Source organism: Rutidosis leptorrhynchoides, unplaced genomic scaffold (assembly GCF_046630445.1).
Source record: "Rutidosis leptorrhynchoides isolate AG116_Rl617_1_P2 unplaced genomic scaffold, CSIRO_AGI_Rlap_v1 contig258, whole genome shotgun sequence".
In the NCBI taxonomy this organism is placed as follows: domain Eukaryota; kingdom Viridiplantae; phylum Streptophyta; class Magnoliopsida; order Asterales; family Asteraceae; genus Rutidosis; species Rutidosis leptorrhynchoides.
In genome coordinates, this window is record NW_027266505.1 from 3291 (window position 1) to 75379 (window position 72089).

General features: G+C 34.8%; 5 protein-coding genes and 2 pseudogenes across 5 annotated transcripts; 6 read left to right on the forward strand and 1 right to left on the reverse strand.

Moving 5' to 3' along the window:
* The first annotated feature begins 7945 nt into the window (after nt 1–7945).
* LOC139882319 (endoglucanase 11-like) lies at nt 7946–12337 on the forward strand. The gene is made up of 5 exons (XM_071866663.1): nt 7946–8212; nt 8317–8529; nt 8635–8835; nt 8940–9194; nt 11627–12337. The coding sequence occupies exons 1-5, from the start codon at nt 7946–7948 to the stop codon at nt 12335–12337; spliced, it is 1647 nt and encodes a 548-aa protein (XP_071722764.1).
* A 5189-nt stretch (nt 12338–17526) lies between these two features.
* On the forward strand, nt 17527–18057 carry LOC139882320 (uncharacterized). Its single transcript, XM_071866664.1, has one exon. It carries the CDS (start codon nt 17527–17529, stop codon nt 18055–18057), a length of 531 nt encoding a protein of 176 aa, XP_071722765.1.
* Nucleotides 18058–22767: 4710 nt separating this feature from the next.
* LOC139882321 (protein NRT1/ PTR FAMILY 6.4-like) lies at nt 22768–26995 on the forward strand. Its single transcript, XM_071866665.1, is given in 11 exon segments — nt 22768–22857; nt 24342–24405; nt 24779–25089; nt 25170–25416; nt 25419–25722; nt 26084–26232; nt 26235–26410; nt 26412–26667; nt 26670–26767; nt 26770–26829; nt 26831–26995. Coding segments are annotated over 11 exon segments (1920 nt in total).
* Nucleotides 26996–27324: 329 nt separating this feature from the next.
* On the reverse strand, nt 27325–27900 carry LOC139882323 (uncharacterized; annotated as a pseudogene).
* Nucleotides 27901–28993: 1093 nt separating this feature from the next.
* Nucleotides 28994–32453, forward strand: LOC139882324 (pyrophosphate--fructose 6-phosphate 1-phosphotransferase subunit beta-like). The gene is made up of 16 exons (XM_071866666.1): nt 28994–29171; nt 29307–29465; nt 29565–29686; nt 29769–29822; nt 29903–30009; nt 30130–30235; nt 30317–30380; nt 30552–30640; nt 30872–31003; nt 31087–31257; nt 31343–31458; nt 31582–31693; nt 31805–31889; nt 31974–32018; nt 32139–32207; nt 32326–32453. Exons 1-16 carry the CDS (start codon nt 28994–28996, stop codon nt 32451–32453), a joined length of 1737 nt encoding a protein of 578 aa, XP_071722767.1.
* A 4780-nt stretch (nt 32454–37233) lies between these two features.
* LOC139882325 (uncharacterized) lies at nt 37234–38139 on the forward strand (annotated as a pseudogene).
* A 13869-nt stretch (nt 38140–52008) lies between these two features.
* LOC139882326 (putative BPI/LBP family protein At1g04970) lies at nt 52009–54548 on the forward strand. Its single transcript, XM_071866667.1, has 6 exons — nt 52009–52434; nt 52716–52855; nt 53356–53707; nt 53800–54048; nt 54134–54259; nt 54345–54548. Exons 1-6 carry the CDS (start codon nt 52009–52011, stop codon nt 54546–54548), a joined length of 1497 nt encoding a protein of 498 aa, XP_071722768.1.
* Nucleotides 54549–72089: the final 17541 nt, after the last annotated feature.

The following is a 72089-nucleotide window of genomic DNA, read 5'->3' on the forward strand; positions in this document are numbered from 1 at the left end:
CATATCATATCAAAATCATACTGCTCAGAGTTTCGCTTATGATTGCAATCGAGGGTTAGGGTTTCCCTGCTCTCAAATGAACATGAAGACGAAGAAGAGTAGCATACCGGACGAGTTGTCAGCAGGAAGGGACTTAGAGGACTCGTCGTCGCCGAAGCTATTCCAGCATTGCTCTGTATTGTTCTTCACTTGAGAAGCGCGTTACATGCTGACCAAGAAGCCGTATTCCACTTGTTTTGTCTTAATGACAAAAATACCTTTAAAATCTGGATGCGCGAGGGGTAATATCGGAAAACGCTGAGTTGTTATCGACACGTGTCGTGTTGTTGAAAAATACTTTGGGATGGTAATATAAAGGGATTGAAACAACACTGAACAAAAAATGCTTTCTGCAAACCTATTAGATTATGCAATTTGATTTACAATCTGGCTACAGAAAGTGGTGTCCAATCGTCTGAAACAAATTTTGTCCAAAATTATCCCGAGAAATTAGTCTGCTTTCTTTCTAGAAGGCTTATAATTGACAATGTTATCCTGACATATGAACTTGTTCATAGTTTAAAATCTACAATATCTGGTAATTTATGATGGTGCGCCATAAAAACAGACATGTCAAAAACTTTCGATAGGGTTGAGTGGAGTTTTCTTAGTGATATCATGGGAAAATTAGGTTTCAATAACAAATGTGTGTCTTAGATCATGAGATGTATTTCTCTAGCCTCTCTATCAGTATTGATCAATGGCGAACCAGGTCCTATTTTCTCTCCATCTAAGGGATAAAGGTAAGGGGACCCACAATCCATTTTCCTATTCCTGTTATGTTCGGAAGGTTTATCTTCATGGCTGAGGAAAGTCGAGCTCTCTAGCAGCATTATAGGATGTGGCATCTCTCTTCACAGTCCAAAATTTCTCACTTGCTTTTTGTCGACGAGAGTGTTTCTTCACTAAAGTCGAGCTTTCAGCATTCCACCCTGCACCAGATTTTTTAGGAATACGACATGGCATCAGGACAACTCGTAAATGGAGCTAAATCCAGCATTTTCTTCAGTCCGTGCACATCAAGACAAGATAGAACATCGATAAAAAATATTCTTGGCATTAACGAAGTACTTATACTGGATTGCTACTTAGGCATGCCATTGATTATCAGAAGCTCGAAGAGAGTCTGTTTTCGTGATCTTTTGAACAAAATATGGAGAAAAATGAATATGTGGTCTTCCAAGATCTTATCAAAAGTTGGAAAACAGATTCTCATTAAATCAGTAACTCAAGCTATTCCAAATTATACCATGGGCTGCTTTAGTGTTCCGACAAAGATTCTATTATTGATTGAGAAGAATATAAGATGTTTTTTAGGGGAGGTATGAAAAAAACCATGTGGTTCAGTTGGAAGGTCATGGTAAGTTCTAAAATGAATGGCAAGTTAGACTTGCGTGATCTAAAAGCATTCAACCTAGCGCTCCTCGCTAAGCAAAGAAGGAAGATAATGCAAAATCCACAACCACTCCATACAAGATCCTTGAAAGAGAAATACTTTCCCTATAACTCATTCTTAAAGGCTAACTTGGGCAAAAACCCATCATATATCTGGAGGAGTTTGTTGGATGGTAGATTTATTCTATTTGCAGGATTAGAACGGCGCATTAATGATGGAAAGAGCATCAAGATTGACTCCAAATCTTCGTCTCATAATGTTCATCTCAATCATCAAGATGTAGCTTCTCTGAAAAACTAGAGTTGCGTATGGGTTTCTCAACTCCTTCATGACAATGGCATTTGGAACTCAGGCCAGCTCCGTTCAGCTTTCAATCCCTAATTGGCTGGCCAACTATCCAGATTCCGATTCACATTGATCACGATGACCATCTAGCTTAGAAGGGCGCAAAAAAAAAATTATACAATTAGAACGAGTATTTTGAAACACTTAAGCAAAAATCAGATCCACCTATCTCCCTTCAATTCCAAAATTCTGGTAGTTCATCAGAGATTTGTATGTTCTTCCAAAAATCAAAATTTTTCTATGGAAGTTGGGACACCAAAGCCTTGCAACCAGGGATGTTTCCAAGAGAAGAGGTATGGATTCTTGCCCTAGCCTTTATGCCCTGTATGCGGTACGGAGAATGAAAACATGGCATACCTGTTTCTTTCCTATCGTTGGTCATATGAATTGTGGAACCTTGCATTCTATGATGTTGAAAACCTCTTTGAGTGGTACTTTAGAATGCATACTGTATTGGCCAATGACCTGGATATATGGTTGCTATTGAATAACTTATTATGGATCACTTGAAAAAATAGAAATGACTTTTAGAGTAAATTATGCTGGACCACTATTTTCCCTGTTAGCTGCAAAATTCTTCTTACAGGAAGCAAACCATCGCTGATTTGGTTTAATGCAATTTTCCCTTATTAACATAAAAAAAATACAAAAAAAAATGCTCAAACAATAAATTTGCAAAATATATTAGGCAAGATACGAAAGGAAGATTTATATGGAGAAAACCCAATTTTTGATCCTTTACGTTTCACCCATAATACTTTTTCAGTCCTTCACGTTTTTTTCGTTAGTCTAATAAACCTTTACGTTTTCATATATCCGTCAAAATGGTCCTCTACCATCAACTTCTCCCATGTGACACCTACGTAGCACCACGTGGCTCACACTCATGCCTAGTCAGCTAACGGAGTCTCGACACGTGGCCGGTGACGCATAAAAAAGTTTGACACGTCAACCGCACTTAATTCATGTCAAAAATTGAAACCGGTTGGGTCCCATTAAAGGTCGAACGGGTTCGTTTCGGTTCAAAGTCGAACCGGTTCATTTCGGTTCAAAGTCGAACCAGTCTGATTCGACTTTTTTTATTTTTTTATAATTTATAAATATTTATTAAATAATTTAATTTTTTAAATAATTTATGTTTATTTTAAACATATTAAATAAAATTAATTTTACTGTTTTAAATTTTAATTAAAATTCATTTTAAATTAATTATTTACAATCTTTATATTAATAATTTAATTTTAAAGTAAATAAAAATAAAAATGATTATTTTAAAATTACTCTTTTAAATGAGAGAAATGTTATTTCATCCGTCCTGTTTTTGTTCGAAACGAAATATACATTTATTATTTTACCCTTCAACGCTCCATCCGACCTTGAGCTTCATTTTTACACTTCACGAGCAAAGTTGTCAAAGACCTGAATTAATACATAAAAACATCTATTTTTATGTTTTTGTATGGCCAATTAGTTTAAATTTGCAATAAAAATATAAATGGACCAAAACTTTTTAAATTTTAATTAAAAAAAAATTTAAAATAGTTAAAATTAAAATAATAAAAATAATTATTTTGAAAATTACTCTCTTTATATTAATGATTTTAAAAATATTCATTACTTTTTAATAGTTTTTTAAAAAATTAATTAATTTATAAAAAAATATTTATAAAATATGATTAATTAATTAATAATGAAAATTTAAAAGATAAATTTAATAAATATTTATAATTTATAAAAGAAATAAAAAAACTGAACCGTCTAAATTATTTATAAAATATGATTAAATAATTTAATAATGAAAATTTAAAAGATAAATTTAATAAATATTTATAATTTATAAAAAATTTGAAAAAAATTCAAATGTTTTTTAAACTCCGATTGGGCTGAACTGAATCGGACCGGATTGGCTTGAACCGGATCGAAACGGTTCAACCTTGAATTTCACTGAATCGATTTGATTTTGTGATATGGATATAGTGTGGTTGACGTGTCAAATTTGTTATGCGACATCTACCACGTGTCGAGACTCTGTTAGTTGACTAGACATGAGTTGGCGCCATATCGTGCCACGCAGGGGAAATTGACGGCAGAAAGATCATTTTGGCACATATATGAAAACATAAAAATTTATTAAACTAACGAAAAAATATGAAAGACTAAAAAAATGTTATGGATGAAACATAAGGACCAAAATTGATTTCTCTCGATTTATATTTACATCCATGAAAGAAAAAAAGATAAAAAGTTACCTCAACGCTTCACATCTAATATGAAATTTTGTGTACATTATACGGTACTTATAACGCGATCACGTGATGGATTGCCATGTTTTGCAATGGAATGGAACTCACAGGAGCACGTGCCCACAAGCCTATTCTTCTTTCTCTTCTTCTTTCTATTGAAATCTATAAGAAAGAAACAAAATATAGAAATGTAAAATATTTATTTCATCATAAAAATGTAAAATATTTAAACCCTGCACGCAATCATTAATTTTTTGTTTTAAAGATAAATTTACCTGATGATAGAAAAAACAAAATAAATTCGAAAGAATTGAATTGAACTTCATATATTTTATTAATAAATATAATATTTTTTTGAAGATAATTGAGACAAAGCATTGAGAAACTTCTTAATGCTTGAAATAAAATATATGGTCAAATTACCTTACATCACATCACCAGCCATGAATGTTACTCGTCACCGACAAAGTTTCTATTCCTTTCTTCTCTCGTCAAACAAAACAAATTAATACAAATAAAAAATCAATTATGTGCATGGCAAAAACTGGGTCTGGGTCCAGTTCGAAGTCCAACTCCCCGAAAAACATACTATTTACTTTTTTATTTATCTTGATTTTCGTTTTTTATTCTTTTTCAACATTACTTTCAGATCTTGCTTATTGTCTCATCAATCAAAACTTTTATCTTAGAATGAATCGAGATAGTGGACACTAGTGACTAGTCAAGGAAAAAAATAAAGGTAAAATAACCATTTAATTTTTATTTAAAATGTTGTTGAATTATTTGGTCTCTCCAAATATAAATCGAATCAAATAATTTTTCAAACGTTAATTTTTAATTAGTTAGTCTCTCGACCCTAACGGACGTTAATTTTGGCCGATCTGTCACTTTTAGCTAATCATAGCGTGATACGTGTACATGACGTGTAAAAAAATTCCATATAGACTTTCTTATCTCGGTTTAAGTTATCCTGGTTATAATCGAACCGGACCGAAATCGAACCGAAATTTAAACCGAACCATTCCACTTCCGAACCAGACCTGAACGTCATCTTCTTCCTCCAGCCAGGTATACCCAACCCGAATTGTTCCGACCCGACCCTGTTCTTCATCTAAACGGGTTTGACTGATTTTCCTCAACGATTTCTACACCGATTTCAACAAATAGCATATGGGTATTGATTATTTTCAATCGAAAATCACAATTATAGCCTTTAATTGGGATTTAAATCAACAAATACGAAATGCCCAAAATCAAAACTCAAGAACCCTAATTCCGGACATCAAGAGAAAACGCAACAAAGATTCATCAACAAACATGACCAATGATATAAATATCGACTTCAATCCACAAAAAACGATTTTCGAAAAAAAAAAAAACCGAGACATCATCGTCCGATTTTCAGATTTAACAGTGAACGAAAATTAATCAATTGAGCTTATCTTCTTACCATGTCTTTCCAGATTGTTTGATTCGCACACATCGACTTCTTTGGTCAAAGTAATACTAATTAATCACGACAGATGTAGCTTAATAGAGGCTTAATCTATAACAAGATAATGCAAGATGGATGAGAAACGAGCCAGCGAAGAGTAAAGCAGAGGAAAAAACTCACCAACAATTACTCATTGACTTGGTGTTGAAGAATTGAGCCTCTCTTCCCCTCCGTTACTCTCTACTTTCCCATCTCTCGGACTCCATGAGACGAAGAAGATGAAGAATCGCTCATCTCTTTCTCGATACGATTCAATTGGTGGAACAAAAAACATTGATTTCAATTGATTTCAGAGGGAGAAGATCCAAGACGTCGATCTTCGGAAACTTTTGGAGGAATAAAAGCTCATCGATTTCGATTTGGCGAGAGACAGGTGGTCGGGGTGTACGGAAGTGCCGAGGCGGTGGTGGCGGTGGCTATGGAGGTTTTTATATCAGACCAGCCGTCGATTGCAAAGAGAATTTTAAGTTGATTGCAAAGTGCCTAAGGCGCTTCGTGAAAAGCTTTGATTGGGTACACTTTGTTCTGGTTCGGATTTGGTTTAACATGGGTTCAATTTCGGTTCTGTTAAGGATAACTTAAACCGAGATAAGAAAGTCTATGTGGAATTTTTTTACACATCATGTACTCGTGTCGCGCTATGATTGGCTAAAAGTGATAGATCGGCCAAAATTAACGTCCGTTAGGGTCGAAGGACTAACTAGTTCAAAAATTAACGTTTGAAGGACTATTTAGTTCGATTTATGTTTGGAGAGACGAAACAGTTCAACAACATTTAAAATAAGGACCAAATGATTACTTTTGCCCAAAAATAAACAACCTAAAAGAAAAAGGTACGTAAATAAATTAATAAATAGACTTACATCTATAGAAATAAAAATATTCGTTGATATTGGATGTACCGCCCGATATGTACTGCGGATAACTCGCTTATCATAAGTTATAGCTATGTCAAAGAGGGACCCTCCAGACCTTGCAAGTCGTTAACATGAAATCAAGCCCGAGGAAGAGAAAAAGAAGACGCTAGTAAAAAAATTGTTGCATAAATCACGCCTTGGTTTTGTTAATATCGTTACCGAAGAATGAACAAACAAAAGATGATATCCAAACTTTATAATAAGTGTATATTTAAAAAAATTATTTCATTTTCTATAAAGTGAATATGTATGCCTGTGACCTAGTGTTATCCGGTTGGATTTTAATTTTAAAGGTCATATGGTCGATTTTTTAAAAACGTAATTCTTAAAATTGTTTGGATGAGAAAAGACTAACTCTTTTTATATAGTTCAAAATCTGTTGAATAAAAAAATAAGATTAGTCATATTTGGATAAACGAAAACTTGAAATGCCTAAAATTAATGTCATGCATCGATAATTAAAATGATCGTTATTATAATGAGTGTTAAATCGTGACGTTTATCCATGGCCGGCTCAATATATTTTGAGACGCTAAGCAAGAAAAAAAATGAATTATTTTAAAAAAAAAATAAGTGTGTAAAAGATTTAAAACAATTTCTATTTAGAACCTCAAAATTGTTAAGAAATTTTCTTAAGCAATTATTATCTTCTAAAATTATCTCAAAAAACCAGACATGTTGATCTAGTGATTATTGAGATAAATTTTATCTTGAAAATCGTGAGATCGATCCTACATAAATACGGAGAGAACTATCATTTTATGTAGTCCAAAACAAATAAAAAAAATTATCTCAAAATTTTTCAAATATCTTTTTAACACTTTCATTCAATTTAATACTTTCATTCAATTTATTCTTCCTACATACGGTATATTCTCGATCATTTTTCAACAATTTTATCAATGACCTTAGTTGTCTTTTTTCGTAAACATAATATATATGCCTCACGTTTGTATATAAAAAATTATCGTTATTTACCATAAACATAGACATAAACATCGTTCATTAGTTATAAGGCATAATTTTAAATATTGTTCATAAAATACAATTTATAGGACTTATTTCATAAAAATATATTTATAACCTTTATGAAAGGGCGTGATTTTTTTGGGACCTTATTTTATACAACGTTACAATGCGCTTTTTTTGGAGGTCCTAAACAATCTCATTTCTAGTTTAAGGGTCGAGTCGGCTCTGCGTTTATCTAAAAAAATTTAAAATCGCGATTTTTGTCTTTTTTAGAAGAAAGAAATACCAATATAAAAAGGAAAAGAAATTTCTTTATTTCCTCACTCATGTGATGCTCACATGCAAATAAATCAATACGATATATTTGTAAACGAAAAGTCTATATATGAAATGAGACGCATCATATTTAAAAGTTTATATAAACTCAATAACAGAGATATATATAGAGAGAGAGGGGAAAAAAATCTTCTCTCCATTTTCTCTCTAATCGATCCTAGAAAACAAAAGAAAAAGTTGTTTTTAGGAGGGAAAAAAGGGAGAAATGGAGACGAAGAAGAAAACGAACCAAACCCACTTTCCGGCTCAAATTATAAACCGAACAAGATTAATTTCGTTACATTCTTCCTTAATCTTCATCTTAACCATTCTGTCTAATTACACTAGCATTACTCTTGCTAATTTTGATTATGGAGATGCTTTGTCAAAGAGTCTTCTCTACTTCGAATCGCAACGTTCCGGTCGATTGCCGTACAACCAACGTGTCAAATGGAGGGATCATAGTGGACTCACCGACGGTCTCGAGCAAGGCGTAAATTACCATTCTACCACTACATATATATTATAGTTTCTGATAAATTGAATTCATATTAATAATGTAATAATGTCCTAATATGTATAATAAATTTTTTTCAGGTTGACTTGGTTGGAGGCTACTACGACGCTGGTGACCATGTGAAATTCGGTTTACCAATGGCATTCACGGTGACTATGCTTTCGTGGAGCGTGATCGAATACGGCGACCAAATCGCCGGCGGCGGAGAGTACGATCACGCTCTCGAAGCCATTAAGTGGGGAACTGATTATTTCATCAAAGCACACACTAGCCCAAATGTGCTATGGGCAGAGGTAATATAGATTTTAATTACATTAATCATGACAAGTAATTAATTATATCCCCACATTAACTGCTATTAATGTAAGTACGTTACATTTTTGTCTGACACGTGGCAGGTGGGTGATGGTGACACTGACCATTACTGCTGGCAGAGGCCGGAAGACATGACAACTTCACGGCAAGCTTATCGGGTAGATGAAAACCATCCCGGATCGGATCTCGCCGGAGAAACGGCAGCGGCAATGGCAGCGGCGTCGATCGTGTTTAGGAGAACAAACCCACATTACTCACACCTGCTGTTACACCATGCCCAACAAGTAATTATATTAATTCTTTTATGGAGTAGTTTTTCTAAAAAAAATTTTAATTTAAAAAATTATAGTACTAGTAATAACTAATTTGATTTGTTTTTTTGGTGTAGTTGTTTGAATTTGGGGATAAATATAGAGGGAAATATGATGAAGGATTGGAAGTAGTGAAAAGTTATTATGCATCAGTGAGTGGATATAAGGACGAGTTGTTATGGGCAGGTGTTTGGATGTATAAAGCCACCGACAAAGAAGAATACTTAAACTATGTTTTGGAGAATGCTAATGACTTTGGTGGGATTGGTTGGGCCATTAACGAGTTCAGTTGGGATGTTAAGCACGCCGGTCTTCAAGTTTTAGTTTCTAAGGTAATTTTTAATTTTAATTTTATATTTAATTTTTAATTATTTCAATTCATTTTATTTTCTTTGGTTCATTTAATTAGCCATGTGTGTTTGTCATATGGTGTTCCACTTACACGTACAGTTGAACCTCACCGACCCTTATTTTAAACCACATGGTTTTGATAGGTTAAAACAAGCCTACTAAGTAAAAGTAGCCGAGTCTAAAGCATCAATCAATGATATTAGTATTATTATTTAGGATAAAATATTCTTTACTTTATATTTAATATATAATATTTTTTTCTCTTAATTTCATAATTAATTTAACCTTCTTATTTTCATAAAATAATATATATTTTTTCGTTAAATTTTTTAATTGACCAAATTTTGACCGTTAACTTTTGAAAATATTATTTTAACTTTTTAATATAATTTTAATTATGATTTTAATCTTAATATATATTAAAAAAATTAATTAATACATATTTAAATTTAAAATTATCAATTAATTTATCATAAATTAATAATAAATTAATAAAAAAATAATTTGTTAAACTTCATTCACTACTTAAATTTTACTTTTAATATAAATCTACAATCATATATATAATAATAATGTAATTATAATTTAGAAAAATTAACCATTAAAATAGTATTCTAATAATTATTTAATTATTATTATTCATATAAAAGATGATAAATAAAAATATATTTAAAAGAATAAAATATTATTTTCACAAAATTAACGATAAAAATTTGATTAATTAAATAAATTTTTTAACAAAAAGATAATAATATATTATTTTGTAAAGTTAAAGGGTTAAATTAATTATGAAATTAAGAGGAAAAAAATCATATATTAAAACTAATCTGAGAGATTAAAATATTTTATCCTATTATTTATATATTCACAAAACAAAAATATATTTTATTAATTTTTCTAATTAAACGTAGAGAAAGGTTTACATGCGGATGTTTAGGTTTGCTTAGCTAAATGCTAGCCGTTAAAACAAAAGCAATATTCACACACAGTTAAAAGTACGATTTTATTCAGTATTTTTCTAGTCTAGTTTGACTATATTAACATTTTATCTAAGTCGAAAATTCCCAAGTCAAATTAGAAATTTTATATGATAGTTACAGACCCAAGAAAACAAACAGAGCTTGAAATCAAAGACTGAAGCTATATATCTTTTGTATAATCAAACAAACCTGAAATTATGCTAAAATCCTTTATGAGATCTTACTTTTTAACAATTCAAATTTTCAAACACGAAATTATAGATAGGGTGCACTAGCTAGCTTTAAAAGTAGTAAATAAAAACCCACTTTTCTTTTCTTTTTCTCTTCTGGCATAGATATAGTAGATCAAAGGTGGAGTAAGCCAAAATCAAGGAACCAGACAGCATTCGAAAAAATAAATCAAAAGAATTTTTAAAAATATGAATAATTAAAGTATGATGAGGCAAGCACGAAAACATGTGTAGTACTATTGATATTGAAAACTTTATAGTGGTCTTTGACATTTTTAACTGAAGTAACACGTGACATAATAATTTTATTATAAAATTTATATTTATTTTACCACGGAGGTAGTATATATATGAAAATTAGAATTGATAGGTAAAAAGATTTGGAAGTTTTTATCCGTTTTGTCAGGGAGCCTGTTCTGATTCCAGTGACTCATTCAGAGTTTACTCTTGTACTGTAGTACTACTACTTGTTACAAACAAACTGTATTTTCTTAATTTCAAACTTTACGAGCTGTTGTTTAACTTATCTAGAAATATTATATACTCCATATACTTTTTTTTTTTTTTTTAAGAGATATACTCCATATACTTATTCATCAGTAATACGGTGCTTCCTTTGAAATGAGCAATCAGAGTCTGGTAGCATATTTTGTTTAAATATGTATTACTATAGTAGTATTTAAAGGAATTAAATTTACCTTCGTTTTCTTATGTACATTACATTTGATTTTCTACTTGCAAGTAACTTAATTAATTTTACTTCTAATTTATAGTGTATATATATGGCCTTTATTCTAGTGGATAACTATAGTAAGGTTAATGGGAACTCTGTTAAAATTACCTAAAGTTGGGAACATCATTCAGAAATAATATTGGTAGGGTCTACTCACTCAATGCCTTACGAAAGGCATTATCAATGTCCCCATAATTGACGTTGTCTAAAATATTGGAACTATACTACATTTATGATCTATAAATCGATCTACATCATTTAATAATTACTTTAGGCAACATATTCATGTTAATGAGGGTTATCGATCGAAACTCTTGCCTACAAATGTGGGGCTTTGCAAACCGAACCGGTAACAATTTTTGTTTCCAATCGAACCAAACCGATGGGTCCGATGCCTTACATAATGTGAATCAATAGCCTACAATTAAACTGTTATATGTCTAATCTATGGTTGCTTTTCATTTTTTCAGTTGATTAACAAAGAGACAAAGAAAGAGCACATTGACATACTAAAGCAATACCAAATGAAAGCAGAGTACTACATATGTGGATGCCTAAACAAAAACAATGGAAGCAACAATAACGTAGTACACACACCAGGAGGTCTCATATTCATAAGGCAATGGAACAACATGCAATATGTCTCGACAGCTTCCTTCCTTCTCACTGTCTATTCCGATTTCCTCAAACACTCTAACCAAAACCTAATCTGTCCCAACGGAAATGGTAACGGTTCTTCGTCACAAGTATTGATAAACCATCAAGATATCCTTAAATTCGCCAAATCCCAAGTCGACTACATTTTAGGTTCAAACCCTCAAAACATGAGCTACTTGGTGGGTTATGGACCAAAATACCCTTCTAGGGTACACCATAGAGGAGCTTCAATTGTGTCCTACAGGGAGAATAAGGGTTTTATTGGGTGTACTCAAGGATATGATAATTGGTATGGTAGTGCCGATCGTAACCCTAATGTTTTAGTTGGAGCGGTAGTCGGAGGACCGGATTCGCAAGATAAGTTTTACGATCATAGAGGTAATTACATGCAAACTGAGGCTTGCACTTATAATACAGCACCATTGGTTGGAGTTTTTGCAAAGTTTTTACAATTAGAGGAAGAGGAGGAATTACAAGTACAAGTTCAAGATTTACTACCTCTTGTTGCTTCTTATAAAAAATAGTAATATTATTGTCTGAATACCGATCTTGGTCCGAAATCGAGTTACGGCAATTATCAATTGGGAAGACAAGAGATTGAGCGAGTATTTAATTTGAGTGTTTTTCTTTTTTCTTCTTTTGTGTGGCTTGATGAAAAGGATTTGAGCCATATTTATACTACTGCCTTTGTTATTGTTTGTTTATATCCATATATATGGTATATATAGCTAGGTAGCTTGGTATGTTCAAGTGTGATTTTGAACATTGTTGTCTACGTTTTGTTTCAAGAAAGAAAAGAAAAGGAGAATTCTCACATTCCATCATTTGCGCAATATTTTTTAGTTAGTTTTTGATTGGAGTACATATAATATATATGCAGGGACGGCTCAACCAATTTTGGGGCCGTAGACGACAATAAAAAATGGGCCTTATTGATAATTTTAGCTAATTTTATATCATTTATAAATCTATTAAAATATTCCTCTCTTTTTTTTGGGGTTGGGATCAGCATTGACGAAGTTAAAAATTGCTTTTTTTTTTTTTTAATTAGATGAAATTTTTTAAAAGATTTTAAACTTTCTTTAACATTAAAGCCGATACTACAAATACGTTGAAAAAATCGTATTCAAAATTTTAAAATTATTAAAATTCATAATCCACAACTAAGAGAGACTTTTTTTAAATTAATTGAAATTACTAAAGATATAAAAATTAAAAATGAAGCTAATTGTTTGGTAATGTATAAATTTTTTGAAAAAAAGTCAAAGTTTTTTTTTTTAGTTTTTTGTGTAAAATTATGAATTAGAATATCACAATTAATTTAGTCTAACATCACATTTTTAATTGATAATATAGTTAATCCATTTAATTTTTTTGTGATTTAAAATTTTTTTTATTAATTTTAATCATGTAAAACTTCTTCAGCATATAGTTACATGAATTGTCAATATTATTCTATAAGCCGTGTAAAGATTTGGAAAAGCATTAAATTATTTTATTTTATTAAGTATATCAATTGGGTACTATTTACATTTTGTACGAATTCTCTTAAAATTATTAATTATGAAAATAATTCTTTAGCAACGATATGTAATTGATTATTATATTTTAAAATACATTCTAAGTTATAGCGGGAGTAATATTAAGATTTTTTTAATAAATTGGGCTCCTCTTTTAGTGAAAAATAAAAATGGGTTGTTATATTATTTGGTTTTTAAAAAATGATTTTTTGTTGTTTTAGGATATATTAAAAGCCAAAAATTTGACTTTTGTTATAGCAGGAGACTCTGCAATCAACAATCACTAAGAACAAAATATGTGTCAATTTTTTATATCTGTGATTTTTATGGTTAAGGGCGTGTTTGGGTCTCATTTTTTTTTAACTTTTTTATTAAGGTTCACCATTTCATCTTAAAATATAAAATATAAAATATATATTATATTATATTATAATATTATATTAAAATTATTATTTAATATATAAAAAAAATTGTAAAACCAAACAGATCCTTAACAATAAAAACAAACATTGTTATATGTCATTATACTATTGATTGTTGGTTATAAAACATCTTGCTATAGCAGGAGGCAAGTATTTTTCATATTAAAATAAGGCCTTAAACCAATAAAAAAAATAAAATAATAAGGCCTTAAAATTTTGATGAAATTGAAAATGAAGCCTTTATTTATTATAAATTAAAAATAGGTCCTTAAATTTCTGTAATATAAATTTGTATATATTTCATTTTTCAATATATGATTTCTAAAATTTAGATATATAATTTTAAAAATTTGAGCCCTAAATGCCGTCTTGATTGTCCAAGGATCGAGCCATCTTGTATATATGGCTTAAGATGTTCGTTCTTAAGATATGTTTTGACAATAAGTTGAGATATACTTGATTTTTTTTTATTAATCTCGAATCTAATATTTGGGCCGGCTTAACGTGGAATATATTGCTCGCTACCTTTTTTATTTTTAAATGATGTGGGTTTGGCTTAGCTAGGTTTATATATTTTCTGGCATAACATTTGGCTGGTGACGATAGTAAAAGAAAAATGCTATACGACCCAACTCTTGGATGGGGCAATCTCCAGAAATTGGGCCGGATTCATTCAGCCCAATTCATGAGAGAATAAGTTGTTTTTATTATATTACTTCCGCATCAAAATATTTGACATATCCATAGATCTTTCTGAGTTTGACTTACATTATGTTGATTTTATTCATGATTGAAGACAAAACTATTACTATAATAAAGGTTACAGTAAAATAATACGAAGAATTAATGACGATTATCATGTTTGTGAGAGTAATCATATACAATTTCAATAACTGTATATACTTTCACCTTGACAATTTAGATATAAAGTGAAAGTGACAACGGAAATGACTCGTTAATTGGAAAATGTTAATGTGGTTTGAGCTATTCTGAGTTGATAAAATAGTTGCTGTTCTACGTGGCGTCTCATTTTATCGAAATCAATTCATTTGGTCGGGTTGAGTTGATGCACTATATAATATATTAATAAATAAAAAGAAAAGATTTGATGCACTTTTTTTTGATAAAAAAGTTTAATTGTGACTAGATTAATGCCTATTACGGATTAAATGATTCAAAATCGAAAAATTTATGGTGGTTAAATCGGACATGGTCGGTACAAATGAACTCTCTCAAGAGATCATCATTGAACAATAATTGTTCACTTTCACTTCCTATCATTACAAAAAATTCACTCTCACATGAATTTATTCCTTATGACGATACGTTCTTGATCTTCGAATTTTGGACGAGCCTTGTAGATCAAACCTCGTACCAAAAACGCTTAAATATCAACGTCGTCGGCACATTCTGTCTCTAGATACTACAGAACTCGACATCTCATCCCACCGTCTCAGCACTTCTCATTCTGAGACATTCCGAGGTTTAAAATAGGCCATCGTATTTTCCACTAATCATGAGTTAATTTCACCCCGTTACGAAAACAACAACAAATTTCAAGCCCAATATTTTACTATTCTTTGCATATATTAATACATGTGATTAATGGTTGAAACGGAATAACTAGTTCACTAGAGATATCAATAATTAATTTTTATTCGAAATGGGTAGAGGGATTTGTTAAAACAAGAACTAATGATTCCTATCAGAGGCGGAATTAGGAATTATTTTTCACATAGGTCGAAAAAATTTATCGTATTAAAATCAAATATTTACAATCAAATATGATTAGTGAGTAATCGAGGATTCGAACGACTACATGCAATGAAATTATGTCTTTTGAGTTTTTTGAAGTCGTGAAGATGAAGAGACAAAAGAGAACAAAGGAATGGAGATGAGATCAGCTCTTTTTTTTCCTTAAAGGCGGAAAAGCTTGTAATCGACTATGCATAGCCGATTGTGTCTCAATCCCTCTCGTAAGGAGCTTGACTCCATAACATTGGATGACTCTCGTTTCTCAGCGGAAAATGAAGTTAATCCAGCGATTGCAGGAAAGATCTACTCAACTAAAAGAATCCCATTCCACATCATGAAAGAATTCCTAAGGCATATTTGGCAATTGAAGACCCTCTTCATAAAAGACGCCGGTTTCAACGTCTTCACATTCTTAACAGATTCCATAGAAGACCAGGAATATATCCTGAACAATGGCCCTTGGTCTTTCCAGGGCAAGCTCCTAGTGCTGAAACCCTTCAGCACCACCACGTTGCCGGCAGATTTGGACTTCTCCCAGCAGGATTTCTGGGTACAGCTACATAGTTTTCCTTACTGCTGCTTGACGTCCGACCTGGGAGAGACATTAGCAGCAAAGATAGGGGTGTTCAAAGATGTGGATGACAGAAGTGGACGGTATCTAAGGCTTAGGGTTGGGATTAACGTCGAAGAACCGCTGCAAAGAGGATTTACACTAGTGTACCTGGGCCAGTCTTACTGGATCTCTCTGAAATTTGAAAGGCTCCCTGATTTCAGTTTCGTTTGTGGCAAAATGGAGCATAAGACTTCAAAGTGTCGTCGTAGACCCATTGACAGGAAAGCCCCATTGCCCTTCGGGTACAGTCTCAGGGCGGGTGACTCAGGCCACCCAACTTCCAGTAAGCGACCGCCTAAAGGCCCACCATCCAATCAACAGGCAAGAGTTAATCCGGATCCGAAAGGAAACTTGGGTAGTACATCTTGTAATCCAACGGTTAATTCGTCAAATCGAAATCCAGAGACGGCTATTGTCAGAAGATTGCCTGGAGATATGGTCCCAACGGCAGAATCCCCCCCTTTGCCGCTCTCCTCGTCACACGGATTTGACTGCTGTACTGTTCACTTAGTACAACTAGAGATGGAACCGGCTCAGCCTGACAGGAAGAGGAAGGGCCCTCTTGAGCCCGAAAGCTCTATACCTCAGGGACTAGGAGCCCTTAATCATGGATGGGCCTTTCGTAAGGAACTGGACCAAAGAAAGAAGGCCAGGGCAGAGGCGGAAAGACGACTTTTTGCAGTCCACCCAATTCTAAACCAAGTCCACCTCTGCTCGGACCCTGCAGCCGTCCCGATAGCCCACAACATTATCAGAGCAGCCCAGCGTAAAGGAGAGATCGCTTATCTGGAGGCCCGTGAGGGTAACACAAGCCAAGCAGCACATGACATGGTTGAAGAGGCGGATCAAACAGGTGTTGGAGTAGGGGATGGCCTTAATAACTTGGAGGCTGTCCCACTATAGGCCTGTATGGCGCCCCCAGATCATGTGGAAGGGGCTTCCCATGGAAGAGTGAGGCCACATATAATCATGGGCTCGCAAAACGACAGTGGACTCAGGTTGCTCCCATCCTCATAGCCCCATTTATTCACAAGAAGAAGCTCTAAATGTGAAGCTCGTATCCGACAGGCAAGAAGAGCGGAGGCCCGAGACTCTGAATTCATTATGCCCTCAAAACAGGATGAACAGGTACATGCATCCGTCACTAGCCCCAGAGTGACGGAGTTTATCAGGTCAGTTCTTAATCCGACATCTTCTAATGTCCCTTTGAATGGTGATATTCTGGGTTCAAGCGTTGATGAAGGTCGTCCGGCGAGGAGTGAGAAGGCTCACTCCCGCCAAGACCTATGAATACGATAGCATGGAATTGCAGGGGTTTGGGCAGCCCCCGCAAGATCACAGCTCTGGTCAAATTCCAGAGTTTTTGTAAGCCCTCCTTGATCTTCTTGTCTGAAACCAAAAAGATGGTCAAGGATCTACAAGGAATTAAGAATAGGTTAAACATGTCAGGTTGTTTTGGAGTGGATAGGGACGGCCTTAGTGGGGGATTGGCATTGTTTTGGACAGATGAGGTCTCGATCTCCTTACTCTCCTTTTCCAAACACCACATAGATGTTATTGTGGACAACGACTGGCGTTACACAGGGATTTATGGCTGGCCTGAAGCTTCTAGCAAGAAGAATACCTGTAAATTACTGTTGGACTTGGCATCGAAAAGCAATCTGCCCTGGATGATTTTAGGAGACTTCAACATCACCCTTCATACTTCGGCAAAATGGGGAGGACTACTTAGGGACAGCGAAGATATGAAGCTCTTCCGTGATTCAATCAGTGACTGTGGGCTGGCTGATATTTCGTTCACTGGCTATCCCTTCACATGGAAGAATAAAAGTGTAGCCGGAGGACCAGGAGATTTCATTCAAGCAAGATTGGATAGAGGCCTGGCTTGTAAACACTGGGCGAGGAAATTTCCTAAAGCAGTGATCTTGAACTAAACTGACTATACATCGGATCACCTCCCGATCATTGCTCACTTGAATGGACTACTATTTTCGAGGAAACCCTATTTCTTCCGTTACAACAACGAGTGGAGCAGGGATCGGGAATTCACATCGCTAATCAAGGATGCTTGGGAAGAGTCACCAGTGGCCTATGGCGCCTCGGACTGCTGGGCGAAGCTAATGAATTGCAGGAGGAACATGATTGATTGGAGCAGGGGACGGCCCTCTAACTGGAATGCACGCATCAGAGACAAAACGAAGGTACTTGAATCGTTTAAATCCCTTCCTTTCTCTGTTGAAAATGGAAAGAAAATCCTCTCCATCCAGGCAGACATACAGGAACTGAACAACCTGGAATCAGACTACTGGCAACAAAGGGCCAAGTGCCACTGGTATACTGAAGGGGACAAAAACACTCGGTTCTTTAACGCTTTCGCTTCTAACCGTTCTAAACGGAATAGAATAGAGGGCCTAAAGGATCCTTATAACAATTGGTGCACTACTAGTCAGGGCATTACTTCTATAGCAAGCAACTACTATCAAAACCTGTTCAGCTCTCAAGGTTCCTGTCCTTTCAGTCTGGAGCGGTTAACGGACTGCATAGACGTCAAGTTAACGGATGTTGAGTCAGGGGAAATTTCAGAGGATATCTCCCATGAGGAAGTAACTAGAGCAATTAGATCCATGAGCTCGGGGAAGGCCCCGGGTCCAGACGGGATTAACGCAGAATTCTATAAGTCAAACTGGGATTTCATCGGGAAGGAGGTCACGGATTGTGTGAAGGATTTCCTAAATGGAGGCTCAGTTCCTGAGGCTTTCAACCAGACGAACATAGTCCTCATCCCTAAAGTGAAGATGCCACAGTCAATCACAGAATTTAGGCCGATTGGGCTCTGCAATGTCTTATACAAGATAGCCACCAAAATACTTTCTAACCGTCTAAAGGCAGTCCTCCCTAAGATTATTTCCAGCAACCAGTCAGCTTTTCTCTCAGGTAGGCTGATCTCTGACAATGTGATTCTTGCATACGAGCTATTCCACTACATCAAATCGTCAAAGGCGGGAGATCAGTATCTGTGTGCAATAAAAACAGACATGTCCAAAGCTTTCGATAGGGTTGAATGGAGTTTTCTCAAAGAAGTCATGAAGAAATTAAGTTTCGATGATCTCTGGATTTCTTGGATAATGTGTTGTGTTTCATCGACTTCTCTTTCGGTATTAATCAACGGTATTTCAGGTCCCGTTTTCTCACCCTCGAGAGGTTTAAGACAAGGGAATCCTCTTTCCCCCTTTCTTTTTCTCCTTTGCTCGGAAGGGCTCTCAGCGTGTATTCACAGAGCCGAGCGAGATGAGCTAATCAGTGGATGCTCCATTTCATCGAGGAATCCGAGAATCTCGCACCTGTTTTTTGCTGATGATAGCGTCTTCTTCATGAAGGCCAACCGTATCGAGATTGCATAATTGAAGTGCATTTTTAAGGACTATAGTCTAGCTTCTGGCCAAGCTATCAATGGCAACAAGTCAAGCATCTTCTTCAGTCCCAACTCGCCTAGACAGATTAGAAGGGAGATTAAAAGCCTGCTGGAAATAGACGAAACTATTGCCCTGACCGATACCTCGAAATGCCTGTGATAATGGGTAATTCGAAGGTTGGCACTTTCAGAGATCTCACAAAAAGATTATGGCACAAAACAAACCTATAGTCTTCCAGACTTCTATCAAAAGCAGGAAAGCTGGTTTTGATCAAAGTGGTGGTGCAAGCTATCCCGAACTACATTATGTCTTGTTTCAAGATCCCGAAGAAAATTATAGAAGAGATCGAGAAGATTATAAGATGTTTTTGGTGGGGAGGCATGATGAAACGGAGATGGGTCAGCTGGAATGCGATGTCTAGTTCGAAGGCTAACGGGGGTTTGGGACATAGAGATTTTAAATCTTTCAACTTGGCTCTACTTGCGAAACAAGGTTGGCGCATTATGCAAGAGCCCGATTCTTTACTGGCCTTAACCTTGAAGAACAAATACTTTCCGTATTCTTCTTTCCCGGAGGCACAGCTGGGTTCAAACCCTTCATATGTTTGGCGAAGCATTTTGGATGGAAGAGAGACGCTTCTGGCGGGTTCTGTTTGGAGGATAGGGAATGGACGGAGCATACGAGTTCAACAGGATAACTGGAACTGCAACATTCAGCTATCAGACGGAGAGAAAAGGAATCTAAAGGATTTTGGAGTTTATTGTATAGCACAACTACTCGGAAGAGAGTCAGGCCTTTGGAATTCTTGACTCCTTAATAGACTGTTTAGACTGGATGTGGCATCAGTAATCAGTAGAATCCCTGTTGACCGTGCCAGAGAAGACCTAGCTTGGAGGTACACCAAGAATGGAAGATTTACGGTTAGAAGTGCCTACTTCGTAGCGCTGGATTTCGAGCAGAGCAGGGATTACAGCCCCCCATTTCCCAGGTACTGGAAAATTATCTGGAAGCTTCAAGTCATGCCCAAAATCAAGATCTTTCTCTCGAGACTTGGCCACCAAAGTTTGGCAACGAGGGACATTCTTTGCAGAAGAGGTACGTTTACTGGCACTCTCTGTCCAGTCTGTGGTACTGAATCGGAAAACATAGCACATCTTTTCCTCTCTTGCTGCTGGGTCAAGAAATTTTGGAAGATGGTGCTCTCTAACCTGGAGAGTGAGGCATGGCAGAATGAGGAATTCTTCCAATGGTACTTCAGAATGTTCGATTCTCTTGAGAACGATGACTGCATTTTGTTAAACATAGGGTTATGGGTCACGTGGAAGAACAGGAATGATGCTTGGGCCAACCAGCATTGTGCTACCCCCAAGTCTGCCGCGATACTTGTTTAGCAAGTTAAGGCTCTGTCTTGCAATCCAGCAGCACTTGGGATTCGGCATCATCCCAGGTCTGTTAGGAGATGGATGGCTCCACCCTAGGGCACTATCAAGATTAACACTGATGCTGCTCTGTTTTATGTTTCTGGTTTTTGGGAGCTTGGAATGGTATTGAGAGATCATTCGGGAAGTACTCTCTGCTACAAGTCGTCGTTCGAATCGGGCTTTATGGATATTGGCTATGCGGAATCTGTTGCCATTCTACAAGGGGTGTCCCTGGCTCTTTCCCTCGGCCTTACCCATGTCATTTTGGAATCGGATGCTTTGGTGATAATTAATGAACTAGCTGGAACCAACACTTCTTTTCTTTCTTGCAAAGATATGATTGTTAAAATCAGAGCTTTAGCGAGGAACTTTGTATCTTGCAAGTTTATTTTTGTACCAAGAGCAAGTAATAATCTTGCCCATTGCATTGCTAATCTGAAAACCAATGGACAAGGTAGATTACTTGGTTTTTTGGAAGCTGTAGCATATGCTGATATTAACTAATGAAATGCTTTCTGTTGGTGTTCAAAAAAAGATGGAGTTGAAGAATTCAGGAAAAAATTATCGATAGGAACATAGTTGATTATGGATTATGCCGGGACTTAATTATTGAAAGGGTAGGATACAGTTCTAAATTATAGCCTCATCGCGGAATTTTTTATCCTGTACATTATTATGATATTGATATATACATCAAGTCAACCTCGACATGACACAATTAATTAGACTTTTTTTTCATTGAGAACATATATTCGATTTTTGGGAGGAATAAATTTTGGGTGAATGAGTAATTTGTATCAGTAATTGATAAAAAAATATATCCATCAAAATAAAATAACTTTAAGTTACATAATTTTTTTAAAAATTACTTTCTACATTGCTTTACATTTATATCTGAATAATATTTTTATGATTTTTTCAAGTAAATCCTCCCAGGAGTTGAGAATTGAATTGTCTCTTGTATGCAAGTATTACATCCAAGTAAAGTTGATTAATTAAGAGCATATATAGGCATTGGGATTATCATGCGATGTTAATAGAGAATATACAGTATAACATCTAAGAAGTTGATTAATTAATAGCATAGGCATTGGGATTATCACGTTAAGTTAATAAAGAATATAAATCGAGTACAGCTAAGGCAAAAAAAATGGCTTCTCAGTGGCGCTAATGGGATTTGATCCCGGGACCAAAAGCTTTTACATTAGCCACTTGTTTCTATTTCGAAAGGTTATGTATATATTATATGTTTGATAAAAAAAATTTAACACGTATATATGCTTCAGAATGTTTTCGAAACCAGCATGTGCCGTAGTCCATCCTTGACTTTAGAATGGATCCGCTCCTGATTCCTATGTTGCACTACACTGCAATTAATTTTATCAATATGCTACACTATTATTTTTGGTGATTTAATACTTACTGTTACTGCAAGGAAATGTTATTTGCTCGGAAATTTTATTTTTAAGCAGAAACATTGAAAAGTTTACAATGTTCGGTGATAACAATGTTTTTCATGTAGCTTAAATTTAACTTTTATTTTTATTTATTATTATTCAATCTCAAAATAAATTATAAATATTTTAATATAATTTATATGTAAAAATCTACATTTATTTTAAGACGTAGAGAGTTTATTTTGGTGATTAATTGGCGATGTGAAAATCACGTTGGCTCTATACGTCGATTGCAAATCGTACGTTGCCACATAAAATAAAGGACCACTGGAATTAAGGACCATCGATTAAATATTCAAAAAATTACTTTATAAAATCTAAAATAAAAATACCCCTACGTATTAGTGCTCAAAATGTATGGACTCAATGACAATGGAAGTCAAAAAACAGCCTTGCCGCCGAGTACGTCCATAAGTAATTATTTGTTTAAGAAGATTGAAATGGTACGTACCGACGAAAGATATAGCTTCTGTAAGTTAAACATGAAAATGTTGAGGAAATAAGACGTACACGTGGAAAATGCAAATTCTGTCCGTGTGTATTAATTATATGTGCACTATTTTGTAGAAAAATAGTAGGTCCAATAGTATCTTTCCGATCTCCATTCTTAATTCTTCCGATCTCCTGTTCCAAAATAAATATAATTTTTTTTAATATAAATTAAATTTATATGGAGGTAGTATATGTAAAGTTGCAAAATTTGGCCACTTTTTTTCAATAATTGATTGAATACAACAAAGGAAAAAGTTATTGGGTTAGCAAAAGGATCAAAATTGAATTGCACGTGTACCGATTTCCGTTTTGGTGTTGATGTGTGAGAGAGCTATCACTCTTTCCTTTGTTTTCATCATCACATAGCCTCTAAAAATGAACACTTGTTTGTTTAGCATGTCAACTTGTAATTCCAATGAGGTAGACAACAAATGAATACTGAGCACAAGTTAATTAGCAAGTTATTAGCCACCTCTTAATATTAGTCATTACAACAAATGAATACTGAGCACAAATTAATTAGCAAGTTATTAGCCACCTCTTAATATTAATCATTACAACATATAAGAGGGTGAGATTTAGGGCAACATAATGTTGCTTATTTATGGCCTGGAAAGATCACGGTATTATGGAAATAACTTTTTACAATTGTAAGGAAAAGACCGTGTCTATCGACATGGATGCTCACCATGCCACCAAAAATGGAGAGTCCTAAGTTCACCGGAGTTGCCCTTTTTAGTCATTTTACGAATATATAAGTATATTATATAGAAGTATTACGTCCATCATTTATTCTGATTTGACCAATCAATCTGTCATTATACGAGTCTAAATCAAGTTCTTATACGTAATACCCTTTGCAATAAGAAGTTAGAAAGCAGGAATACAATATCATCATGATGATAGTTGGGTTAATGGTAATATATAATATAGCTAACTTTGAACTTGAATTGAACTTGTCATTAAAAAGTTGACCAAAAGTTCAGGTATTTATCTATGATGATGCCAATTTGTATCTAATTAAGGACTTTATTTGCATTCGTTATGACATCTCTCTCAAACTTCATTCCATACACACATATATATATATATAATATCGCGTCTTCGACAAAAATGTAAAATATCGATAATGATAAACAAACTCACCCAAAACCGGACTCATCGAACTCATCAGATTTGAGAAAGTTCAAAAGTCATCCCTCGAAAAATGTAATCTCCCATTTGGAGAAATGCCACTTATTATAATAGTATTATTATGAATTTTATTTTATAAAAGATCCTATAAAATAGGAGCCATATTATATGAAGCTAGCAGTGATTGTTGAACTGATAACGATGAAGATGATAGAACAAGAGATAGGTATTCAAATGAAGAATGCTAAGCTGTCACTTTCATTTTGTAGTTTGTTTGTTTGTTTGCTATATGCTTTTACAGTGTTGTCGTAGCCACAAAACCTACAGATGGAACAAGACAAAAATTTATTGTATAGCAGAGGACAGTATAAGAATCACAAAATCACTATCATATATAGCCCTCATCACCACTAGAATAAATGCAAATTCAAAACTCCATAGTGGTTATCGATCCCCTATTCAATCATTCATTCATAATTTCCTATCTGCTAAAAAACCTTAAAAGATCAGTTGCATTAATTCTCTTCACATACAACGCCCTTGTCGACGATCCTTTACTCCGACAATCTTAAAAGAGCTGTTCTCAAGTTCTTGCTAATACACACATTCAAAGATGGTATCTTTTTCCTTAAAACTTTATATTGATACAAGGCACTTGGTTAAAAATGTTAATGAGAACTCATTTTTGTTTTGTTTTGTTGCAATATATAGGTTTTGCTGACAAGCAATCGTGAAAAGATGATTCAGTCCATGAAACTGTGGTTGATTACAAAGGCAATCCTGTGGACAAGTCCAAAACTGGTGGATGGCTAGCTGCTGGCCTTATTTTAGGAACTGAATTGTCCGAAAGAATCTGTGTAATGGGCATAGCAATGAATTTGGTAACATATCTGGTCGGAGATTTGCATATTTCATCGGCAAAATCTGCAACGATCGTCACCAACTTCATGGGAACTCTAAATCTACTTGGCCTTCTTGGAGGTTTCTTAGCAGATGCCAAATTTGGCCGTTACTTGACAGTTGCAATCTTTGCAACCATAACTGCCCTGGTACTTAAGATTAATAGATATTAATTCTCATTTTAGATGGAATTTTTCGTTTTTTTAATCTCGATTCTTTTTTTACACAGGGAGTGACGATACTGACTATCGCCACAACTTTACCGAGCATGAGGCCCCCTTCTTGCAACGACTCAAGAATGCAACAACATCTCTGCATCGAGGCCAACGGAAATCAACTCGCCTTGCTCTACGCAGCTCTCTACATCGTAGCACTCGGAGGCGGAGGAATAAAGTCGAACGTCTCCGGTTTCGGATCCGATCAATTCGACCATAGAGATCCTAAGGAAGAGAAGTCTATGATCTTTTTCTTTAACAGGTTTATTTCTCTATTAGCATGGGCTCGTTATTTGCTGTGATTGTTCTCGTCTACGTACAAGACGATGTAGGGAGAGGTTGGGGATATGGAATCTCTGCAGTGACGATGGTGGTTGCCGTGGTTGTGTTGATTTGTGGGACCCCTTGGTATCGATACAAGAAAGCTCAAGGGAGCCCTTTAACTATCATATGGAGGGTTTTGCTCTTGGCTTGGAAGAAAAGGAGTCTTCCTCATCCTTCTCATCCTTCATTGCTCAATGAGTATGAGAAGGCCAAAGTTTCCTTTACACACATAAGTTCAAGTAAGTTTAACACCGGTTGATTTGAAATACTGAAATTGAAACAATTCAGTTCAAGTGAACCATCACAATTCAGTTTGGTTTGATTTAGTCAGTTTTAGACTCGAAAAACTGAAAATAAAAAACTACCACTGTCCCAAAATATGTCATGTTTCTTGTGCAAAATGAATATAAACAGTAACTAGTATTCTGAGACAATATACTAAATCAAAACAAAGGGTCTACTCCGACCAAACTGATGGTTTAGTCAAATTGGATCGACGTAATTGGTTATTTTGCCAGCCCTACTCCTGAGTTCTACCTGTTATGATTTTAATTATGGTTCATGACCATCATTTTCATACATTCGTTGTATTGATTGATTGTAGGTGCCTTGACAAGGCTGCAATAGTAGAGGACGGCAAGGTTGCAAAAGATGGAAACAATAATATGAATCCATGGTTAGTCTCAACTTTGACTGAAGTTGAGGAGGTTAAAATGATGGCCAAACTCCTCCCAATCTGGTCAACATGTATCCTATTTGGACAGTCTACTCTCAAATGACCACTTTCACAGTCGAGCAAGCTACCTTCATGGACAGGAAAATTGGACCCATTACAATCCCTTCAGCTTCATACGCTACCATTCTATTCAGCACAATTCTCCTCTTTACATCTCTAAATGAAAGAGTTTTCGTCCCAATCGCTCGGAGACTCCACCCACAACCCTCAGGGAATCACAAGTCTTCAACGGATTGGGATCGGGCTTGTTTTCTCGATGGCCGCCATGGTGGCTGCCGCCATTGTAGAGAAACAGAGGAGGAGAATTGCCATTGAAGAAAATAAAATGATTAGTGCTTTCTGGCTGGTACCTCAATACTTCCTGGTGGGTGCTGGGGAAGCTTTCGCTTACGTCGGACAGCTCGAGTTCTTCATCAGAGAGTCGCCAGACCGGATGAAATCGATGAGCACAGGCCTTTCCTAAGTACACTGGCCATGGGATTCTTTGTTAGCAGTCTGCTAGTGTCCATTGTAGTCAAAATCACAGGGAAGAATTGGATAAGGGAGTAATTTGGAATGAAGGGAGGTTGGAGAACTTCTACTGGTTGCTTGCTGTTCTAGGAGTTATTAACTTCCTTTGTTTTCCTAGTCGTTGCAATGAAACACCATTACAAGGTACAACAGCCTATAAAACTCGCAGAAGGAGAGAAGGAGCTCAAGAGCTTTAATGGTGGTGGGGTGGAAGATGTTGAGAAGAAAGGAACTCTGGAATATGTGGAGGAAAAAGTTGAACTTCCCTAGATGTGTGCTTTCAAAACTTTCTCGAATATAGTTCATATTTTTTTCATTCTGATTTTAAGCTTTGTCCAAAGAAACAAATTTGGATGGCTGATATATGATGCTGCCCTGTCTATAATTTTTCAGTGAGATTAGTAAGAATTCATATTTCTGATCACTACATAGTGTAAACAATGCCGCATGAAAGTAGTTAGAACGTTACATCCTATTCAGTTAGAATATCAAATCCATAGAGCTGAATTCAAAGTGGCATAACAAGAAAAAGGATAAATTTTAAAACCTTAGTTCCATAGAAATAGAATAATAGATTGATGACAAATAATGTACTTGAATTATAGCTGAGTGTTTCCAATATAGTAGTAAATAAATGCAAGAAACTCAATAGACGTGACCACATCTACTGCCATCATTTTATGAGAAACACTACCAGTACAACCCTCCGAGCAATAAAACAACGAGAAGCTGAAAGCTGACCTCTTCCAAGTTTCATACAGATCCTAAGAACTAGAGGCAGGCTGGTGGCTTATAACCAATGGGGGGCGTATAGCTTTGTGCTCTGCTTCATTTTGTTTGCGAGCCTTGTACATCTCTTCTGTCTCGATCACAATTAGCCTCTTAACCTGAATTTAAAAGATAAAAATTAAAAATCAGTGAATAACCAACACAAAAATGATCAATGGATATATTTCTGAACAAGCTTGTATTAAAACCTGGTTGAGCATTCCTCTGAGACTTGGATCGTTCCGATGCTTGACAGTCCGGTTGCATTTTCCAAGACGCAAAGCTTCTAAGGTACGACGATGTATCTGCCTAGTTCCAGGCATTCCCCTTACCAGAGTTATGTAGAGGTTAGGGCTCCATTCAATTGGTACTTGAGCTTTAAAAGCCTTGAATGCATTCCCATTCATGTTTCCTTCTTTCACCCTACATTATTATGACACAAAGTGGACGGAAGGAAAGGAAAATATGAAACATATCCTATAGATTCAACATACAGCACAACCATATCCACAGAAGAGAAAATTTATATACAACAGTTTTAAGTAATAGCAAACTCATTTGAAGTGTAGATTCAGGTATTTCATGAGTTGATTCAGTTAACACTCAATAATTAGAAGATGTGAAACTGGAACAAAACTGAACAAGAAAGCAGCATAAAGGAAGACATTTTTCACTGAACATAAAATCAATTCAATATTAGCATAACTAAACGACGATTGAATTTTAAAAAAATATTCTATATGACCAAGAGAACAAAATTAACTGTTTGAATAGTTATTAGATCGACATAGAAAACAGAATCCTTTGCGTAAGTGAAAAACCCCCAAAAACCCTGATCAACACCTCGAAAACATTATTCAATCCATTATTAAAAATTGGATGTTTATAATCCTAATTTCATTTCGCAAGAGAGAATTTGAACCTCAGGAACAAGCGAAAGAGAGAAAAATTGACCAGTGTGAGTAAAGCAGCAGCGGAGCGAGCTCGAACTCTGTGACAATGGCGGCAAGTATGCTATGCAGTGTGCGATGACAAGCTTAACAACAAAAGCCATTATGAAATGGGCTGGGCTACGTTCCATAATTCTATCGGCCTACCTAAGTATACATACTTTTAAATTCTGATCTCGATGGTCCCTTTCTAAAAATTACTTGTGTAGAACACCCCTATCTTTGACTATTAAGATCTTGAAGGTCCCCCCACCCGCAAACGCCGTTAATTTCGCAAACGTGGCATCCAGTCAGACATAAATATCGATTCAAAAACGACATATGAGATGTAATTCCAATTTCATTTTATTCGGCTTCGCGAAAATGGGCTCTTTCAACTACCATAAAACTAACCTCTCCTACCTTTCCGGCTTGTGTAAATCTCTCTTTTACCCTTTCCACACACCCAACTTTATTTTGCTCTTTTCCAAAGGACATGTACACAAACAAAACAGACGTCTAAACTTCTCACTCACTCGAATTCAGTTTTCCCGTTCCGACGATCGAGATTATGTCACCTCCGGCGCAATCCAACGGCTGTGGAACAAAGGAAGGCCCCGGCCGCCTCTCCTCGATTTACAGTGAAGTACAAACCAGCAGATTGAACCACAATCTGCCTCTCCCTTCAGTCCTTAAATCCTCCTTCAATGTCGTCGACGGACCTCCTAGCTCCGCCGCCGGAAATCCCGGTAACCCATTTTACTAATACTCACGCGTCTAATAATTTCACGCATCTGTATGTATGTACATAGTTGTGCTTTTTTACGTGGTTCCTTGTGGTTTAAGCTAAGAAAACGTAACTGTTTGTTTGTTTGGTTACTCAGATGAGATTAAAAAGTTGTTTCCCAGTCTTTTCGGGCAGCCATCGGCGAAGCTTGTTGCCGGTCAGGGGGGTCTTCCGGCGGATAAGAGTTTGAAGATCGGTGTTGTGTTGTCCGGCGGCCAGGCTCCTGGTGGACACAATGTCATATCTGGGATTTTTGGTGAGTCCACTATTTGTAATAATAATGTGTCTAATATATTTCTGTTTAATTGATTGTTTATAAACTTTTCGAGTCTCGTATTTTCTTTTTCCGATTTAGATTATTTGCTAGAGAGGACTAAGGGAAGCACAATGTATGGATTTAAGGGTGGTCCTGCAGGTGTCATGAAGGGTAAATATGTTGAGTTGACACCAGATTTCGTTTATCCCTACAGAAATCAGGTAAATGAAATATCTCACATGAATTAAAATTGTTTTATAAGTCAATTTGCATGAACTAACGTTTTGCAAACTTGATTGACAGGGTGGCTTTGACATGATCTGTAGTGGTAGAGACAAGATCGAAACTCCAGAACAGGTCACATTACTGTTTTTTGGCTTACTAGTAACTAGATTCTTAAAAATTGACATCTGAAATGAGCAGTTTCAAGCTTTCAGTTTACTCAAGCCGAAGAAACTGCGAAAAAGTTAGATTTAGACGGGCTAGTGGTTATTGGTGGGGATGATTCAAACACAAATGCTTGCCTCCTTGCTGAGAACTTCAGGTAATTAAGGCAACATGTACGCTATTTTGGAGAGCAGAGTTGTGTGATACCAACAGTTGTTTCATTATTTCTGTCACTAACTATTTCGCTTGGTGCAACTCTGTAATTTTTTATTATTAGGAGTAAAAACTTGAAGGCACGAGTGATTGGCTGTCCAAAGACCATTGATGGTGATTTGAAATGCAAAGAGGTGCCCACAAGTTTTGGGTTCGATACTGCGTGCAAGGTATATTGGCTTTATTGATGTAATTTAATTTTCATTGATCAATTATTAGCATTTGATAATGATCTTCTATTGAATGTGCAGATTTACTCAGAAATGATTGGAAATGTCATGATAGATGCACGCTCAACTGGAAAATACTACCACTGTAAGTGCTTATAAAAAATTAACATTCCCATAATCACAATAAGAATGTACAAGTTCATGAGATTAACATATGGAATATCGCTTTCAAAAGAAAAATATGGAATACCCAATATTATGAATGACATAGTTACTAGTCTAGACTTTGATTTTAATTTTAATACTACTCTTGCAGTCATGAGACTTATGGGACGGGCAGCTTCTCACATAACTTTGGAGTGTGCTTTGCAGACTCATCCAAACATTACAGTTATCGGAGAAGAGGTATCTCTCTTTACGTGCCTTCTTAACTTCAACTTTAATTTGTTAGGGCTTCGCTTACCTTTATTTTAAGTGTTCTGAAATCGGTCGTGGGAAAGAGAAAATAGATCGACATTAATGTTGTTAATTATTCATCACAATTCCCATCAACTATCAAGATGGTTTTGTATCAAGTTAATCATTCAGGTTAAGGATGTTTGACTTTGCAAATTCTAAATATCAATTTTGATGCAGGTTTCTGCCAAGAAGCAGACACTGAAGAATGTTACAGACCACATTTCAGATATTATCTGTAAACGTGCAGAACTTGGTTATAACTATGGTGTCATTCTAATCCCTGAAGGCCTGATTGATTTTGTTCCTGAGGTATTATTATTGTGAATAAGAATGAAAACAACATCTTTATTTTTTTTGTTATTGCTTACACAAAGTTTAGGTCAATCTTCCAGGTTCAGCAACTGATTGCAGAGCTAAATGAAATCATAGCACATGACACTGTAGATGCAACTGGTGCCTGGAAGAGCAAACTCAGAAGCCAATCGAAGGATCTCTTTGAACTTTTACCTCAAGCTATCCAAGAGCAACTACTTCTTGAACGTGATCCTCACGGCAATGTGCAGGTGGATTTTATTTTATATCTTTATTTTTGTTGGCTTTTGAGGTTTAATATATTGGTAACACGTTTTGTTGTTGTTATGATGCTAGGTGGCAAAGATAGAAACAGAGAAAATGCTAATTGAAATGGTTGAAACTGAATTGGCCAAAAGGAAGCAAGGGGGATCATACAAAGGAGAGTTTAAAGGACAGTCTCACTTCTTCGGGTAATCATACATCACTTTTTTCTTGAATTAGTATGACAGTGTCCTATGCTGATTCAAAATGTGTTTTGGATGGTAAGTGTACTTTTTACTTTATCTAACATGATACTTGGTTTTACTGCTCAGCTACGAGGGTAGATGTGGATTGCCATCGAACTTTGATGCAAATTACTGCTATGCATTGGGCTATGGTGCTGGAGCACTCCTTCATTCTGGAAAGACTGGATTGATTTCCTCGGTTTGTTTTCATCCACAACTCATGAATTTGTTCTTTGCAGATTTTTCCGTCTTTTAAGCAAATTTATTTGAAGTGGTTAACAATGTGTTATATACAAATTTGTTCGTTCAGGTTGGAAACTTGAATGCTCCAGTTGAAGAGTGGACAGTTGGCGGAACAGCCCTGACTAATCTAATGGATGTAGAGAGGAGACACGGTTAGTTGCTGTAATTTTGAATGGAAAAAACGCTATAAGCATTCATTTGCATCAGAACTATAAGAATTTTGTACATTTTAACAGGAAAATTTAAGCCTGTCATTAAGAAGGCAATGGTGGAACTTGAAGGTATCAATTCTTGGGACCCTATCCCTTTCTAGAACGTGAAAAATGGAGCAAATCTATAAATTCATTTGTTAAAAAAATATATCATTTCTTCTTTTCTTTAAATTTCTAGCAAAATTTCAGGTGCACCATTCAAGAAATTTGCATCACTGCGAGATGATTGGGCTCTTAAGAACCGTTACGTCAATCCAGGTAGACGCATCCTTACATACTTTCCGTCAATAATGAAACAATCATTTATAGATGAATGATATACCACAAGAATATCATATCTGGCATCTTGACACTTTCTTTTGTTTTTGCTCTTCAGGTCCTGTCCAATTTGTTGGCCCTACATCAAATTTTAGTAATCACACCCTGGCATTGGAGCTCAACGCACAATCCGCTAAGAGGATAAAAAGTTCTGAATTGAAAATTCAATTTTGTTACTCTCAATAAGAAACAGATTCATGAAGTTCTTTGTCCAAGAAATGTGGCCTGAATGAAGTAGATGTAATGTGTAGGAATAAGAATCCATGAAATAGAAAGTGCTTACATCTCAAGAGTCCTATTTCTCCATATAACTTAAGTTACTTGACTTTGAGAATTTGTGATTTGGCAGTAAGGATTTTATTGAGGGGACAGACAGAATGTTTCTAGCAAATGATATTTTAAGATTCTTAGATTTATTCTTAATTTTAAGGGTTTCCCCTTTTTCTTAGAGTTATATTGTATAAATTATTGATTCTTGTTCATAATCATGCCATTGCAGGACAAATATTCCCATCACATCAGTACATCTGCAATTTTTTCCTTTTTTCAATAAGCGTGGGCCCGAATTTGTTTAGCATGTTCTTCTCAGTAATTTTTCACGGCTCTGTTTTTCGGTATTTTCTTTGTAACTTCTTCTCTTTTTTTTTTTTTTTTTTGATTTGATGTTTTTTCCGTGTAACTTTTACTATCTCTATAAGTCTCTAATCAATCAGGCGATAATATCTACATAGAGAAGTTAAAAAAAGAAGAACAAAGAAAGCTTTATAATTATTAGCCTGCAGCTCTCAAGAAGACTGAGCATCAATGGATGAGCAATATCCACAAGAAGAAAAAATTCCCAAGTCTAACCCCAACAACACTGCAAAAACATCCCCAGCTCTACTTGGCACAACTGCTGCCAAGTCTCTGGGGGATGCTTATGCAGATGCATGTTGTGATGCCTATGCAGACGCATGCGCCGATGCATCTTGTGATGCCTACGCAGACGCCTGCGCGGATGCTTACGCAGACGCCTGCGCGGATGCTTACGCAGACGCCTGCGCGGATGCTTATGCAGATGCCTGCTGTGATGTTTATTGTGATGCCTTGCTAGACAGTAGTCGTAATTCTGATAGCGCTACAAGAACTCAGGAGAAGAAGCATAAATCTTCATCACCCGAAAAGTCAACGCCCTCCAAACTTGGAAGCACCCTCCAAACCAGGAGTCGTCGGCGCAACCCGAACTCAGCACCTGCTCCTCGCAGACGTGTAGTACAACCACCACGAAATATTGCTCGTGCTTATCCTGAAGCCTATGCAGAGTCTTACATGAGAGGCTACGCCGCTGCTGATATTGATGATGCCTATAGAACAGCCTATGCCAACGCAAACGTTGATGATGCTTATGAAAGATCCTACACCAGTGCTCAAGTCTACAAAGAGGAGGCTGATGTAGCTATCCCCAAGGAAACTTCTTCGTCTAGAGGCAACAGGCACACAAAGGTAATGTTTACTTTCCATTAACAAATATTACTATGATTGATCTTGAAGAAAATGAAGGCAATAATCAACTAATGAACTTAGTAATTCAGCCTATATATATGCAAAAGTTGGGATGCGTTTGAATTCTAGATCTTAACCTGAAAATTGCTCAAGCTTAATTAGAAATTAGATGTCCTTCACCTACACGTTGCAATTTAAAGACGTAAATAGATGTTTACTGAGACCATGAACTTGGTAAGTCTCCATCAGTATTGAAAGAAGAAAATGAAATCAACTAATGCTTTATCCAAATATATTTGCAGCGACCGCGAGATGGTAGTAGATCCTCCCACACTTACTGATGTGGTAACATCATCAGATGTCATCGGAATCATACAACTTAATTTCATTCTATGATCGCCTGCCAAGAATGGGACATGTTTTAGTTTTGTGGGAGTGAGTCAACTGAAGTTATGGTAATAAAAAAGGTCCTGTGCTGTGTACAAATGCTCTACTCTGTGTTTTAGGAGTTGGATGATTGTATATTTGGGGATTTATAAATGACAACTCATACTCCGTGTTATATTCAGGTTTTATAGCTACTAATCAAACATTTTGTTAAGATTCGACTGTTGTTAATGTTCATTTGTCACTTTTTATTGAACTGGAGCTAAGTTAGTCTAGTAAAGTTGATTATATAAAAATAAGTACTTATTTCGGTATAAGCAAACTTCAGCAAGTTTTTTTTAGATTAGTCAGCCCAGCCCCTGTAACATGGAACTCGAAACTTGCAAGTAGCCTGGATGGATGTATCATATATAATACCTATATGACCATTGGTTTGTGTAGGTTTTCTTTTTGTTTTTTTTTTTTAAAAAAATAAAAAAAATAAAAACGTAATACAATCTACTCATCCAAAATCCCTTCCCCTAAAAATCGAACTATAGGACACAAACGTCTTAATCATTGAGCCACGTCCTAGTTGACATACACAACAAGCTACTAGAGAGGTATCCAAGTCAAACCCCAAAAACAACATGAAAAACACATCGGGAGATGCCTACGCCCACACCTGCATTGATGCTTGTGCAAACGCCTGCTGCGATGCTTAGAGCATGCGCAACGTTCAGTGATAAGGAGGTGATTAAGTACATGTGGCAAGGTGATAAGAAAACAAAGCATTGTGAAAGAGGAGTGATAACGAAAGAGAGAAGGTTGGATGATAAAATTATCACCCATCGATAATCCGACAAAAACATAAATGTGGCGCCAAATGAAAGAAAAAGTGACGTGAGAGAATTATTTTTTAAATTATTTTGTTTTCTAAAACCGTTTTTGTCCGTTTTTATATCATGTGAATTTGTATCTTTTTGATTCATTTTTACACTTTAAGTACTAGCTTTTTGACCGTTAAATGAATAATGAAATTTGTTTTTACAACGTTATAAACAGTAAATATGACCCTTTTTTCTTTAAAAAATATGTTTCTATTATATATGCTATCCTTTCATATTCTAATAGAAATACAAATTTTTCTCCATACAATTTCTTCTTCACCTTTCAAACATTCATCTCTTATTACTATTTCTTATTTGAATTCTACTATGGATCCATATCAAAATAAAGAATTTGAAAATTTAAATTTCGAAAAGCTAAATTTTCAATATCTTCAAAATCCACAATATTTTCATAATCCACAATTTTTCCAACATCCACCACCTCCTCATAATTCACAATTTTTTTCATACACACAATTTTCACAAAATTCACAAATTCCTTATTCTGGATCTCCTGCGATGATTAGAAAAGTGCAAAATATTCCATGATGGCAATAATTTGGATACTTTACTAATAATCCATACCACTCGAATATGACTCCGGGTGGACTCCAAATCGTAATCATGAATTGGAATCACATCCTACTTCTTTTTCTCAGTCGGTCTCTCACCTACGTGGCGTGGAAACTATTGACTTGAATGATGATGATGATGGTACGGATGTTCTAGTGACTAAAGGCAAGAAGGTTGCAAGGACACGAAGTTTAAATTGGACTGCCAATGAAAATATTTTATTGGCTAGTGCATGGCTTAATATATCTAAGGATCCAATCATCGGTATTGACCAGTCAGGAAAGAACTATTGGCAGTCTATCTCATATTATTTCAACAGTAACATTATCCAATATCGACGGCCAGAAGAGGAATAGGTCGTAATGCAAGGACCGTTGGATGAAAGGAAATGCTATGGTCACATACTTTAACGACTGTTCAAGCGAGCGTTGGACGTAAAACGAAGTGGGTGGAATGATGCTAATGTGATGAATGCTGCATTAGAATTCTTTAAATAAGAGCAAGGTGATCATGATTTCAAACTACAACATTGGTGAGGAAAGGTGAAGGATGAACAAAAGTGGAATGGAGCTTACAAGGAGGAGTAATCATCAAAACGGACTAAAGTTTCGGAATCAGGAGCGTATACATCATCATCTAATCCCAAACATGATGTTAGTAACTTGAATAGGACTCGTCCAATTGGTAAAAAAACAGCTAAGATAAAGGCAAAAGGCAAATAACCTGACTGGGATCTAATATCCGAGGAATTGGTAAATTTGAAATCGAAAAAAATTATAGCTCTTGAGAAGTTAGAAGCAGCCACTACAGCACAAGCCAAAGCAACGAAGGCACAAGCCGATGCATCGAAATACTGACAATGAAAATCCTATATATTGATAGATTCGAAATGACCAATTCACAGAGACAAGATCATTAAAAATTGTGCATCCACCTGAGACAACAACTTTTCGGCAAACGTTTTATATTTGATGTATTTTTAATTTAAATGTTGGACGTGTTTTCCAAAAATAAATTCAATTAGTCGTTTGATGTATTTTTAATATTTTGTTGTTGTCGCTTGTATTTTATATTTGAATATATTTTAAATTTTAATAGTTATTGGATGTGTAACACTCGTACTCCAAATTAGACACGAATTATAGTTAGATAAAGCAATTACATGCAATATATTTTTCGCTTAAGATTTAAACGGAAATAATTTAATAAATTAATAGTAGAATTTAAAATTATGATATATATATCTTTAAATACCTTAATTAATTATTAATATGACTGTTGGAAATATGACCGTTTTGGAAGTAGCCTTTGAAATATTATCTATAAAAAAGGGCACAAAGCCATCATTCACCATTCTTACACCAAAAAAATAATAACATACTGCCTCTCTCTCTGAAATCTTATCATAGTTCCTATTGCTAAACCATTCTCTCAAGTCTATAATATCAATCGATAATGTCTTTAGATTCTGATCCTTATGAAGGTATGAGTCTTATTGATATTATTAGAGAAGAACTAGCTAGACAGTGAATTTAGTCGAGAAGTAAGAAGACATGTTCGGTTAAGAAGCGAGCAAATAGGCTAGTAGCTCAAGAATTCGTTCACACCGAAGAACTTACATAGAGAGACACTGCGAAGATGGAGAGTCCCGTCTCATGAAGGATTACTTTTCAGACGATCCGGTTTACGCCGATAATCAATTTCATCGGAGGTTCATAATGAGAAAGCATATCTTTCTTTGCATGAATGAACTAGAAAATCGATGCACTTATTTTCAAAGAAGACGTGATGCTATCGGTAGGAAAGGTCTTTCTGCTATTCAAAAATGCATCGGTACTAATCGAATGTTGGCTTACTGAGCGCCTGCCGATAAACTTGATGAATACCTTTGAATTGGTGAGAGCACTATATTGGAGTGCAATCGAAATTTCATTATAAGCGTGCAAGAGATTTTTGGGCCCTATTATTTAAGGAAGCCTAATGAGAATGATACCGCTTACTTGCTTCGTTTAGGAGAAGAACGACGCTTCCCAGGCATGTTGGGCGCGTGGATTGCATGCATTGGGAATGGGAAAATTGTCCACTAGGATGGAAAGGTATGTATACTAGAGGTAACCATGGTGTATTAAAAATTATGCTCGAAGCAGTTGCATCTAAAAATTTATGGATCTAGCACTCATTTTTCGGCGTCGTAGGGTCAAACAATGATTGGAACGTGTTAAATCAATCTCATTTGTTCACGCAACTTATAGAAACAAGCTCCTCATGTTTCTTTCGAGGTAAATGATAAACATTACAATATTGGATACTACTTAGTCGATGGTATTTATAATAATTGGCCTACCTTTGTCAAAATAATTCCATTACCACAAGGAAAAAAGGCAACATTATTTGCTCAACACCAAGAAGCAGCTCGAAAAGGCGTGGAGCGAGCATTTGGTGTTCTTCAAGCTCAATTTGCTATTATACGTAGCCCAGAACGAATGTGGAATACATAAATACTTAGCGATATCATGTATGCATGTATTATATTGCATAATATGATTATTGAGGATGAATGAGATCAATATGAGGGTGATAACACATACTACACTAACAATGTGCAAGCTGAATCGACATCGAGTTTTAATCGCGGTCTTCCTCCAAACTTCACAAATATCCTCCAAACCAACGCTAGCCTTCGTAATAGACAAACGCATCGTCAACTCCAAGATGATTTGGTTGAACATATTTGGAAGAAGTTCGGAAACAACAACGAGTAGATGTATCGTATAAGTCTATTTTTTTTTTAATTTCCATCATCTTCACACTTATTTTATAACTAATTGATGAAATGTATTATTTATTTGTATTATTAGTTATGATAAGTGTAATTCGGTGTAATAAAATGCTTCCGAAAACTTTAATAATATTATATGTTTTATTAAATAATTTTTTTGTTTATATTTAATTACTTTATTTTTATAATGTATATTAATATTAAAATTTATATTAAACAATTAATTTTAGTAGACAAAATCAAATAAAATATATAAGTATATAGTATTGAACAATAAGTGATAAACAAAATATTATAAGAGTTTACATATGGGACCCATTTAAAATGAATGGGCAGAATGAATGTAGTGATGGGATGATAAAAAATGTATGAATGTAGTGATGGGATGATAAAAAATGTAAATGTGGTAGGAGAGGGAGATAGGGATGTGGGTGCTCTTATGCAGATAAGGTCTTTTTGCCATACCATCCCGTGGTCTTTGAAGTAAAATATTTTCGTATTTGACTTGCATTTGCATTTTAATCTAATGCTAGATGGGGATATACACCCTATTATGCTTTCAAAAAATATTTATTAGAAGCAACTGATATTATATATAAGCCAAGTCATAGTTGGAAAACTTTACTAAGCATTACACATGAACTTTTGCAAACATATTGTGTTCCTCGGTTCGGATCTTACTAGTCCTTCTATTTGTGTTGTATTGCCATAATAAAGTTTTTATTTTTTGCTTTGGTTATGTGGCGTTGCCATGAAAAAAGTCTTTGCTTTTGTTGTTTGGTTTATGTAGAAAAAGTTTGTGTTTTTTTGCTTTAGTTTACGTGGCGGTGTGACGATAAAGTCCTTTTCTTTTAATGCTTTGGTTTATGTGGCATTGCCACAATAAAATTTTTGTTTTTAGCTTTGGATTATGTGGCGGTGCCACGACAAAGTCTTTTCTTTTGTTGCTATGGGTTATGTGGCATTGCCACGGTAAAGATTTTGTTTTTTGCTTTGGTTTACGTGGCGGTGCATGAAAAAGTCTTTTCTTTTGTTGCTTTGATGTATGTGGCATTGCCACTATAAAGTCTTTGTTTTTTGCCTTGATTTACGTGGCATTGCCATGACAAAGTCCTTGTTGATGCTTTTGTTTACGTGGCATTGCCATGGCAAAGTCTTCGTTGGTGCCATTGATTAGTGGTCTTTTCCTTCATTCGCCTCGAGCGAGGGCTTTATGCCACATTCCTTGAGTGGCATTTATCTAAAATCACGTCGAGTGCGAGCTTTTTTTCCACAAACTTGCCGTGGTCTTTATCTTGGATTGCCTCAAGCGGGCTTTTTGCCACGATCGTGTCGTGGTATGTTCTCTTCATTTGTCTCGAGCGAGGGCTTTTTGCCATGATAGTGTTGTGGTGTTTTTTCTTCGTTTGCCTCGAGCAAGGGCTTTTTCTTCATTTGTCTGGATTGAGGGATTTTTTTTGTTTGCCCCAATCGAGGTCTTTTTGCCACGATCGTATCGTGATCTTAATCTTCGATTGCCTCAATCGAGGTCTTTTTGACATGATCATGTCGTGGTCTTAATCTTCAATTGCCTCAATCGAGGTCTTTTTGTTCATTTACCTCAATTGATGGATTTTTATTCGTTTGCCTCGATTGAGGGATTTTCCTTCATTTGCCTCGAGTGAGGGCATTTTGTCACGATCGTGTCGTGGTCCTTTCCTTCAAGATTTTATCCTCTTATTCATCGTTGAGAGATTTCGATCGGAGGAAGCTCGATAAATGCTTGCGATGTGCGCATGTTGAGTTTCGGTCGCACTCTGATACTTAAGTGTGCAGGTCGGAACTCATAGTGTACTGTTTAGTGTTTCTTAACACGTTGCAGAGTGGGTGGTGCTCTATGATTGGAGGTCGAGGCTCGGCGAAGTATGTAGCCACTGGTTGATTTTTTTTCTTAGAGAATATTTGTAGCGGTCGGAGGAATTTGACGATTCAAATCCATCCACTCATTAGAAATTTGATTTTCTTTGTTCAGCTTTCTCCGAATATAATTTTCTATTTAACGTTCAAGTTGAGCCGATGCTTGGCTGATTTTGTTTTCCTCTTACTGACTTTGATTCTGCGATCGGTGACTACGAAAGAGGAGTCGAAGCATCTTGGGGATATGACCAAATCATTCATTAGAAATTGTTTTTGACCCAGAAAGCTCTGCACACATTTATCTGTATAAGATGTTTGATGCTTTTATTTCTTAAAGACCTGTCAATAATTATTGAAAATAATCGTCTCTTTTGACGGATATATCAACAAGTTTTTAACTTGTGAATAATAAAACAAGTGACAAAGTACATTCTCCGATATAGGAGTCAAAATCCAATGATAAAAGCCTTCATGGACTTATAATATCCTAATTAGGATGATATTTTGGTCCGGACAATTTTATGCCAGAGACCATCTCTTCTTCCTTTTTACTTATTTATTTTTTATGCCAATCAGGACTTGTACAAAATTCTATTGTTTGAGAGATGGTACAACTATTATTAAATGTAAGCCGTCAATATATTTTTCTTTTAAAATTATTTAAATGAATATTATATATAATATAATATCATATTTTATATTTTAAAAATTTAAATAATTATCAAAACGAATGTTTAAGTAAAACTATCCAAATGAGCATAACTCTATCCAAAATTTAAAATTAAAAGGTTTAAATAAAATTATTTAAATGATCACGATTCATCTCAAATTCCCGAATATTTATTTGAATACCACATTCACTCCGTCATGGCTCCCTCCCCATCACAGATCAACATCTTACGCCTACCGCACCTTGTGACCCTCGAGATCGCAACATAGAGCTGTCCATTTATAAAATACTATACTTGATTAATTAAATTATGTCATTTTGACCAAAACATCAAATATTGTAAAATAGATGTAGTAATAATTAGTAATTACTAAGCTTACCTAAAAAAATAATTAAAATATTACTAAGCTATTTATTTGGGTTGATTCTCCTGCAATTTCAAAATTCTTTGACATTAAACTCATGATAATTGAGTGCATAGATACGGAGTAATAATCAACTGATGTTTATTAGTGAAAATGAGCTAGTTAATTAAGTTACTCATCATTCATCTTTCAATTCCAGGTATACCATGCTACATATATGTAGTCGGTTTGTTATGACTCGGAGACGTGTTTTATTTGTTATCTAACTGACAAGTCCATAAAAACTTTGAATAATTAATATTGTAGGAATTAGTGACTCATCATAAATGGCACAACCTATTCATTTTGTACTAAATCGAAGAATGTAGTCGAGGAACATTCTCGAGTCTCGACAACTATGGCTATTAAAATGCTAGCCTATGATTGGTCTTCTTGTTAGTCAGGCTCATGTTCCATATTAGTCTCTTAGTCGAGGGAGTTTAGTAGTCGAGGAACATTCTCGACACTATGGATCTTTAAATCGTTTAAACACTAAGCCATTACTAAGGGGCCTCATTGTTTGTAAAAGTTAAGAAACTTAAAGCATCTCTGCAAAGAGATCGTGCAAATATACATTACCAACCTGAATGCAGCAGTCACAGAAGAAATCAACATCGAAGATGCTTCAAGAAGGAAGAAATAGTGTTCAAAAGAAAATCACATTCTCATTCTAGACACTTGGATCAAGTTGAAGATCATCTGGAGTATGAGAATAAGAACAGAAGCAATCAAGTTCAAAATAGAAATCGGTCCACCAATGGTGGAACTCTAGCACAATATAGGGAAAACTCAGATAGATATATTAGGAAAAAGAGAAACCTTAGATTATACGAAAAGAAGATATGTGTCTTGGAATGTGATAAATATTTCCTTCACAATCTTCTTGATCAAAATCAGAACAATAGAGAGTGTCATGGAATTTCAGAGCGAAGCACATAAGAAACCACATAGGTGTCATGGCTAAGGATAAAATTCTGGTCAAAATTCATGACCATCATTTGAAAGATTGAGGGTTCCAAATCTTTGAAAGTAGAATTAGACCTTAAAAATTTTGAGGTATGTAAACAAAGGATTGAGCAAGGACATGACAAAGAAGAAAAGAAGTGTTGCTGCATGAATCTGCAGAAGAGTTCAAGCAAGAAAGCACAAAGAATGAAAATGAAGAAACAACGCCAGAAAGTTCTGATACAAATTATCCTCAATTTTCTGATGACAAGCAGCTGGAAGAAGATGGTATAAAAGTCCTAATTGAGGAAGGAGATTCACAAAGCAAGGAAGGATATAAGAAGCATGATAAGTATTCAGCTTTCTCTAATTCTCAAAGTTTAGAAGAAATTCAAAATAAAGATTGTGATTCAACAAAAGTTAAATACTGTGATTTTGAATTGTTCAAATATTCACTTATTATGCAAATAAATTCCTTGAGCAATAATGTGATTAAAAAACTTGATATCTTGATGAAAACTATAGTTTTTCTGATGATCATAACAAAAGAGCAGAAGTACTGGAACAACGTTTGGTCAAAAAGAATAAAGAACTGCTTGAGTGCAGGAAACTTTTGAAAAAGAGTCAAGATACTATTTTTAGTGACAACATAATAAATGGAAGAAGATCTTATGCAATAAAGATGGCCAATCAACAGAGAGATAAAATTCCAATCGAGAAGGAGAAAAGGCAAGTAATCTGTTATCATTGTGGAACTCCAGGACACATACGTTCATATTGTCATCAGTTGAAGAGTCACTCTAAACTAGAAAAACAAAAGTGGAAGCCTAGGCAGACGCACGTCAGAAGATTGATATAAGAATGAAAATAAGAAATGATATAAGAAAAGAAGTATTGGATAAAGGAAAATCTAATGGAGATGAGAGAACTTCTCCAACCAAAAAGTATTAGAATAAAGCCTGGACTCTAAAGGAATGCAATATGGAGATTAATCAACAAGACACTAAGACAACTAATCAAAAAGGAGAGAAGTGCTTCAAAAGGATCTCTTTCTACATCATTTCTCTCGAAATAATTAGAAAAATAGGTCTGAAAATGAGTGTTTAACTGGAATGATTAATAGTGTCTCAAGAAAAAAATTTGTGATGGATTTATCTGGAAAAAGACAACAAAGGGACAATAATATCATCAGTTTTGAATATGAAAATTCAAAAATACAACCATCTTATGGAGAGTATGAAGAACAACTTCAAATATGTTCGAAGTTGTCTAAAATTATTAAAAATAGATATAAGATTGTGTATGTAAAAGTTCTAAAATAATAAAATAATTAAAAATATATAGTGAAAAAGGGTATTTTCTTTAAAATATATATTAGAAACCAACTAGGAGTCTTGAAAAATGTGAAATCGGTTGAACCTTTTTAAGAGAAACAAATGGCATTCTCTGTATCACTTTAAAAATTTAGAACATCGCATTTCACATTAATTGTGCTCAAAGATAAAGATAGCAAGATGCAATCTTCTAAGAAACTTGATGCTGTAAAGATGATCAACAAAACAATGGAGAAGCTCTCGGATACACGACACAAGGACTGCAAATAGAGGGATAAAAAAGGAAAGGGAATCTTCCAAGCATAGGTATCAAATTCTAACCCTAAATATGAGTCTCTAGATGTCACTAGAAAAAGGAGAATCTTGGAAATTAGTGTTGAGAGTAGGACTACTATTAATAAAGGATTTATAGACAAAGATAGTAAAGGAGAAAACTTAGGAAAGAAAAGGAAAGTAACCGACATCAGGAAAAGAGGAACTTCCAGACACGCTGTTCAAAATCCATGTGCAACAAAGGAAAGGTCATACAAAGGAAAGTATCCGATCGACACTGAGACAATGAACCAAGATGTTGGTAGTTCTAAGTATCTAAAGAATAAAGGTAAAATGATAGTTGGTCAGTCGGAAGAAGAAACATCAGAAGGAAGTGAAGAAGATGATGCAGCCTTCCAAGATCATAGAGCAAAGAAGTGGAGCATTATTGTCCAAAAAAAAGAAATATGAGGTGAACGAATCACAAATGGGGAAGGTCACTTCAAGATAGGATGGTATTGAAAACTTAAAGAGATAGGACTTATATGTCACAAAGATTGAATCATATGAAGAAGACATAGTGAGAAATGCCTATGTGCACATCACATCAACTATAGCTGATTCCAAATCCTCTCACTATCACAAGTTTTGGGCCAAAGAAAAGGAACACCAACTTTCACTAGAGGTAATCAACTAGCATTATGACTGTAAACCATCCACATTAGTACTTCAGGTATCTCTTGTTGATTAAGCGAAGGAACTTACAAGGAACAAAAGAACAAAGTGGCCAAGAATTGAGGTTTTGTGTTCTGATCTTACTACTTGCTATGCTGCCATTCATAAAATTGCTATTTTTAATTGGATGCCAAGTAGTCATGATGGATTAGTTAGTTCTGATGTTGGATTAATTCTCTATCAAACTGCTCATGGACAAACGTTTTACTTGGGAAAAACTTTATTCAAAGCTATATTGTCTGTAGCTACACAGCCAGATTGCTCTTATCTTCTTATTTGTCCCTCATTAATATATAGGTTAATGGTATCTCAAGGGTACAGAAGAAATCACTCAGTCACTATTAGAAAACTCAAGGAACAGAAGATCTAGGAGCAGTTGCTCAAAAAGAACATTATGATGACACACTCAGATTCTTTCCTCCAATAGAAGTACAACATGCCAGTACAACAATCAAAGAAAAACCAGAGATATAATTTCATAGTTTAAGGGGATGCTCATATTCAGGGGGAGATTTTATGTTCTTCCGTCATCTTTATATAGCTATGCTCTGTGCTCAGGGGGAGCTTTCATTTTTATCTTTAAGTTTCATTTTGGATATCTTATGGTATTGTTAAACTTTTTTAAAGTTTCTATTCAAATCTATGTTGATTTTCATTCTTGAAAAATTTATGTAGCACTTCTTTTCGGATAAGTATGCTTTAATTACTTGACATTTGTTGCAAAGTTACTAGCATGATATGACAATTTGTTGAGGAATCCTCTATTAAGCATCTTTGGCTATTTTAGCCAAAAAGGGGGAGAAAAGTTTAAGTTGTTGGGTTGGGAGGTTCTTAACGTTCTTCACCTCGATCAGTTTTGTCAAAAAGGGCCAAAAGGGCAGATTGTGAATTCATGCTACATCAAGGTTGAAAATGCACGCCATATCGAGACATTTTATGACTTGATATAGACATATGTATTGTCACTTTTTGACATATGAATAAGTAAGTAGTGGTTTGGTAATTATATTATGTCACTAAAGGTTTGTTAATTATATAACATATGGTTGTAATGAAAATACAACGAAATAACTCGTTTTAATGTCATCACATGGATTGTCAAGTTGGAACATTTTAATGGTCAAGAACAAAGAAATAGATAATCAGGAGATTGATGCAGTGTCAAGATCAAGGGCTGAAAATCAACGATCAATGTGTTAAAGGAGAAAATCGAAAGAAGATCGATGACGTGGAGGAAGTAATGGCTTTAACACAACTATACGATCTATAGGGAACAATAATCAAAATGGGAAAAAAATCAAGTACATGAAAGAAAACAAACATTGAACCTGTCTCTTACACATTACAAAATAGGAAAGATGGCTGAATCATAATCACGATCTGTTTCTTGAAGATCAAGCAATAAGGATTAGGAAAGTCAAAGAGTAAAATCAAGAAATCATATCAGATCATTTGTATTCATTATCACGATCATGAGTAAAGAGCAAGGAACTACTAGAGTATAAATAGAAGATGTTTTTCGTCAAAAGTTCTTTGCACAAACGGAGCCCAAGGAGGAAGATAGAGTGACATCCATTCCTCTCTACCTTATAGTTTGTTGTCATAGATTATCCCGATTCAAAGAGTGGTGTGTAGAGATCGAGAGTACTAGCCGGTCGTTGGCTCGTATTGGTAGGGTCCTAGAATAGGACGATCCTAGGTCTAGAATTTACATAGGAGACTAAGCAAATTACTATACAAAGTCTTGACGTGTGGCTTCTATACGCATCTAAGTAGTTTAGAAATTAATCTCCCTATTGTAAGCAACTTCTACCCGGCCCTTTGGTCCGCAGACGTAGGTGTTGGCTATTTAACGCCAAACCATGATATATCTTTTATTGAATAAATTTAAACAAAGTTGTTATTTGTTTAGTACTAAATCTCTCACGTTATTCTCTACTATTCTTTTTTTTGATTAATCTATATTGTGCCAAAATCCAACAACGTTTATATGATCCACAGTTTGATCTAATCTAAGAGAAAACTTTTCTATCCATCTAATCGTAAACAGTTTGATCTAATCTAAGTCTGAACAAATCAGTATTTGTTTTCAGGATTGTTAACGCATCCGCCAAAATGTAACAACTGGTCAAGTTTATACTCGTTGAGGGGTTACATCCCTTAAATCAAACAAGCTCGCTTAACTCGTTATTTTTTGCTTGATTTTTTTATAAGTCTCCAAACCTCGACACCAGTCTTCGAGAGACTTATCTTTTATATGTCAGTTATTGAAATCAGTTTAATTCCTATAGTTAAAACTGTGATCCATTCGGTTAAAGTCTCTATGCACAAAATAGATTTATTTAGAGAGATCTTTAATACAAATAGTTTTTAGCAAAAACATCCTATTAGATCTTTAGATCACTAGATCTATAAATTCACTCATTGATAGTTGTTCCTAACGTACCCGATTCAATAATCTTAACTGGATCAGATCAGAAGGTTCTGGCTCAGTACCAACTGAACTGAATCAAATCATACAGGTACTAACTCAGTATTCCTTAGACTAAATTTGTACGACTTTAAGGGCACTAACTCATGATCTAGTAGATCAAGTTAGTTTGACACTTGAAGTACTAAGTCACGATCATCATCGTCATCCAAAGGAAGGACTTAGGCATCACAACTTACTTGACTAAGCTACGTTAGTAGGAGCTTAGAAATCCACTGTAAGTTCTAGTTCAGTTCTTACTGAACTCACTATACGTTGATCACTGTACTTAGTTTATCTTTAAAATATAAGGTGATTATATGTACTGGTTCGGTAGTTACTGACGATGTACTAGTTTATCTTTCACAGTTTATTGTACTATGGACTATCATTTGATTTTTAATTATAAATTATGTTAGGTGTTGCAGTACTATTGTTTTTACAATTATAATACTTGGATTGTTTTCTCTTGTAAGTCTAACTATTATAATAGTACCGTTTGTTTATCCGCTATTGTTTAAGAATCTAGCTTAAGAATAGGTTATCTTCATTGTATTAAGATTATTCTTAAGTAGATCATTTGTACAACTGATTAATCACTTTGATAAAATCGAGTTATATACAAGTGATTGTAAGATTAGGTTTGAGTTGTAACTAGTTAAGTTTCTTCTTAAGTGACTTAATTGAAAAGGGTTAGGGCTATCAAATTTCAAGTTCCAAACATTAGTATGGAGCAACTCACGAAATGCAATTGGCTTTAGTCGTTGCATAAAGACGTGTACGTCGTGACTTTTCAGGCCAAACAACTTGTAAGACTTCATATCTATCCTTGAACTTAGGTTTGAGACATAATCGTCGGGAAACCTACTTCTGTTCCCCACTCACATACTTTCTTCCTACCTTCCTTACCCAGGCCGTAATTAGCTTTTAGATATTTCCCACTAGCCTCATCAATGCCAAGTTCTGGTCTACGACAATGAATTGCCACTTCCATCCTTGCCTTTTCAGTATCTTTTGTCTTACCTTGATTATCCATGATGGTATTGAAGAAGTTATCGAAGACCTTCTTCTCAATATGCATAACGTCAAGATGGTGAAGGATAAGGAGGTGTTCCCAATACGGGAGATCCCAAAAGATACTCATCTTCTTCCAACCTCATTTAATATCTTCCGCATTGTATTCCTCATGATTAAGCTTGGTGACTTTTCTCATTCTAAATTATCAATCATCAACAAAGTATCCTCCCTGAATAAATTGGGGGAGGTCCATTGTTTACGGCTCGATTTTTTATGAATTTTTTTTTATCCTTTCAGAATGGATGATTGGGTCAAGAAACATCTTGTGAGAATCAAACCAACATGTCTTCCCATAGTTTTGGAGGTAGAAGGTCGGACAACCATCCTTACAATATGGACATGCAAACATCCTCACAGTGGTCCATCTTGATCCATCCTTATAACATCGAATAAGTCGGCAAGTCACTCATAGTCCATATTAGAGCCGCTTTCATCTGAAAGTTTCCTTATTCGACACATCATACGTCCTAACTCTGATGTCCCACAAGGTTTTGAACTCGAGTAGAAGAGGCTAGAGGTAGACGTCAATACCTTGCTTCGGATTAGATGGACCTGGACAAATGATGGTAAGAAACATGTAATCATCTTTTAAACACATCCCAGGTGGCAGGTTGTAAGGAGTAACGATGATTGGCCATGAAGATTACTACTTCCCCGGAGCTCCAAAGGGGCTAAATTCGTCCGTGAACAGCCCTAGACGGACTTTACGACTCTCTTCGGCAAATTCGGGGACTTTTTCATTGAGGTATGTTTCAACTCGGTCTGAAATGTAGTAGAGGTGAGGAGCACGCGCCTATTTCCGATCAGTCTGCGAGGTTCATTAAGGAGTTAGAACAGAATGGGGGGTGAGAAGTATTTGAGCGCCTACGGCCTAGAATAGGCCTACAAGGCTCGCCCCGAAGCTGAGTGGCTATGAGATAGATCTCAAGTTTAGTGAGGAAAGTATCCTGCTTTTAGAGAGAGAGTAATGCCTTAAGTTTCGTGTGTGTCTCTTACAGATAATCTTGGTTATATTGGACATCTAAGAAGGGTCTTTATATATGGGAGACCTTTAGAGTTGACTTGGATTGTCAGTACTGTGAAAGCGACCCGTATAGTTGTGAGGCCGTAGGTCTCCTTGGCTTTGGGTGCATTTGGCCTCTTGAGGAAGGCGAGGCTGGCGATGCCCGTGCCCTCGGGCGCGTAGCCTTGCGAAGAGGACGGAGCCACTGCACGTACTTGGTCGATCATAAGCCGGAGAAACCTACGACGGCACGGTCCAAATTATCTAAAAGCCCCCATGCCGTATCATTTTCTCCCTTTCTTGTAGGAGAACGTACGGTCTCGTAGAAGAAATACCACTGGTAGTGGGCTTTTATTGGACTTGTGGGTCTCGTTAAGCCTAGAATCGCATCATTCACTTCAATAGTATCGGTTTGGCTAAGGCCTTGGCCTTGCCTTGATCAATGTGCCCCCGAGCCTGTGTCGGCGTGAGGGTCTTTATCTTCGGCTTCAGTCAACTTCTCTTGGGAAGAAGCCGCTCTTGAACTTCAAATTTCAAATTTTAGATTTTGCCTTATCAATTCTGAGGTGAAGGCTATCCATCTTCTACTGTGTGAAAGGACTTCCTCAGAGATTCTTTTCGGAAGACCAATGGTCATTGCCCAGTTATCATTAATGGGGCAACTGAAGAGACATTTTCTTTAACTGTTTTTGGATAGGAAAAAGGGTTTTTTCACGAAATGAGGGAATGCCAGTGCATGTTTGGCTGACGTTGCGAGTGTTCGCTGAACCGGACTTCGGTCTCTCGGTATTCGTTATCACATCTCCAATTGTTGCTATAAATAGCCTCCTTCATCGCCATTTTTCTCCTTATCCTCAAAGCTTTAGTCTTTATCTTTGGTAACAAGAGAGAGCGGGATAGCTAGTCTTGTCTTCAAACTTCAGATCTAAAATCTTCTTCAAACCTTTCTCTTTCGGCTTCACTTCTCTCTTTCTTCGTGGGTGTAGCCATGTCTCAAAGGAAACCAGTCATAAGTGGTTGTGACAAAAGAAGAAATCTTAAGATTAGAAAATCAAGTGATGGTGAAATAGCAGGAAATGAGTTGAACTCAGGACAAGGAAACGTAGCGAATGAAGATCAGGGCTTGGAAAATGAAGAGTTGGATGTCACTAATATGGATGGAAATCAACATGAAAACATCATTCATGTTGATAATCTTCTAATAATGGAAACACATCAAGACATGTTTTTGCAGAATCAAGATTTAGACAGATCAGACGCTACTCGTTCAAAATATCCTTTTGAGAATGTCAGCCATAATAGTTCGGGATCTGATGAACTAAGGAGTACAGATGAATTTGAAGTCAGACAAGGAAGACTAGAAATAGAGGTTTCAAATGACAAAGATGATGTCCTAAGAGATGATCTAGAAGAAGTTCAACAGAAAGAGGAAATTATATAGGGATTGGATGGGGATCATGAATTTCATAAGAATCGTGCAACCAGAGAAAGAAGTATGGTTTTAAGATCAAGGTAGATATGAGATGAAAAAATAAATGATCTGACGGCATACAACAAAATAGGATGGTGTAAAACAGTTAGAATTGGTTGGACTCTTTCAAAGTGTTACCAAGATAACACCATACGTGAAAGCAACAGTTAAGAATGCATATGCTCACATTGCACATGATATGCTCACATTACACGTGATAAAACTTATTCAACTTCTTCATATAAAAAATTTTGGGCACGAGGACATGTATACAATCTATCCCTAGAAGTTATTAATGAGTACTATGAAGTTGACGATGTAGAAGAGGAGGATGACAGAGACAAGTTAACATCAGACACACTAATCACAGAACTTATTGGGCGATTTGTCAACAAATGGCCAAGAGATGGAGTGACCTGTACAACTCTTACAACCTGCTACGTAGCAATTCAAAGGATTTCAGTTACAAATTGGATGTCCTACTGCCATGATGGGTATGTTAATTTTCAACTTTGGAATGTTCTTGTATCGAATTGCTCATAACAAACCATTCAATCTCGACATGATCATTTTTAACTCCATTATGATGGCGGATGCATTTATGATTGATACTATGGTTCAAATGACTTATGGACGTAGAAACTCTTTGATAGCGACCAGTGACAGGAAGGTCGTGGATCTTCTCGACTTTGGACGCTCATGACCTCTTGAGGATGACAAAGGTCGATGGTCTTTCTGCTCTCGGACGCTCATTGGCTCTTTAGAGGGCAGAAGCCGAATATGATCGTGTCTCTCCCAAATCGGATTTGCTTACGGTTCCGATGTTTAAAAATCCATGTCATATCACAATGAAATCATTTGTTTACTTGAAAAAAAAAAAAAAGAATAGAATTACTTGAAATGAAAAAAATTAAATTCAGCACATATATATCTCTTTAATTATAAATCTCAAAATAAAAAATCTTTTAATATCTCCATTACAAGTTCTGTCACATCAATAACGTTAAGACGGAAAGATAAGAAAGTTGGAAAAGTGATGAATCACGTGTAAATTTATTTTGGCAAAGAATCCAACTAGTGAAAAACTAATTGCAATGTTGAGAAATTGTGACGGTATGAAAAATGAAATTGGTGTAGAATTTTTCTTATAGCAAATAATTCTAACTCAAGAAGTGATAAGGATTTTGCATTAATTTCAAGTTTAGGCTAATCAACCAGATTGAATGTATCGGGTCAAGCTTAATTGGATGTACATAGTACAAATTAATAAGGGTATTTTAGGAATTGCAAGTTGCTTTTCGTACTTGTCTGTCTATCTGCCTGTCTTGTTCTCTGCAATAAGAAGACCGCATGGAAACCAAAAATGAAGAAGAGAGCAGAGAAGAGAACCAACAATGGCGATTGCCATTCTCCTTATCGCAACCTCTCTTCTCTTCATCCCGTCATCATCAGTACTAACCCATCTTCAATCTCAACCTCAAGAACCCCAAGCTTACACTTCAATTCTAATATCCGAACAAGGCCTCGACTTCGTCAAAAACCTGCTCATAACCAAAGCAATCTCTTCTGCAATCCCACTCCGTATCCCCAGAATTCATAAATCGATCAAGTTCCCGTTTCTGGGTAGCGTTGATGTTGAGCTATCGAACATTACAATCTATGAAATTGGGGTTTCTTCGTCCCTTGTCAAGCCTGGCGAAACCGGAGTTTCGATTATTGCATCAGGGACTACTTGCAATCTAAGTATGGACTGGGAATATGATTACTTTTCTTGGGTTTTTCCTTTTGATGTCTCCGATAAAGGGAAGGCCACTGTTCAGGTATCGATTTTGGAAATGTGTTCTTATTAGGTTTCCATTGTTTGTAGAATATCTTCATTTGCTAATGAGTTTTGTTTGGACTGGTATACTGATTTCAAGTTTTGCATTGGCTTTTTGTTTTTGAGGGAGTTGGAATTGTGTTGTTAACCTGTTCCTGTGATTGGTTTCTTTATGAAGAGATACTTTGCTCGTGTTCAAGTACGAGTGTTAGAAACCATTTTCATTTTCATGCGACTGTCTAGTTCAATTTGGATACTGAGAATCTTCTGGCATGCTATTAGGTTGGAGGCATGGATATTGAGCTTACATTAGGCATGGAGAACAACCAAGGGACTCTTAACCTTAACCTTATGGAATGCAGTTGTTCTGTTAAGAATATCTCTATAAAATTGGTTGGAGGAGCTTCTTGGCTTTATCAAGGGTAAGTAGTTTTGCTGTGCCTAATTTACCTCATCCAGTCTGAATGCCTTTTAATTGATCAGCAGTTGCATAATGTGGCGGTATTCTCGTAATAAAAGTATTTTAGTAGCTTTAGTGGCGTAATATATATTTCATTTATTGATTTTTAAGTTACAATGATGATTCTTAGTGGAGATATTTATTCTGTAAACAAAGATTGATTGGAATTCGGAAGGATACATTTAATGCGATTTGTTAATGCATAATTGAAACATGCCGCTGTTGCTTCATAGAACTGGCTTAGGTTGAAACTCCATTAGTCTTTACTATTTGCCATTTTGGAGAATGAGAATCTACCAAAGCAGATTTTGTTTGTAGCAAATCTTCAATGGTTTGGTTTCTCGTTCTTCTTAATTTTTATCACTGCATGTTGTTATTATGGAGGCCTTGGTTTTAACATCTTCTGGTTGAAAGCATGAGCAATGCTTCTTGTTTAATTTTTTTTTTCCCTTCATTTCTCAGGATGATAAATGCATTTCAAGAGCAAATTGGGTCTGCAGTGGAGAATGCTATCACCAAGAGCCTGAAAGAGGGGATTTGTAAGCTTGATTCAGTGTTGCAGTCTCTTCCTAGGGAAATTCCAGTGGATGATTATGCTTCCTTGAATGCAACTTTCTTAAATAATCCTTCACTAAGTAACTCTTCCATTGGATTTGACATCAACGGGCTATTTAGAGCAAGGGAGAAAGATCCTAGCCATAAACTGTTCTATAAGAATTCTCTGTCTTCAGTTATTTGCTCCGATAACTTGAAAATGCTTGGAATTTCACTTGATGAGGAGGTCTTTAACTCTGCATCAACTTTATACTATGATGTAAGTTCTGAATTCATTAAAATGAATAATTCTAATGTCTTTTGCTGTGTTGCACCTAACGAAGTTTTGATTTTCATACAACTCACTTTCAGGCTGAGTTTATGCATTGGATTGTCGACAAAATTCCAGACCAGTCTCTTTTGAACACAGCTGGATGGAGATTCATTATACCCCAACTTTACAAGAAATACCCAAATGATGATATGAATTTGAATATCACTCTATCTTCTCCACCAATAATAAAGATATCAGACCACAACATTGATGCTACAATATATGCTGACTTGACAATTGATGTTCTACATGAAAGTCGAGTAATTCCTGTTGCTTGTATTTCACTGGTAAGTTTGTAGTTCACGCCAGCGTTCATATCTATACCGTTCCTTTTTCATAAATCATGACCATCATTGTCTATTAACTTATCAGGTGATTCGTGGCTCTGGTTCAGTCAGTATCTCTGGAAATAACCTCACTGGTAACGTAAAATTGAATGACTTTACGATGTCACAGAACTGGAGTGAAATCGGAAATCTGCACTTGTATCTGATTCAGGTATGGATTTTGCTTTTTAATGCTTAAATTTAATTTTTAACCTGGATTTTGGAACAAAGTTTTACTTTTTTATTTTTTACTGCAGCCGGTAATGAGGACGTTAATACAAACTGTTTTCATGCCATTTGCAAACACACATCTATCGAATGGCTTTCCTCTACCAGTCATTCACGGTTTCACTCTTGAAGATGGTGAAATAATTTGTAGAGAGTCAAAAATTACAGTATGCAGTGATGTATCATATTCAGATACATTTGTTCTTAACCGATCTCTCATCTATTCAAAATAGAATCATTTTGTACTTTTTACTGTAAATTGTTCATGTTGTAAATCATTGTTCAGTGAAAAGAGAATAAAGTTCTCCATTCTTAACTTCATACTAGTATTCCATATGATATAGTAGTTGTAGTAGTTTGGAATGTCAAAGTGGAAAGTCAAAGTCCCCGTCGACTCTAGATTGACAAGGGTAGATTCGTGACTTCATCAACCATGTATTTGGCGCTGGGCTCTCTATTTCGTTTGTCGATACTAGTTTTCATGATGGCTTTGCAATGCATGAAATTACTTGGTATATTTAATACGAATAGATATATTTTTCTTTTTGGATTTTTCTATAGGTGCAATTTTGTACCCATTAACAATCCCAATATAGAAATAATTAGTTATAAAGATAAAATCTTAACTATCCTCTAACCATGCTAGTTAACTTAATAATAAATTATAACAAATTCTCTTTATTTTAAAAATATATTAATTTCTTTATAATTAATCCAAAATTTTAGGTCTTACACGTAACAATTAAAGCAAATTAACAATCTCTTAGCCACTATACAATTACGTAGTATAGTGTAAAAATTACTTCATCCTTATAAAAAGCAATTATAAACCGATTTAAGGTACACATCTATTTAGTATCATTTTATTTATGTATTAAAGAGGTTCCATTTCAAAGAAGAACTGCAAGTCGAAGATGAAGTAATCTATCCGATTTTTATATTAAGTTTTAGAAGATCAATTCTATATATTTGTCTTAGTTTTGACATAATTTTCGTTTCAAATTTTTTATTTTCTCAAATTTATTTTTAATATATGTTTTACACCGGCACCGAAAGATTTTGCTGGTTACCTATGAATGACGAAGATGGATTATTTAATAGTCTGTTTTCTTTATTGTTATGTGATGAGAGCTAAAAATTTGGAAAGAGATAATTAATTCAATTTAAAATATAGAGAAATAAATATATAATTTAAAGTTGGGAGAAATCAGTGGATTTCAAAATAATTATTATTAAATTAACTAATGTAGTTAGGATTTGGTTAAAATTTTATCTTTATTACTATCTCTGTTCCAAAATAGATACAAATTTTTTAATACAATTTGTATATATTTTGGGACGAAGGGAGTATTAATTATTTCTATATTAGGATTGTTATTAGTGCAAAGTTTTGGATTAATAGAATTTTAAATGTAAATTGTTCGATTTATTCTTTTTTAGTAAGTAAAGAATATCAAATATTACCTGAATTAATTAAAGTAGGATTATTATAGTAATCTAATATAAAAAGTGAACATTATGAGTCTCGATATTGGTGCAATGCTAATTGCACGAAGAGGAATGCTAACCTCACGAAGAACTTTAGCCTAAATTTCACTTTCAGTCCTTTATATTACTTTATTTACTCCTATATAGAATTAGCTGAATGACTCATCCCTAATTTTTTACTCACGAGTCCACACTTCCTTCTCTCAGAATAAAAAAACAGATTGGTCCCTACCAACTAACATCCAATGGTACGTGATAATTTTTTTTATTTTATAGTTAAGAACGTATTTGGCATATGACAAACTCTTCTAATATTTTTTTTAAATATTTTTTAATCTATCATAAAATTATATAAACTGTTATATTTTTATTATTTTATAATATTATATAAAAATTATTATCAAATATGTTATAAAAAAAAGTCTATACCACACATATCTTTAAAAATAAAAGATAAATGAATCGCTTTTTGTTGGGTGTTAACCTGCATTAGCAAGAGACAAGTTCTTTTTAAAAGAAGAAATAAACACATTTCCTTCTCCCACTCAATTCATCTATTTTGCCTCTGGTTTTTCTTCATGCACTCAACTTTTTTTTTTTTTTGACAATCATGCACTCAACTTCTTCATCTCATATCAATAATTTGGAGTTAGGACACTGTCACTGACACTTCGCTATATATTCTAATGATTTTTAAGATTATGGTCAGATTAACTACTGAGAAATTGTAGGATTCTAAGGAATTGATTCAAAGATGAAGAGTGATCAAACATGAAAACATAATTTAATTCGAAAGTTAGAGATGAGCTACACAATTAAGTCCTAGAAGTGTTTCATGCTAATCACGTTTAACTCTGGAGTTCTTACAAATACATTTTCGAAAAGAAGTTGCAACTTATTGATATGGATAGAACTAACCAATTTTTTTATCCCATCGTCTTCCACATACCTTTCCGATGCGGTAATCTTTCCACCTAAAGGCAAATTCCACATAATTTCCGGTACCACACTAGGATTGGTTTGTTGAGTCACTAAGCTCATCGACAAGCCATCCTGCATAACAATCCATCGATGAAAACCCACACCAACATAACTGACTCTTTGAAAAACTCTTTCAAATGAGAATTTGTTTCTATACAATCATATCCACCAAGCCGCAAGCGAAAACAACCTCAACTCTTCCCTTGATAACTAAGTGAACACCCAATCAAGCCATTGAAACAAACCGGTACAAGAATTCTGCAAAATCTTATGGAACTTTGAAAGCAACTAGAACTCGTTTGACCAATCACAGTCACGAAACAAGTGCAAACTCATATCATCATGGCCAGCACAACTTGCACATTTCAGATCAATCTCAATATTTTTCCTACTCAATATATCTTTAACCGCTAATATTCCATTACAAAGCCTTCAAATAAAAAATTTAATTTTGGGTACAATGTTTTGTACTTTCCATACCTTCCCTCAATTAGTGAACTCCAAATACGTACATGATCAGCTGAGGTCCTTCTTCGAACAATGCTCACATGATAGGATATAGCCTTCCTTCACAATATAAACACCTTTATCGATCTTAGTCCAAAACCACTCATCTTTGATTGGGAAAAATTTAAATGTAATTGCATAATTGCGGTTGGTTGGTGATGTTTATACCGAAAGACTAAAATATCCTTTATATTCATTTTAACTTGTCTCTCTCCTCTGTCAATTTTTTTTATAGAGACTTTTAATCATCTTGTTCGTTTTCTTCCGGAATCGGTTCCGACCGAACGTCGGCATCATGACCGGACTTACTAACATTCGTACTCAATTCGCCGAGTTCATTGTCGTTGTGGTGTCATATTTTCGAACTTCAACGCCATTTTTCCTAGATTTGAAGATAAAAACAAGCCCACTTTTCAAATTTCCTGATTTCCGGCGAATCTATGTGTCGCCCGTTCCAAACCCTCCTATGAGGATTGAGAATGATGTCTGTTGGTCCCTTCTCTCGTCATAATCTCTATCTTGAAATGTGGAAGCGGACCCTACTTATGCCTCGTAGCTTGCTTAATCTGAAAAAAATATAAGCATAATTTTTAAAAAACGTAAACTTTACTCTTAGTGAGAATTATTATAAAATCATTAGATTTTCATAGAAAATACTTATTAACATAAACATAAGAAGATAAATCATTTAGTAAATGATATCTATAAACTTAATATTATCTATAGGTCGTATTAGATAAAATATAAATCATTTTATGAAATATTTTTTCATATTAAGTATTTTTTGGATGTATGTTATTTTTGAAAATAAACTGCAATATTTACTAAATGTATCTATGAACCTAAATTTGTGAAAATCATAAGGAATCGCTAACAATAGTATTTGACTATTATAGGAATCTTGCCTGCCATAAGATACTCAAACATGCACATATCATAAGTAGACATGAGGTTAATATCTAATGATGGCGTATTATCTCCGCAGATTTAAACAATGGGTTTTCTGGTCAAACTTGATACTACTAATTAAATAAAAACTGATAGGTCATTCCTCGAGACTTAAAGAATGGGTCCTCTGGTCGGACTTTGGATCTTATATATAATAACTATGTCATAATATCTTGAAGTTTATATAGTTTTTCTAAAACTATATACTTAATATATAAATATCGAAAATTTATAGGTTTTCAAAAAATATTTTTATAATCTTGAATAAATCAACTTTTAACACTGCTAGAAAAATAAGGCTACTGTCACGTCACATGTTTCCAAGGTCAAAAAAAGTGACGTAAGACTATCTATGGCCACTGTTGTTTAAGCGTGGTATTATTTTTCTTCCACGATTTTGGCCATTGTGTATGGGTTAGGCATGTATAGGATGTCCCCATAGTTATCGATACCGGCCGTACCGCGGTACATTAGGTGCAAAGTGAAAACGGTATGTATCTATCAATGTATCGGTGTCAAAAAATATCGATATTATACCACGATATATCCGGTATTTTAAAAATTCAATTTCAAGTTAATTTTAACGGTTCTTAATTAATTGGTTTAATTTCAAATTGATATCACAAACTAAATATTGAATTGAATCCATACTTAATTTGGTGATCAGAATGATCCTTTTTGGGATTAAGATTTGAAGCGATGATGAATTCGTAGTACTAAATTATATATATACAGTATATTTACAAAATTTGAAGTTTGGATTATAATCTAGATACATTAGTAGATGAAAATTTCAAAATAATATAATTTGCTCTATTTGAAATTTTTTGAATCTTTTTTGGTGTGGAGCAAAAGTTTAAATTGAAATAAATAAATATTTAATAAATTTTTTAATGTACTTTACGGTATGATACACGATACTATACATTACTAAACGATACGCGGTACATATTGCGATATGACAACTATGGATGTAGCTCTTAATGGGTTTGCCAAAGTATTTTCGGAAGATGATTCGAATATATCTTGGTGGTTCCTGGATGTTGTTAAACTCTTTTCTTGTTATGATCAGATTGAGATATTTTGTAGTATCTTGTGGCACATCTGGAATAGCTGGAACGCCATCCTCGATTCTTTTTGCTGCTGATTAATTTGTTACGGACCTTCACTTGGCAAATAAGAATTTTTCGACCAGCTGTTCCATCTCGAGCCCCTTTTGTAAAATGGTCCTGACCTCCCCATGGTTACTTAAAAGATAAAAGTGGACGGTGCGTTATTTCATGATGGTATGATGGGGATCGGGATTGTCATTCGTGACTCTGATGGGAGGATTCTTCTCTCGCAAGAAATATATAAACCAGCATTCGGAGACATACAACTCATTGAAGCTTATGCAATTCTTACTGGTCTTGAGCTAGCTGTCGCAAATCAACTGTAAAACTTTTATATTGAATCTAATGCTGCCTCTATTGTTAAAGCAGCTAATAGTAGTAATACTTGTTTTCTTACGTATTGCAATTTTATAGATGACACTTGGATGAGGATGCTTAGAAGCATCTTTGTTTTTTGTAATATGTCATCAATTAGGAGAGATGACAACCACCTTGCACATTGTATTGCCAATTCCAAAAACAACTGGCAAGGAGGATTGCCATCTCACATGTTTAATGTAGCATTGTGCGATTACTATCAAAAACAAAAAGGAAGATTTCTCCTTCCGGACAACACAAGTGATTGAAGTCATAAAGATTGGACCTTCAGTACCGGTCAAGGAAAAATTCACTCCGGGTACTGCCTAGGGCAAAACTCCAGTACAAACGCCTTCGTAACAGGCTACTGGCCAAAATATCGAGATGATCGGCAAATAAACGGAGGAAAACTCGCTATTTCTCGCTACGCGTAAGATTCTCCCTGTATTGCAGGAATACTTGCTTCCACCAGGTAAAACCATGGTACGAGCAAGGGGCAAATATGTGGGGGGATGGGGGGCAATCCGCTGACCGAAGTCGGGCCGAACAATCTAGCTCGACAGGGTCATAACAAGGGCAGAGCCAATCGTCTAGACAAGCTGAAGGCAGCAAGACAACCCCGAAATAAAGGACACTCATAAATGGACTTTATGGATCCTCAAATTAAGGCTTATAAGAGTTCTATCTTAAATTAATAGAAGACTGATTCTGAGAGAATCCCTCAATTAGAGGAGTTGATTTTTACTCAATGTCTACAAGGTCACACCTAGAAAATCCTAATTATCCCTCCTATATGTATCCCACTGTATACGGGGATATGACAACGCTTTCTAGAGAAACTCTCAACGAAAGAAAATTTAATCCCGAGTAGCTACGCACCCTCGACCATTTGGTCTTAAGGCGAGCTTTGTAGGTCACATCCAGACCGAAGACGCTTAAACGTATCAACACTCCTATTTTTTCTGTTTACTTTGCAGGTTCTGATCATGGCGGTATACTTATGTGACTCTAACGTCACTATGATCTTTTTGGTCACAACACTTTAAAAGAAAAAAAATGGATAAGCAAATCTTTAAATTGAATGTTTGATTCCGGCACTAGCACGATAAAAAAATTTAAATAATCTTGTTAAATAGTCTTGTCAACCACACAATACCGATCCTTCTATTAAAAAAGAAAAGAAAAGGAAATTGTGGCATAACTCAATTTTGTAGTAATAACTTGCAGGAGTATAATTTCAGCACGTTGATAAAATTTAGTGTCATTTTCTTGGGTTCGATCAATTTATCCTTGAATTCAACATATATGTTAAGTCTTTAAAAAAATAAATAAATTAATGGATAAGCAAGTCTTTTAATTGATTGTGTGGCTCCGGCACTGGCACGACAGAGAGATTTAAGAATATTTATGTGATAATTTAAATGGTCAAAGATTACGGATATTTTAACGATATCTATTATGAAAAAGTGATCAGAAGCCAAATGATGCGATGCGTGGATGTGTAGATTTCACTAATATTCTTGTTCGTATATGTCGGTATGTACATATTGATTGCTTTGTGTGATGCATGCATGTAATATAATTACAGAGTACATTTAAAAGTTTTGGCATAATTCATTACGAGTAATAACTAGAAGAAGCTATAAATTCTGATCATACGTACATACAGTTCTGCATCAGTCATGTGCCCAACTTACTGCGACAACAAGTGGCCAACTAGAGTTTTTTTTTTTTTTTCTTTTTACTACACTACTTATACTAAAAATTCATTCACTAGGACTTTTCATTTACATTATTCTTAAGAAAATTATTAATAATATAAATCCTAGTTTTTATTTTATTTTTTCAAATAATACTCTTAGTCAAATAATTATTAATTTGGAAGACCTCCTGGTAATTGTGATTTCGTATAGTTGATACTAATTATATATATTATATTTATTTATTTTTTGAAGCAAAAAAGTTACAATATACCAATCTTGTGAACAAAGACAGGCATGTATTTTCTAGAGAACTCACAAAGTCTACGATGGCGCTAGTGAAAGATGGTCCATATAATTAATACAATAAGAACTGGTGTCAGAGGCAGAGACACGTATATTGGAGCGGTGTCATATTTTTTAAAAAAATTCAAATTTTTTTTTATATTTTTTAATGAGTTTAAACTAATTTAAATTTTTGAATCCATAAAATTTAAAATATACAATTATAACTATAAAAATAAATAAATTATAAAATTTAATATTAAATTTATATTTATGAACTCACTATCGTCGAGTCCTGGCTCCGCTACTGACTGGTGTCTACTGCTCTATCCATTCCCATCAATATGGGTTGGTCACCCAGTTCCCCCTTTTACTTGCACAATTTATTGTATTAAATAATTAAGTGAACGTGGTGAGTATATGCCATTAGATATAGACTTTTATCAAAACAACCGAGAAAATCAGTAGCAAAGATAGGAATCTAGAAATGTCAAGTAGTGGGTTCATAATCACAAATAAATGTTAATATCAACCGAGTGATGAATCGAGAAAAATTGAACTGAAGTTATTACTATCTCCTCTGTCTATTAATATATATTTTTTTTTAACTTTTCTTCATATATTTAAACGAAAATATATTTAGTCAATAATAATAAATGGATACATCTCTACTTAAATATATTTAGGAAAGTTAAAAAATCATATATTAGTAAATGAAGGTAATATATGATATGGAAATAGGCTTCGGGACAACGTAGCCTGATCGGCCTCCAATGTCGGCTAGCTATGGGAGTTCGACCGGAGGGAAGTCCAAAACGACTCTATCGGAACTCGTCCGAACTGCCCCACACGCGCAGAGTAAGAATCTACTCTAATTAAGAATACTCGAAAATAATTAGGTCATATTAGACACGACCTCTATCCTATATAAACTCCTCAAATATTTTTAGAATCTGAAGGCATCCTATTGGTTATACACTTGCGCACAAAATCCTATTTTCTATATAGGTAACTCTTCATGCACTCTTGAACTTTGATATTGAGACGTTCTGATAACTATATATTATGTATAGTTATTTATATCTTTATATTTAATATTTGATATGTTATTGAGTAAATTAGTCGTATTTTATTTGCGTTTTAGTTTAATTTTATTATTTCATGTCATTGTAGGAATCGAGTTTAAACTGGTCGATATACATTGAATTATATTGAAGCAGAAATAAGCCTCAAGGACTGAATTTGATAAATCAAAAGACTTCAAAGACCTGGAATGTTTCTGCGTGAGGGATGACTTGGACACGTGCAACAATGCATCATTAATTAATTAAGAGAGTTAGGCTTTGACTTGGACCTATAATTAATTAATTAAGAAGGCTTTATTCCTAATTGGATCAGGTTTGTGAGTAGGTTTTGACTTGTGAGCAAATTAAAGGAGCTACCGTGATGTATAAAAAGGAAGAGAAGCCAGACGTGAAAAGGGAAGACCACCATTACGATAAAATCAGGTTTTCGGGAGAAGGAGCACAACGCGGTGGATTCGAAGCGATGGAGTTTCGCGGTCTCTTATTTTCGTAGTTGTGTAATTATATTTTGTTTTTTTTATTTTTTTATTTTTTCAACATAAACATGAGTAGCTAATTTATTTTTTCTAGGGCTAGATGAATCTATAATCTAGCCGATGTTGATTATGATTATTGTATTTGATTATTGAATGGTTTAATTTCTCTTATTGCATGCTTAATGTTTTCGTAAGCTTGATCTCCTTGTGAATTGTTTGATTATTCTTTTCAAGATCTTGAAAAAAATACGTTTAGGATTAGACCTGAATAAAAGATCATATGATAATGAATTCGTTAGGTCGTTGACGTTATTTGCCTAGAGGATAGGAATATACCGATAGGTCGTTTGAACCTAGTTTGATCGTTGATTGTTAATACTTTTTTTATGTCTTCTAAAACCATGAGAACATAGGATTAGAGTATAATGAAAAGGGTTAATTGGCATAGGAATATTCTCTTAACTAAATATGAATATTGGATAATTATAAAATTCAATCAAACCGAGTATGATGATGTTATTAACATTGGTGATGGTTAAAGTAGTAGTATAAAACCTTGGAATCATCTCTCTTTTTCTGTATTTCTCGTTATCCGTTTATCTGTTTTATTGTTTTGGAAATCGAAAGTTTGTAATTGGGGCATCAATGGGTGGGATGTGAGTGTGACACATAAGATGTTAAGACATTACACACAATAAGCCAAATTTATCCAAACACTTGACCCTACGTTACAATCTAAAGCCAAAGACCTTTTTGATCTTATGATAGTGTTGCTGCATTAGTGAAAATTGTGATGAAAGATTAGCATTTGACATCCTCATGAGTATTGCATAATTTGGATTTTATGTTGTATAGTGAAAGTTTTGTGTAGGGATGAACACTTACACTTATTGAAAATTTATTGAGAGCACGAGTGCGTAAGGAAAAAGTAATCTCTTGTGAGTTTTGAGCGAATTGACCAAATAAAATGTTGAGAGATTATGTGTTCATCTAATTCATATCATGATTTCAGTTAGGAATTCACTTTTTGATGGTTCACGATTGTTGATTAGCTAGCATAGATGTCATGCTTGCATTGCACGATAACAGAGTTTTGATGGTTTGACGATAACTATGTTTCCACGAATATTTGTTTTGTTTTTGTTATTTGTTTGCATCTAAAGTAAATTTGCAACAAGAGATTTTTAGTGGAATATTCTTGATAATCTTTTTCCCTCATTGAGGTTTTTAACGATGCCCATCCTTGCACGCAAATTTGTCATTTTCTTTTCTTTATTTCTAGTTCTGATTTGTTCGAGGACTAGCAATTTTTGGATGTGGGGTTATTTGATTACTATATATTATGTATATTTATTTATATCTTTATATCTAATATATTGTATGTTATTGAATAAATTAGTTGTATTTTATTTGTATTTTAGTTTGATTTTATTATTTCATGTCTTGTAAGAATCGAGCTTAAATTGGTCGATATACATTAAATTATATTGAAGCCGAAATAAAGCTCAAGGACTGAATTGGATAAACCAAAAGACTTCAAGGACCTGGACTGTTTCTGTGTGAGAGATGGCTTGGACACGTGCAACAATCCATCATTAATTAATTAAGAGAGCTACTTTGACTTGGACCTATAATTAATTAATTAAGAAGGCTTTATTCCTAATTGAATCAGGTTTGTAATTAGGCTTTGACTTGTGAGCAATTAAAGGAGCTACCGTGATGTATAAAAAGGAAGAGAAGCCAGGCGTGAAAAGGGAAGACCACCATCACGATAAAATCAGATTTTCATGACAGGGAGTGCAACGCGGTGGATTCGAGGCGACGGAATTTCGTAGTTGTGTAATTATAATTTACTATTTTTTTCTTATTTTTCCTACATGAATATGAGTAAATAATTTATTTTTTCTAGAGCTAGATGAATATTTTATCTAATCGATATTGATTATGATTATCGTATTTGGTTATTGAATGGTTTAATTTTTTTTATAGTGTGTTTAATGCTTAATAAGCTTGATCACCTTGGGAATTGTTTGATTATTCTTTTCAAGATCTTGAAAAAAAATACGTTTAGGATTAGAACCTGAATAAGAGATCATATGATAATGAATTCATTAGGTCGATCACGTTATTTGCTTAGAGGATAGGAATATACCGATAAGTCGTACGAACCTAGCTTGATCGTTGACTGTTAATGCTGTTGTTATGTCTTCTAAGACCATGAAAATATAGGGTTAGAATATAATGAAATGGGTTAATCGACATAGGAATACTCTTTTAATTAAATATGAGTATTAGATAATTATAAAATTCAATGAGACCGAGTATGATGATGTTATTAAGATTAGTGATGATTAAAGTAGTAGTATGAAACCCTGAAATCATCTCTCTCTTTCTGTATTTCTCGTAATCCGTTTATCTGTTTATTGTTTTGTTAATTTATTTCAATTCATATATAAATTGTGTTGTTTGGATAAATTTATAAAAGAATAATACTAGTACTTAGTGACGACTTTTAAACCAACTCCTTGTGAGATCGACACTCTTCTTCTTACTTTATTACTTGTGGCGACACGTGCACTTGCGTATGGTGTAAAATAGCGCAACTCGATCCTTGCTAGACCAATCTCAAATCATATGCTTAAAACATAGTCGGATCGCTCTCCGTTCCAAATTTAAAAAAGAATTCCGTCGACATTCCAAATTTAAAGCTTGGGACTTGGAGATTTTTTAAAAACTTTTACCAGAATATTGCACCATATATATATATGTACTATGACATAATTTTTTACGACTTCTTTTCTTTTTAATATTTGAAGAAATTCAAACCCTAATCAATAAATTTATGTTCTAGGACTTTATTCAAAATTTAGTGGCAAAATCATACGTTTGGTCCATATTTTCAACGTTTCTAATCCATATCGTTCCTCATTTTCAAAACTACACTACTTTGTCCCTCTCTTTACTAATTTGTTAGTCTACTTGGTCCTTTGATACTAAAATTTATTAAATATTGTTGAGCTGTCAATTTTAATCAATCCTAACCTGACACGTGTAAAATAGGTCTAAAAAACCCTTGTCATTCTACGTATTTGGAATAAGTAATCTCCAAATTTACGAAATAGTACCTGAGGTTGCATTTTTTTCCATTCATAACCATAGTGCATTACATCCATTCCAGGGATCAATATGTACACAATAAAGTATTGGGGATGAAACTTCACCTTCTCTATCTAACCACCCAAAACTCATTATCCTTCTCATATCTCTCGCCACTCCTCTATTTCTTGGCCAGCCCTTCTAATCTCCACCAGTCCCTCCACTTCACCTATAATCTCATTCCGCTCTTCCAAATAACTATATCCCATCTCTCTCTGTCTCGAAACCCCTATTGTCGATTTCTCTTGCTAGTCCGTCGACCTCAACAGACGAAGACAGGGCTTAGTTCGGTCGAATTGGCTCGCCGGAAGTCGATCTTCCTTATAAATTTCAAGGAGATTCAATCCGTGAGTGATTTGTAAACTTTCATATTTAAAGTAAAATATGCTCACACTCATCACTCACGTCCAAAATGGACTTAGATTGACTATAAATGCAGGTTTTCTCTTTCTTTCCGATGTCTAAATATAATTTCAAAAGTAGGGGCTCTGTGGCATTGATTGATGGAGAGAGAAAAGCATGCGGTAGTCTTTGGTGGACGGTGGTTATACCCCAATCAATCTAAGCAATCAATTTCGTGTCATGTCGGTATTCATGAATATGAATGTCTGTTTTAATATAGTTTTGTGTAAATTATTGGCTCGAACAAGTTATATTAGTCTAGTAGGGCAATTATGAATCAAACCCAGAAGCTTAAAAACACGTTTTGGTCGTTGATTGTTTCAATTTTTTTGGTGGAACTTGGAATCTATTTTCATACAGTTAAATCGTGTTTCGTTGTCATATTTGAGTTCTCATTCAATTTCAATCACTTTAGAGTTAAATCCCATTAAAAATGAGTTTGCTATGTTGATGGCAACAATAGATATGATCAATCGGAGCTTCGTCGGGTTCCGGCATGCTTTATCGGGACCCGACAATTCATATGAAGTTCTTATTTTTGTTGAATATATAATAAGGTCCTTAATTTAGTTTAAAAAGTCGTCTCTTGCCCCTTAGTTTTCCGTATTTTAAGTTTAACCCTTGTTTTATTAAAAGAGCCTATTTTATTCTTATGTGGCATGATCGGATGTATAGGATGCTACGTGTCAAAATTGGGATTGGTTAAAATTGACAGCTCGACAATATTTAAGGGAAGTTAGTGTCGAAGGACCAAGTAGACTAACGGAGTAGCAAAGAGAGGGACGGGATAGTGTTGTTTTGAAAATGCGGCAAGATGTGGGTCAACAACGTTGAAAACAGGGACCAAACATATGGTTTTACCATATATATGTACTGTGACATAATTTTTTACGACTTCTTTTCTTTTTAATATTTGAAGAAATTCAGACCCTAATTAATAAATTTATGTTCTAGAGCTTTATTAAAAATTTAGTGGCTTTAATTTTTAAAAAGTAGGAGAACGTCAATCAACATTTTTTAACATTTCTTATCTTATTAAAATTATTAAAAAAAAAAAAGAAATTCAAAACATTTGGATCATTTGCCCTAACTCATAAAAAACATAAATTCAAAAGATTAGGATCAATCTCTCTCTATCAACAAATCGTTAAAAGCTCGCGTATGTGTGTGTATGTATATATGTGTGTTTTGATATTGCATGACCAATAATTTGAAAATGACATTAATTTCCAAAAGAAGAAATTAGCATAGATTTTTTTTTTTCAATGATCATGTGCATGCATGTCAGACGATAAGCTCTGACTTGGTTGCAAATTTTTTAAATATTCAAGTATCTTCGTAATCGATAATCATAAAACTAATCAGTATTTATTCTAATTTTTAACGAACGAAGCGGTAGGCAACCGATCATAATCGATAATAATAAAACTAATCAGTATTTATTTTAATTTTTAACGAACGAAGCAGTAGACAACCGATAGACAACCGATCATGACGTGAAGTCGGTAGTAATTAATTGATCAAATACAAGTATAGTAATAGTACTGTACTACATACACGTCTCTCACACACACTCACTCACTCGCGATTCTTCTACATACTTAACTAAGAGCCAACCACTATGTGGGGTTCAGAATTTAATGGCTCGTCACCTTTCTAAGTTCTATTATTGCCTATAAATTGGGGCTCTATGCACACACCATTATCACATCTTCACATTATCTTTTCTCCACATCTTTCATAATTTGAGTTTGATTGGCTTTTGTGTGTGAATAAAAAATGAGTTCGAATAAGCTCTTTATTTCATTAGCTCTTCTTTTGGCTACTCTGGTCTTGCTCTACTCATTGGAGGTGGAAGCTGACACTTCCGCTACCAAGGAAACTAGTGAGAATAAATACTTAAATTTGTTTTACATGTGTATATATATATATATATCTATAAATAGAGATAATTATATTAAGTGTACCGAAGCATGCTTTTATAATTCCTAATGAATGATTTCAATGTGACAGACTCAAATGGGCTAGAAGATGCTAAGTACGGTGGTGGAGGCTACCAAGGAGGTGGAGGCTACCAAGGAGGTGGAGGCTATCAAGGAGGCGGTGGATACCAAGGTGGTGGAGGCCATCACGGAGGCGGTGGATACCATGGAGGAGGAGGTCATGGAGGAGGTGGTCATGGCTGCCATTACGGATGTTGCCGCGGTGGAGGTTACAAAGGTTGTTATAAGTGTTGTTCGTTCCTCGGAGAGAAGCCGGACGATGTCGGATCGCAAGCTCAGCCTCAGAACTAAAAAATGTTCGAGACAGATCGACCATATGTATGAATAAATTAAGTTGACTATGGTCACCTTTATGTTAATTAAAATTAAGTACGTACGAGGGAGTTTCCTTTGATATTGTAATATAAATGCATTACGCATGCATGTATGTAATGATCGATCAAAATAATTAGTGTGGGTGGATTTATGTGTCCTAACTCATGCTATTAGCTGTTTATTACTAAATTGGTTTATTTTATTTCCCAGAGTTTTTTATATATGTTTTATATACAAACAGTTTCATCGAAGATATTTCCTAAAAATTGTCATTCACTGTTTGATCACTCTCCAAAAATCATATGTATACGGATTCAAAAATTACAGTGTACAGTGACGCATCAATCATGTACATTCATTCATTCTAAGTCAATCTCTCACGCGCTGACAATAGAGTAATCAATTTGAACTTGGATGCATTTTATTCTTTGTAGAGAATATAATTTGTTTTATATTGGGATGTGGAGAAATCCAAAAATCATATGTATACGGATTCAAAAATTACAGTGTACAGTGACGCATCAATCATGTACATTCATTCATTCTAAGCCAATCTCTCACACGCTGACAATAGAGTAATCAATTTGAATTTGGATGTATTTTATTCATCGTAGAGAATATAGTTTGTTTTATATTGGGACGTGGAGAAATTCTTAAGGGCACTTGTAATTCATCTATACACACTCAATTCAAATTTCGATATGTGTAGAAATTCATAGGTGCACTTGATGTACGTCATCATTACATATTCCATTCAAATTCGACATGTGTATTATCCGTGTATCTCATTTTCCATTTAAATAATTTATGTATTTCTAATTTATAACTATCTATTATTGTATGACAAGTAAATCATTTATATAAATGAAAAATGGGATAGACAAATAGTACACATGTCAAAATCTAAATAGGGTGTATGAAGATGATGTATTACATCAAGTATACATAAAAATTTCTTTGAAATGTGATGTGAAACAGTGAAAGTGTTGATCCTTCCTTTGACAAGTTTTGTATACTTGAATGTAAATATCATTTTAAAAGTTTTCTTCCTTATTACATCCAAAACCTTTGGATTTGGTTGCCAACGAGAGTGGAACATCAACATAGCCTGCGACATATATAATTAATGAGATTTTTTTTTTTTTTTTATTTTCACAAAGAGAAATAACAATAAAAACTAAACAACAATAGATCTAGGCATTGTAATGCCGATTGAATCTCCAAATACTGGAAGAGAAATGCTCTGAGGGGACTAATCATGCCATATAAATAGAATATTCTAATTGAAGGTCAAATTAGCTTGCTTGTCTGCAACACCATTTGCCTCTCTATAAATGTGTTTAACAACGACCATCCAAGCCTTTATGTAATTATAAGAGCTGGATGTGATGGATAAGGTCCATGTTTGCCACCGAATATGAATGGTCACGGTTAAGAGCATGAAAGACACACAGATTATCATCTTGAAGCTCCACGTTCTTCCATCCGCTCTTCCAAAATTTAGATAAACCAAGAAAAATCCCCAACAATTCAGCCCTATATGTATTACCGAAGCCAAGATGAACAGAAAAACCTCCTAACCAGTGATCACTCTCGTCCCGAATAAATCCCCCTGCCGTGGCTCTTGAAATGCTAGCACGAAATGCTAGCACAAAATACACCATCAGTGTTCTGAGTAATAAAATCTCTAGGAAAAGACATCTAACCAATAAGTGACAAATAACGGCGGACACGAGCCTCATTGATTACTCCAAAAAAGTCATGAGCTTGAGTACTAGCTTTGACGTCATTAATAATAATGTTCACTTTAGAGGTAAAAGGAACACGAACATTTTTAAAAAACAATCAAGTTCCGCCTATGCCAGTTATACCAACAGATGAAGCCAAAAAGAGGAGCCCACTCCACATAAAAACTCATGTGAATGCATACTATATACCAAGACATTATCTTGATTATAGTAAGTTATGTCGTCAGTTTTTGACCTTAGACATTTAAAAGTAAATTAGTAATAAAATAGTGCTGATATTAATTATGAATGCTATATCAAGGCTATAAAGTTTATTATAGTTACTTGCGTAGGTTCATAAGCATATGGATTGCCACTTTTTGACCATATGACATTTAAGAATAAACTGATAATTAATTAGTGGTTGTATTCATTTAATCAATATCTGCAATCATTAAATAAAAATAAAAGGTGCATATGAAAAGAGTCACTTGGATTGTCAAACTGAAGTACTTCGACGGAGAAGATCAGAATACAATAGACAATTAGGATTGATGAAGTGGCAAGATCAAAAGACAATAATTGAAGACGTTTTATCCAATGCAAAAATCTGGACGGATCAAGCTACATGAAGACACAGGATTTAAAAGGAAACATGATCGGTATATATGAAAGGAAAGGAGCTGGATCGTATTAAATCAATTAAAAAGGAAACTGAGTTATCTCTTGACGTAATTCAATCTCTCGAGAATCAAGCATATGATTTAATTGGAAAGTAAAAAAACAAATCATGAACTAGATCAAATCACATCATCTCTATCATCAAGACTAGGAGTAACAATCATGGCAGAAGCTAGGCTATAAATAGAGGAAATTGTCTTACAGGAAGTTTTTGTACAAACACCATATTAGAGAGAGCATTTGAAAGGGCATGTTCGAGTTATATCAACCTCGTGTCTCTGTTTGTTGTCATAGGTTATCCAAGGTTTAAAGGGTTAGAAATAGAGATCGAGAATAGTAGACAGTGTCGGCTAAGAAAGGTAGGGTTCTAGAATAGGTTGGGTCACCTAGGTTCTAGCTTTACTTAGGAGACACTACTAGAAACTTGAGAATCTGCGACACAAAATTGTGTCGCTGACCTCCAGAAATGTGTCGCTGACCTCCAGAAATGTGTAGCTAAACACATCTGCGACACAATATAAGTACCGCAGATGTGTCGCTAAAAAGCTTGT

Coding starts and splice junctions, on each gene's coding strand:
- LOC139882326 (XM_071866667.1), top strand. CDS start 52,009: ATGGCGATTGCCATTCTCCTTATCGCAACCTCTCTTCTCTTCATCCCG. Junction 52,856..53,355: donor GCTTCTTGGCTTTATCAAGG/GTAAGTAGTTTT, acceptor TTCATTTCTCAG/GATGATAAATGCATTTCAAG. Junction 54,260..54,344: donor TGCACTTGTATCTGATTCAG/GTATGGATTTTG, acceptor TTTTTACTGCAG/CCGGTAATGAGGACGTTAAT.
- LOC139882319 (XM_071866663.1), top strand. CDS start 7,946: ATGGAGACGAAGAAGAAAACGAACCAAACCCACTTTCCGGCTCAAATT. Junction 8,530..8,634: donor CAAATGTGCTATGGGCAGAG/GTAATATAGATT, acceptor GACACGTGGCAG/GTGGGTGATGGTGACACTGA. Junction 8,836..8,939: donor TGTTACACCATGCCCAACAA/GTAATTATATTA, acceptor TTTTTGGTGTAG/TTGTTTGAATTTGGGGATAA.
- LOC139882324 (XM_071866666.1), top strand. CDS start 28,994: ATGTCACCTCCGGCGCAATCCAACGGCTGTGGAACAAAGGAAGGCCCC. Junction 31,258..31,342: donor ATCCTCACGGCAATGTGCAG/GTGGATTTTATT, acceptor TTATGATGCTAG/GTGGCAAAGATAGAAACAGA. Junction 31,459..31,581: donor GGACAGTCTCACTTCTTCGG/GTAATCATACAT, acceptor TTTACTGCTCAG/CTACGAGGGTAGATGTGGAT.
- LOC139882320 (XM_071866664.1), top strand. CDS start 17,527: ATGGTCAAGGATCTACAAGGAATTAAGAATAGGTTAAACATGTCAGGT.